Source organism: Lissotriton helveticus, chromosome 10, assembly GCF_964261635.1.
Source record: "Lissotriton helveticus chromosome 10, aLisHel1.1, whole genome shotgun sequence".
Lineage (NCBI taxonomy): Eukaryota > Metazoa > Chordata > Amphibia > Caudata > Salamandridae > Lissotriton > Lissotriton helveticus.
The window spans coordinates 471,111,122-471,183,210 of NC_136071.1; positions in this window are offsets into that span (position 1 = coordinate 471,111,122).

The window sequence follows — 72,089 nt, forward strand, 5'->3', positions numbered from 1 at the left end:
CCTAATGTCCTGTGCCCAGTCCCGTCCGCAGATAACTCAGAGACTTTGTGCCAGATGGCCCGCATCCCCTTCGAGTGGGGGGGAGTGTCGGGCGTGCTGAAAGTGACTGTCCGCGACGATGCCCCCGTGGACTGCCTCCTTGGGAACGACCTAGAAAGTTCCCCCTGGGCTAACGTCGAACGGAGAGAGCACCTGGGGATGCTAGGCCTTCCCGAGTGGGTCTGTGCGACCACCCGCTCCATGACCGCCCGAGCCTCCGCCCCAGCGGGGGAAGCTCCCACCGAGGAGCCGGAGTGGCCCGCCCCTCCGCCGCCCGTCGTCCCCGAGGACACCGACCCCGAACACGGCCCCCAAGGGCCAGACCAAGAAGATCTCACCGAGCTCGACCACCTCCCAGAACTCGCCCAATGGCGCCAAGAAGGTGGCCCCACCCGCGAACAGTTCCGGCAGGAACAGAAAACCTGCCCCTCCCTCGAGGGGATTCGACAGCAAGCCGCTACCCAAGCAGCTGGAGACCCCGCGGGGTCCCACTGGATCTATTGGGACAACGACCTTCTCTACAGTGAGCAAAAGATTGCTGAACTAGGGGCTGGCCGGGTGCTGGTCGTTCCCCTCCGATTCAGAGACTTCCTCCTGAACTTAGCACATGATGTGCCCCTCGCCGGGCACCTGGGGCAGGACAAAACTTACAGCCGCCTGGTGACCCATTTCTTCTGGCCAAAAATGCGCACCGATGTGCTTAACCACTGCAGGACCTGCCCGACCTGTCAAGCCAGCGGGAAGAGCGGGGGGAAAGTCAAAGCCCCGCTCCAGCCATTCCCCGTGGTAACTACCCCCTTTGAGCGAGTGGGGATAGACATCGTAGGGCCCCTGGACCCTCGAACCTCGCAGGGGCACCGCTTCATCCTCGTCCTGGTTGACCATGCTACCCGCTATCCCGAAGCCATTCCCCTCCGAACCATCACCGCCCCCGTGGTGGGCCGAGCCCTCATGAGCATCTTCTCCCGAGTCGGCTTCCCCCGAGAAGTCGTGAGTGATCGAGGCTCCAACTTTATCTCAAAGCATATGCGGTCCCTATGGCAACAGTGCGGGGTCGCCTATAAATTCACCACCCCGTACCATCCCCAGGGAAATGGACTAGTGGAACGATTTAACAGGACATTGAAGGGGATGATCAAGGGCTTAGAAGAACCACTCCGGCGCAAATGGGATGTCCTGCTACCTTGCCTCCTGTTCGCCTACCGAGAGGTACCCCAGAAGTCCCTGGGGTTCAGCCCCTTTGAACTCCTGTACGGACACCCGGTCCAAGGCCCCCTCAGCCTGGTCAAGGAAGGCTGGGAGACAGCAGTTCGAGAGGCCCCACCCGATGTCTACCGGTACCTCCTGATCCTCCGCAATCAGACTCGGAAGTTCCGGGAACTTGCCGAGGCCAACCTGGAGGCTAGTCAGGAGGAGATGAAACGCTGGTATGACCAGAACGCCTCGTCCATCGAATTCGAGCCGGGCCAGCAGGTCTGGGTCATGTCCCCGGACGAACCTTGTGCCCTCCAGGACAAATGGACGGGGCCCTTCAAAGTGGTGGAGCGCAAGAGCCCAGTCACCTATCTGGTGGACATGGAGTCCCCCCGGAACCCCCTCCGGGTTCTGCACGCTAACCGGCTCAAGCCACACTTTGCACGCACTGAACTGAGCCTGCTGCTAGCGACCGATGACGGAGCTGAAGACGACTCCGAACCACTACCAGATCTCCTCAGCACCACCGAGAAGGACGGCTCCGTCGAAGGGGTCACGCTCTCCTCTTCCCTGACCCCAGAGCAGCAACAGGACTGCCGGAAGCTGCTGGGGCAGTTTGCGGATCTGTTTTCCCTCACTCCGGGGGTCACCCGGTGGTGTGTCCACGATGTAGACACAGGAGACAGCCCACCTGTAAAACACCGAGCTTTTCGAGTGCCCGACCGGGTTCGGGCCTGCATCCAATCCGAAGTGGCCAAGATGTTAGCTCTGGGGGTAGTCGAACCCTCCAACAGTCCCTGGGCCTGTCCCGTTGTCCTGGTCCCTAAAGCCGTCCCCCCCGGAGCCGCGCCGGAGCTCCGGTTCTGTGTTGACTACAGGGGACTGAATGCTGTCACCAGGACCGATGCCCATCCCATCCCCAGGGCGGATGAATTGATCGATCGCCTAGGGGCCGCCAATTATCTCAGCACCGTCGATCTCACGGCGGGGTATTGGCAGATTGGCCTTACCCCTGGTGCACAGGAGCGATCGGCCTTCTCGACACCAGATGGCCACTATCACTTCAAAGTGATGCCCTTCGGCATGAAAAACGCACCCGCGACCTTCCAGAGACTAGTGAACCAAGTGCTGGCCGGTCTGGAGGAGTACAGTGCCGCCTATCTCGATGACATTGCGGTGTACAGCCGCCACTGGGATGAGCACCTGACCCACCTCTGGACAGTCCTGACGGCCCTTCGGCGGGCCGGACTCACCGTCAAAGCCAGTAAGTGCCAGATAGGCCAAGGGTCCGTGACCTATCTGGGACACCAAGTGGGGAGCGGCCAAGTGGCTCCCCTCCAACCAAAGATAGACACCATCCGGGCCTGGGAGCCCCCGGTCACCCAAACCGCCGTCCGCGCCTTCCTGGGGCTCACCGGATATTACCGGCGATTCATAAAGAACTACGGGAACATTGTGGGGCCCCTCACAGAACTGACCTCGAAGAAACTACCACAGAAGGTGCACTGGACCCCCGAGTGCCAGGCAGCCTTTGAAACTCTGAAGACTGCCATGTGCACCGCCCCTGTGCTCCAGGCCCCCGACTACAGCAGAGAGTTTGTGGTCCAAACCGACGCCTCAGAGCACGGCATCGGGGCGGTCCTGTCCCAAGTTAACTCCGAAGGCATCGACCAGCCCGTGGCCTTCATCAGCCGACGCCTACTGGCAAGAGAGCAGCGATGGAGCACCATCGAGAGGGAAGCCTTCGCCGTGGTGTGGGCCCTCAAGAAGCTCCGGCCCTACCTCTTCGGCACCCACTTCCGAGTGCAGACCGACCACCGGCCCCTGCGGTGGTTGATGCAGATGCGGGGAGGAAACCCGAAACTGCTGCGCTGGTCCATTTCGCTGCAGGGGATGGATTTCACTGTGGAGCATCGCCCCGGCAACGACCACGCCAATGCTGACGGCCTGTCCCAATTCTTCCGCCTCGGCGAGGAGAATCCCCAAGAAGATGGGTGACTCTCCCCTGCCTTCAGCTGGGAGGGACGCGTGTTGGACCCGGCCTCATGGCGTGGTCCTACCGCTCCCGCATGGTGAGCCCAGGACGACATCGGCCCTCCACCCAGCATCGGGCAGCCCTTTTGCCCGACACTGCACGCCCCAACATTGCTGGTCCGGCCACCATCCCGGACCCCCACTACCGACCTGGCTCCATCGTGGGCCCCTCACGACATAAGCATGAGGCCGCGCCCGACTCCATCTTGGGCCCACCACGTCACGACCACGTGGCCTCTGCTCCGGCCCAGGCCCCAGCGAAGCCCAGACATCGAGGCACCAAGATCCACCCAGGTGGTCGAGTGGCCACTCGACAGATCCCGGAGAAAGGGGTGTTTCGATGGCCCTCCAGCCGTCCCCGGATGCCTGGTTTCGATCGCCCTCCGGCCTCCCTGGGTGCTGGCTCCACCCCCCTGCCGGGTGTCTGGACACCATCATCCCGGCCCTTCTGACCCCCAGGCGCGAGGGTCCGGACATCAAAGGACTCCAGTCCTATATCTGGGCCAGCCCTGGATTAGGAAGTCAGTTGTATCCTGGACTGGAAGCCCTGCTGACGCTGTCACGGCCGACACCAGACGAACTCATCTCCGGTAACCTCAACCATCTGAGAGCCTGCTGGCGCTGCCGCGGCCTACCTTGCTGAACCATCTGAGAGCCTGCTGGCGCTGCCGCGGCCTACCTTGCTGAACCATCTAAGAGCCTGCTGGTGCTGCCGCGGCCTACCTAGCCGAACCGTCCGAGAGCCTGCTGGCGCTGCCGCGGCCTACCTTGCCGAACCATCCGAGAGCCTACTGGCGCTGCCGCGGCCTACCTAGCTGAACCCTCTGAAAGCCTGCTGGCGCTGCCGCGGCTCGAACCTCTCGGAACCCCCCAGCTCGAGGATTGAGAGCTGTGCGTAGGGTATCCCTTCCTCCGCCCAGAACTAGACTGTCCCGCTACCTACCCCCCTTTCCGAGACTTTACGGATCCTTCGATCCATCTGTAGATACTGCCAAGAACCAGCAACCTTCATTACTTATAAAAGCTTAAGAACTTGATCTCTTGCGTGGTGTCCGTTTGTAGTGTTGTGATTACTCGGCTGTACGATCCTCGGAGAGGGCCCTCATTCAGGAGGCCCCTCCGTAATGCTCGGCTACTTCTCGAAGGAGAGGTGGACCTAGGGGTGGTCAGTCAGACCTCTTCTGCCCCCCCAGGGTCGCCTTTCTAACACCATGCACCCTAGGAATCTACCTGTCAATCTCATACACTTCACCAATCATCCATCAAGGACTATCTACTTAACTTATCATTGCACCAATACCTAACCACTTATAAATTGAGCATAAACTCTGTTTGCAGCACTGTAATCATTCCAGTTACTAGTCATGTACTTAAGGAATAACCTAGCAAGTAACACTAGTACAACTATAACATTATGTGCACTATGCATGCCTGCTTCTAACCAGCTACATACTATTAATACACTCTTGTAAACACCCAGTTAGTACCCATGTGATGTAGAAATCTTCCTGTCAGTCCCATGTACTTTTTAAATCAGCCGTACAGCAGTATCTACTTATCCCATCACACCGCCAATACCTAAGCACTTATAAATTCACTATACACTCTATTTGCAGTACTGTAATTATTCCAGTTACTAGTCATGAACTTATGGAATAGCCTAGCTACTAACACAAGTACATCTACAATATTCTGTGCACTATCCATGCAGACCTCTAACTAGCTACTTACTATTGATACACTTTTCTAAATACCCCATTAGTACCCATGCAGTATAGGAATCCTGTAGTCTGTCCCATGCACTTCTTTAATCACTTATCCACCACCATCTACTTATCCTATTACGCTGCCAATACCTAAGCACTTATAAATTAACTGTGCACTGTGTTTGCAGCACTGTCATCATTCCAATTACTAGGTATGTTCTTATAGGATGTCCTAGGCACCAACACAAGTACACATAGAATATTCTGTGCACAATCCCTACAAACCTCAAAGCACATACATACTATTGGTACTGAGGAAAATTGAATTTTGCCTTGTTATGTGTGCCTACGTGTTCCCCATCCTATGTTATATGTACATGATCGATATGCATATATCCCCCTATGATCGATTAAAGACGCAATTATAGTTGTGTCCAACTCTAGTATGCCAGTTTCCAGTTCCTGTGAAAGCAACGAGTATTAGGCCTATGTTGCCCACGTTTTACATTATGCACGTTAATTCATTGAATTGTCCCCGTTTCTAGGCCTCAAAAGGGCCCGGACACCAGATTCAAGCTCCAGTCTCCTGAACCCACTCCGAGGAGCGATGCAGCCCCCACCTGCATCCCTGACCCTTCACTTACTTCCTGCCGCGCAGCGCGGTGCCCGGCCTGGCTCTGCCTGCCTGTCTGCCAAGAATATGTTATGCCTCTAGTTATCAGTTCAGCTCTCCGTCTTCACATTCCTAAGCTACTGAACCACATAAACAGCTTCAGCTATAGTCTAGTCTTTCTGTCTCCATGCAAGAGAATTACTGTATTAATATTCATAGAAGATTCATAGCACACGCAATACACGAAGAATATATGCATGCACCAGCCTTAGTGTCAAGTAGCCTTTGCCCTGATAACATTTAGATTCTATCAACATGTACTCCAAACACCAGATACCAGATATGCTATAGGTACATGTCGTCCTGACATCGCAGACTTTCGTCTCCTCTTCTAGTGCAGAAGTCATAGCCCCAGTTCTCCCAGGTAACACGTCATGGCCCGTTTGCGCGCACTACTAGGTTAAAGGTTCCAGCTGCTCAGGTAGCCCCCTCTATGTATCCACCCACTTTATGACACTTCTGTGACGTTTTCATCACATGTCTACGTGCACGCCCTGTGCACGCCTTCTTTTCACGCCCATGTGTTCTTATCTTACGCTTGTCACTTGTTACGCCTACTGTATGTAATGTAATTGTGATGTTTTACTATATATACCTTGTACTGTTGATGAAACGTTGCAGCTGCCTTCTATGCCATTCTATTTCAGGCTGTCCCGATCCTGTCCCTTCCCTTATGCCTGAATAAAGCCCGTTCGACTCAGATACATCGGATCTTGCCTCTTATTTATTGAGCTATCTGTTTTATTAATGTATTCAAAAATAGTACCGGTAATTAATTATTTATTTACCACATAATGGCGCCCGAACAGGGACGTGCCCTTCCCCCACGCGCCGGCGATGTAACGCAGGCCCCCTGACCCTTCTACAAGCCGTGACGGAACTCTACCGTGCACGTGCAGATATTTCTGCTTCAAGTCTCCCTCAGGCCCACGGAGGAGACGGAGACTGCGGTCCGGCATCCAGACGAGGCGGTGTGGAATGCGGTTCGTCCCGACCAGAGCCCAAGCCGAGAGAGCAAGGTCCGAGGTATCCGGAGGCCCACCTGTAACCGAAGAAAGAGGTCCGAAGCGCATGAGTAGTAACCAGACGTCGTAGCAGTCCAGTCCAGTCCGAGGCCTTCAGTTTCTGCTTCCCGGTGAGTACCGTTGCGGGGGAAGTATCTAGACAGGTTCATTAGTTTGTTCCTGGTCAGATGGGTTTGGGTACACAGATCCAGTCCGACGTGTCCATCTAGGTGGATACGTTATGACGTGTCTCTTTATGAGACCGGTATGTTCTGTACTGTTTTAGCAGTGCATCCAGTAATTCTAGTAAGTCTGTTCTCGAGAAATTCAAGGGTTATGTTTTCAGTGTATCAGGTAGTATTTCTGTTCGAACTGTTATTTAATGTATTTCTATGTCGTGGTATGAGTGATTTGTTTGCCATTTCATTACTGTGATTATTGTGTATTGTGTTCGCAAGTATAATTCAGCCGTGTCTCTGTTCTCGAAATTACGTCAGATCAGAACCAGAAAGGGGTTACTCGAAGAATCAGTTCCTGTCCCTCCTAGGGACAGTCCTGGACATTTTATGTATCACAAGCATGGTTTAAATGCCATATTATATCTAGACTTATGGGTGGATTACACCAAACATCTTGAAGAGAAATATAGATGGCCTGTATCAGGTACATGGGATGCCGAGTGCATCATGCGAGTAGAAGAAGCATTATGGAAAAAGAAAGCCAGACAGTCCCAGAAAGATGCCATCGAGTTATGGCGCAAAGAATCTCATAGAATAACCGAAAAAGAATTCAGAAAAGCAGAGTTAAGTAGGGAATCCGCAGAAAAAGCCAAAGAAAGGGAACTTCTAGAAGAAGGTGAACGAGTTAGAGCAGAACAATCAGACAGACAGAGAAATGCCCTTATTAAAGGTATGTATCCTCTTCTTGCCGAGGGTTTGCCTAAGGCAACCCCGGAAGCACCCTGTAATTTACCGCCACCATTGGTCCCGATTAAGCTACGTCATAAACCGACTGCAGCTGAAATTTTTCTTTCGTCCTACTTGGACGACACAGTCCCAGAATATGCAAATCGTATTCCGCCTGCTCACGCTCAGCATCCTGTAAATAATGTAATTCCTGTTCCTCCAGCCACTGGTCCCGGGGACTCTGTTAATGTGCCCGTGCCCCCGGACCAGCCCACATTAAATGTACCCGTTTTGCCAGTTACTCTACCAACACGTACAGTATTAACTGACGATTCCAGTTCAGGAGGAGTGGGGGGAGGTGGATTGGTGTCACTACATCGCGTTTTTTTACAACGCATTCCGTTACATCGGAATTTTTACAACGCAGGATCCATTACATCGGATGCCATTACAACGCATGGCATTACATAGCAGATGCTATTACAACGCATGGCATTACATCTTAAGTATAGGTAAGTATAAAAAATGTAATTAAGTTAATTTAATTAATTTAATTTAATTAATTGAATTAAAATACATTTTAAAATAGTAATTAATTTTATTTAATAAATTTAAATCTATTTATTTAAATTAATTTTAATAAAAATTGTAATTAATTTTATTTAATTAATATAATGAAATTAATTTAATTTAAATATTTTTTTAATTGTAATTAAATTAAATTAATTAAAATAATGTATTTAATTTAATTATTTTAATTAAGAAATGTAATTAATATAATATAATTAATTTAATTTAACCTAAAAACACCCCTGTACCCCAAAACCCAAACCCTACCCTGAAACCTAAAAACACCCCTGTACCCCAAAACCCAAACCCTACCCTGAAACCTAAAAACACCCCTGTACCCCAAAACCCAAACCCTACCCTGAAACCTAAAAACACCCCTGTACCCCAAAACCCAAACCCAACCCTGAAACCTAAAAACACCCCTGTACCCCAAAACCCAAACCCTACCCTATTTTAAAAATTACTTTAATTAATATAATAAATAATAAATTAATAATATTAAAAAACATAAATAAATATATTTAATTATAATTAATATTAATAAAATTAAAAAAAATTAAATACTTACCTATACTTACGATGTAATGTCATGCGTTGTAATAGCATCTGCTATGTAATGCCATGCGTTGTAATGGCATCCGATGTAATGGATCCTGCGTTGTAAAAGTTCCGTTGTAAAAGACTCCCGTTGTAAAAGTTGCGATGTAACGGTGCATCACCGGGGAGGTGCTCCTATCACCCCGCCTCAAGTAAGACGACTGACGCCGCGAGACGCAGCGTTACAGCGTACGCCAAAAGTGGCTACATACGCAGACCTCAAGAGACTTCTTACCGACTGTATATATGATCCAGTCCCAGGTGAAGATCACATGGTATTATATTCAGTACGTTTAAGACGGGTTGCCAACTTTTTGGTCACCCTGCCCGACATGAAGGATCATCTAGACAGAATATATCGTTTTGTCCGTACAGGAGAGAATCCAGGAAGTATTCACGAAGCTATGGCACACAGAAAAGCCGAGATTCAACATATGATTTTACAGTTCTTGATTAACTGTTTAATAAGAGAACAAGATTATCCTGATAAAGACAAAGACGAGATGAAAGGTCTGACTAAGTGGAGTGACAACATAGCCGAGGGAAAACACAAGACACTAGGTAGTATAGAAAGTATGTACAAGAAAATTCGTAAGGAAATTATAAGTATACACCAGAAGGAGGAAGCAAAAAGAGCAACCGAGAAAGAGAATGACTCTTCCAGTGAAGAGGTAGACAGCGAGAATCCCTCCAGAATAGCGTATGTAGGTAGAACTAGACTTTCCGACCGACATTCATGTCTAGATTACAAGAAAGTTTTTCCTCCTCCAGTACCAGAACAGTGTTCTCTTGAACAAATATTCCAGGCCACCGACCAAATTCTGAAATCACGAATAGGTTATAGTGAGCCTAGTACCATGCATGAACAAGAACTAGCCCGATCAGCAGTACGATGGACTAGTGATTCCACCACGTTTCCAGATGAAATAGTGGCCCAAATGTTTCTGAAACTGCCCCCAGCCGAGCAGCGTCTGGTGGGTACGTATATGATCCAACACCTCATTACATTGTATGAGGGTCAGCATTCTGATCCAGGTCCTTTACATGATGTGCTGAACGAGTTACTCCAATACAGATGGAAAGGTCTAGGTACCGATTTAATTAGTGTCATTCTAGAACAGCGCCACAAATACAGAACGTTCTTGAATCCACATTTTGTTCCCGTTCCACCCCCAGAAAGAAAATCATTCTACATAGACAGACAGAATCCGTTACGAGAAGTACATCCAGTTAAGGGAGAGGGGGGTGGTCTAGAACGAGTGTTTGTTTACACCCCTATCACGAAAATAGAACTTCTGGAAATGAAAAAGTTAATACCCTGTCACGATAAAGATCCAGCAGGGTTCCACCGTGAATTAAAGGACATGCTCCGTATGGGAGAATACACGTATCCCGATATCATTAAAATGTTAAAGGTCATGTTGCCTGCGGGCATATATGAAAAACTCAAAGAAAAAGAATGGGAGGTGGGAGAGAAAAAGATAGATTGGACCGCATTAGAGACTGAAGATAATACACGAGTTCCAGGTACCGGTCTTGGGGATAAAGCTAAAGCATTGCCCGAGTTACTGATACAAGTCTTGCCAAGATTACTAGCCACGAAAAAGGAAGACTGGGATGCCATCTCAGCCTGCAAACAGAAACAAGACGAAGATACTAGTGATTTTTACTCTAGATTTGAGAAATGTTTCATTATTAATAGTGGTCTGAAAACAAGTAGTGAATCTTATCCACATCTTTTTGTTACCAAACTAGTCGAGAATTCAAGTCCACAAGTTAAAAATCGAGTACTGAAAGTCGAGAGTACCTGGCAAGCTAATACTTCGTCACAAATGCTCCAGATGCTCCAGTATCACCAGAACAGAATTAGGGAGGAGCAGGAACATGAAAGGAGACGTATGAAAGACACGAAAATGAAAGTACTAGTTGCACAGTCCGTTCCGCAAGACAGTCAGAAGAGGGGTCCGAATCAAGCCAGTCACCCTACAGCTCCTGTTAAAGGGACATGCAATTACTGTAAACAGCCAGGTCATTATATAAACGAATGTGCAGTTCTGAAACACAACATAGCTACTGGTAAAACGAAAGAGAGACTACGTCCTCCTATACAAGAACAAGTTTCACAGACTTCCCAGCCACCGCAGAACGCACAACAGACAGTTACAGTACCGCAGCCTATAGCTGCCACACAGCACGTTACACAGCAGATGTACCAGTACGCACAGTCAGAGTATCCAGATTATCAGCCGTATTCATGAAACAGCCTAGAGAGGGAGGTTGGCTTGCCTCTCATCGAGATTCCTGTAGATCAAGAGGGTCCCTATGTACATAGTCAAGTATTAGGGAAAGACAGAAAGTTTCTGATTGATACAGGGGCAAGTAGGACTACCATCAGTCATGACGAGGTTCCAGGGGCTCCACTCTCAGGCTCTAGAAATGTTTCCCTTGGATTTTCAGGAAAGCCTATTGTTAATGAAATATCGAAACCAGTTACTCTAGAAGTTGGTCCATTGTCCCGAACTACAGACTTGTTACTCACGAAATCATGTCCAGAGAACTTACTTGGTATAAAGACTCTGAAAGAATTAGGAGCAGTTATATGCTGCTCCCCAGAAGGGGTGCGACTGTTTCTGCGAGATTTTAAAGGTCATTATGTATTACGTGATTTTGATCCACGATTATTGAATGTACCACAGCATTTATGGGCGCAAGGTCCAACTGATGTAGGTTGTATGCACATCACACCCCATCGTGTTACCCTGAAGAAAGGTGTTGTATTACCACGAATCCGACAGTACAAATTGCCATCTGAGGCTGTAGCAGCCTTATCCAAAATTATTGACGAGCTTATTGCTCAAGGAGTAGTTGTAGAAACTGACTCCAATGTATGTAATTCTCCTATCATTCCGATTCTGAAACGTACTGATCCAAATGCACCTCCAGTTTATCGATTAGTGATTGACCTTCGAGAACTTAATAAATGTATCATACCCCAGTACCCAGTAGTCCCAGATATTTCTTCCCTATTAACTGCCATTGATTCTGAAGCTACGTTCTTCACTGTTATCGATCTCAAGAACGCATTCTTTAGTGTCCCCATTCATCCAGACAGCCAATTCCTTTTCGGATTCTGTTTAAATGGAAGGAGCTATAAATCCACACGAGCTCCTCAAGGTTTCACAGAAAGTCCTAGTATTTACAGTCAAGCACTTAAAAGACAACTAGACAATATTCACATGCCAACTGACACTGCCATGCTCCAGTATGTCGATGATCTATTGATCACAGCCCGTTCTGAACGTAACTGCGAGCGTGCGTCACTTACGGTCTTGTATTTCCTGGCCGAGATGGGGCACAAGGTGTCCCCGTCTAAATTGCAATTCTGTGTCCAGCAAGTGGTCTACCTAGGACACTTACTGTCCAAGAGGGGTAGGCAGTTGACACCAGACCGTATCCAGTTAATAGCACATCTTCCACAGCCCAAGACACAGAAGGAGGTACGAACTTTTATCGGCCTCACTTCTTACTGCAGACAATGGATTCCTCAGTATGCATTTCTAGCTAAGCCACTGATACAGTTAACGACACAGGAGGCAGCCGTATCGACTGTCCTCCCTTGGACCCAGGAACACACACTTGTTTTCAATGAGTTAAAGAAAGCCTTATGCCAAGCACCTGTTCTAGCAACACCGAGCTACAGTAAGCCTTTTACACTTTTTGTCACTGAACGTGATGGTACTGCATTATCTGTTCTCACACAAGATCAAGCAGGACAATACAAGCCCTGTGCTTATTTCTCTAGCACATTAGATCCAGTGGCCCAGGCGCTGCCTGCGTGCCTCAAGTCAGTTGCAGCCACAGCTCTCGCTATCAGACAAAGTGATTCCATAGTGTTAGGACATTCCCTGACAGTACAAGTTCCACACTCCGTGGAAGTTCTTTAAACCGAACACAGACTCAGCACTTGACAATTGCACGTTTAACGGGTTATGAACTGACACTGTTTCAGCCACACATAGAAATCAGACGCTGCAATATTTTAAATCCAGCTACACTGTTACCGTCAGTTACTTCAAATCCTGCCACACATGACTGTGTGGAAGTTGTTAACACCATGACAAAACCAAGACAAGACTTGACAGATATTGCATTACCTAATCCCGACCTGACACTTTATGTGGATGGTTCATGTATGAGAACAAGTACAGGAGAACTAGTAGCCGCGTATGCAGTGACTACTGAAACTGAAGTTATAGAAACACATCGTATTGACACCCTGTCTGCTCAAGCAGCAGAGCTTGTCGCTCTGACCCAAGCCTGCATACGAGCCAAGAACCTGAAAGTAAACATATACACAGATTCACGTTATGCATTCGGAGTCGTACACGACTTTGGAGTGCTCTGGCAAGAAAGAGGTTTTATGACTTCTCATGGAACCAAGATTCAGCATGGCCCCCTCATTCAAGCTCTGTTAGATGCAATACATTTACCGACAGCTATTGCTATCATGAAGTGCAAGGCACATACGAAAGTCACTGACATCATTTCCCAGGGTAACGACCTGGCAGATCGAACAGCTAAGCTTACAGCTCAGACTCCAGACATTCCAGTTAACATGACACAGACAGACATTCCCGATCAGACTACTTGTATGACAGTTAAGGACCCTACACAAGATGTACTAGATATACAGTTACATGCTACTCCCGATGAAATCAAGAAATGGTCTGAACAAGGAGGGGTCCAGACAGATCAAGGATGGTTGACGAAGGGAAAAGCCACATGGTTTCTCCCCGATTCTATGGTTCAAGTCATTATTAACACCGCACATAGTCCAGCACATTTAGGAGAAAAAGCCATGTTAGACAGTATTCAGAACCTCTGGTTTAACAAGCATTTACGAGCAGCAGCCAAGCAGAAAGTGCGTACCTGCATGATTTGTTGTCAGTTCAATCCAGGTAAAGGTGTCCCGGTGGAACAAGGTGGATTCCATCCTCCTGACCACCCTTTTGAAGTCCTCCAGATGGATTATATTCAGATGGAGCGATGTCGAGGTTTCAAGTATGTCCTCGTAGTTGTATGCGCTTTGTCCAGATGGACAGAAGCATATCCAGTTCCAGATTACACTGCTGCGACCACTGCCAGGCAGTTGGTTCGTGAGTTTTTCCCCCGCTACGGATTACCTAGGGTCGTGTATTCAGATAACGGCCAGCCATTCTCATCCGAACTCATGAAACAAGTATCCCTTTTGTTAGGGTACCAATGGAAGTTCCATTGTGTACGACATCCTGAAGCAGCCGGTCTCGTAGAGAGACATAATCAGACTCTGAAAATCCGCATTGCCAAAGTATGCGCAGAGAAAGGCGTAGATTGGATAGTAGCACTGCCAGTCGCCCTTTTTTATATGAGAATGGTTGCTCATTCCCGTTCAGGTCTATCTCCATATGAGATAGTGTTTGGTCGTCCCCCAAACATGTGGGGTACACCTAGACCACGTACAATTACAGATGTTGACAGTAATATGCTGACAGATTACCTGGCTTCCTTGATGTCTGCACTACAATCTTGTCGTTCACAGGTTGCCGCTGCTTTTCCAGACAACACCGACGTGAAACCGCATGAGGTCATACCAGGCGACCTCGTCCTCGTGAGAAATTTTGATCGTTCAAGTCCGCTGGAGCCCCGCTGGACGGAGCCCCGACTTGTACTACTGACAACAAGGACCGCCGTGAAGATCGAAGGCAGGAAGGGGTGGTTGCACTCCAGTCATGTAAAGAGATTCCATGGACTCAAACCAAAGACTGTTTTCAAGGACTGCCCCGTTCTCAAGGACTGCCCAGACACTGAATCTAAACTTCCCCTGTTAGAGAAAACTCCGCAGCAGGAGTATAAAGATAAGCTTTGGTCTAGTAAGTCAGCCAGTTTAATTGTCTAAGTCCCTCTCGGGTGAAACGGTTAGACAGGTTCCTGACATGTATGAGATAGACCCACACAGTGAGAGAGTTAGTCAAAACTCTAAGAGAATACGTTATCAAAAGAATCTTCGAAGTAGATGCATTGTTACTCTGTTTTTTCTGTTATTTCTGAGTCTTATGGTTACCTGCATAAGTTATGCCTTACATTTATGTTTTCCTATTAATTCACATGTACATATGTTTTCTAATGTTACAGTAGAGCACACTTTTAGTGACCTGCCTCCTCACGAGTTATCCTATCGTCTAGCCATGCGAAATAATACGTTTATCCGAATGTTACACTATTCACACCAGACCAGCAATGCCACTAATTGTTGGGTGTGTGGTCGACTCCCCCCTTTCCAGACACCGAAGGGAGTTCTGCCACTCTTTCCCTATCCATTTTCACATAATGGTTCGTGTGGAGCATGGTCCACGTTAACGTCATCCTCAAATGATATGTCCCTTCTGAATCAGACATGTTTCCCAGACAAGGAAGGTCTTTCCCATAGAACAGGGTTAGATCTAGAAAATGAAGTATATGATCTAGGTAATTATTCCTCGAATTTCATGGTCTTGAATGTTCAGTCCGAAACTACTTCAGATTTGCCAGCTATTTCAGTTCTACCCGTTAAAGGCGAATTATGTGTCAGAAAGAATGGTTCCGCACATGTAGGTCATAGTGATTGTACTACTGTAATCGAGTATAGTGACAGTGGGAAATCTATTTTCAAAGCCTCACGTCATTCTTATTTTGTATGTGGCCAGACCGCATATGTTCGTCTGCCCCTCGATTGGGATGGAACATGTTACATTCCCTTCCTACTGCCACCAGTTTTCCTAGCCCCATCCGATTATCACAGAAACACACATCTAGTACACGTTAGACATAGAAGGGAGATCGAGTCCCCAATTGTCGATCAAACTGAAACTACCTTAGAACAGTATCAAGACTTCAATAAAGGTTTCTTTTTCTTCATAGGTCCTGTTCAGAATAGTAAGTTAATACGTAGGCTAACCAGAACCCTTGAAGCAGTAGTGAATGAGACTACTTCCGCTCTAGGTAACTTAACTGAAGAGCAATCTGCTATGAGATTTGTCGTGCTCCAAAATCGTCTCGTCCTTGACGTCATACTGGCCGATAGGGGAGGAGCTTGTAGAGTCATCGGATCTAGTTGCTGCATTTTCATTCCTAATAACGCGCCGTCTGTTTATTCAGCTATAACCAGACTTCATAAAATTGCCCATCAGTTACACCAGAATCCAGGTACCTGGACATGGTCCGGTTGGCTCTGGAGTATCATATCTACATGGGGATGGAAAGTATTGTCATTCCTGGGTATAGCAGTAATGATCATATTCAGTTGCTGCCTCTGTTTACAATGTGGCCCTGCGATTTGCGGCTTGTGCGCTACCTCTTGTATTCCTAGTCCTAAGTCCCGTTCCAAGACAATTCGAGACGAGCAAATGATGCTCTATGAACAGATAGATGGTATCATGAATATTGATGTTTCCTGATGGAAACGTAGGGCACAAGGAGGGAATGAGGAAAATTGAATTTTGCCTTGTTATGTGTGCCTACGTGTTCCCCATCCTATGTTATATGTACATGATCGATATGCATATATCCCCCTATGATCGATTAAAGACGCAATTATAGTTGTGTCCAACTCTAGTATGCCAGTTTCCAGTTCCTGTGAAAGCAACGAGTATTAGGCCTATGTTGCCCACGTTTTACATTATGCACGTTAATTCATTGAATTGTCCCCGTTTCTAGGCCTCAAAAGGGCCCGGACACCAGATTCAAGCTCCAGTCTCCTGAACCCACTCCGAGGAGCGATGCAGCCCCCACCTGCATCCATGACCCTTCACTTACTTCCTGCCGCGCAGCGCGGTGCCCGGCCTGGCTCTGCCTGCCTGTCTGCCAAGAATATGTTATGCCTCTAGTTATCAGTTCAGCTCTCCGTCTTCACATTCCTAAGCTACTGAACCACATAAACAGCTTCAGCTATAGTCTAGTCTTTCTGTCTCCATGCAAGAGAATTACTGTATTAATATTCATAGAAGATTCATAGCACACGCAATACACGAAGAATATATGCATGCACCAGCCTTAGTGTCAAGTAGCCTTTGCCCTGATAACATTTAGATTCTATCAACATGTACTCCAAACACCAGATACCAGATATGCTATAGGTACATGTCGTCCTGACATCGCAGACTTTCGTCTCCTCTTCTAGTGCAGAAGTCATAGCCCCAGTTCTCCCAGGTAACACGTCATGGCCCGTTTGCGCGCACTACTAGGTTAAAGGTTCCAGCTGCTCAGGTAGCCCCCTCTATGTATCCTCCCACTTTATGACACTTCTGTGACGTTTTCATCACATGTCTACGTGCACGCCCTGTGCACGCCTTCTTTTCACGCCCATGTGTTCTTATCTTACGCTTGTCACTTGTTACGCCTACTGTATGTAATGTAATTGTGATGTTTTACTATATATACCTTGTACTGTTGATGAAACGTTGCAGCTGCCTTCTATGCCATTCTATTTCAGGCTGTCCCGATCCTGTCCCTTCCCTTATGCCTGAATAAAGCCCGTTCGACTCAGATACATCGGATCTTGCCTCTTATTTATTGAGCTATCTGTTTTATTAATGTATTCAAAAATAGTACCGGTAATTAATTATTTATTTACCACAGTACACTCCACTAAATACTGAAGTAGTACCCATGTAGCCTAGGATACCTCCTGTCAGTCTCATTCCCTTCCTCAATCACCCATCCATCACTATGTTCTTATTGTATCACTCCACCAATACTTAACGACTTATGTGGCAGATTTACAAGGCCCCTGCGCCACAATACGTCACTTTTTGTGACGTAGTGATGGCGCCTGAGTGTCCTCCATATTTACAAGTAGAGGAAAAGCCACCCTGCGTGGTTTTTCCTCTCCTGGTAAATACGGCCCCTTCAGACGCAGCACTTTGCGTTGGAGGGGTGTTCCATGGGTGTTGCTGTGACGTAGTGATGGCGCCTGGGGCTCCTCCATATTTACAAGTAGAGGAAAATCCACCCTGGTGACTTTTCCTCCCCTTGTAAATACAGCCCCCTCACATGGTCCCTTCAAACACTGCACTTTGCATTGAAGGGGTGTTCCATGGGTGTTGCTGTGTATGTTCCCACACAACACCCATGGAACAAGACACATTTATGAGAAATTGTAAATCTGGAGATACGTGTGAATGCTGCGTCACCCTAGAGGTGGCGTAGCGAGGCGCAACAAGGAGAAATGTTTTCATTTCTCCTCGTTTTTTCCTCTTTCAATGCGTGTTGCATTCCATAGCCCACATTGAAGGAGGTAAATGCCTTTAGTGATTGTTTTTGTGCAGAAAGGTGTCCCTTACTGCACAAAAACAATCTCCCCATGACACAGACATCCTTCCACCACGGTGCAAGGGTGCCTGCATCAGCTCATAGCTGCAGTTTGTGCGACAGTGCAGAGGGAAGCACAGAGTTGTGACATATTCATGTAAATATGCCACATCCCTGTGCTTCGGAAGTGCCACAGTGCGGTGCAGTTAAAGGGCTTTCAGTGTCAAGCTGCAGCACTTCCTCATAGATCTGCCCCAATAAATTGAGCATACACTACTAATGCATTATTTCAGTCAATCATGCTCTACACATATATTCAACCAAACTTTCAAACATTACCATTCTCCCCTCAACGCGCTTTACAAGTACTCTGATTGATTGATTGATTGAATTATAGTTCTTTTTTTTAAACAGATAAGGTAGTTCTGACAACAACATTTTTTTCTTCTTTTTTTCTTCTTTTTTTGTATTTATTCAACAATCTTGTAGTTTTTTGGGTGTTTTTCAAAAAACAGAACAGAACAGGAATAATGTAAACAGGTAGCTTTTGATATTAAACATCCCTCCAAAAACAAAAAAATACAAAAAAAATAGCATTGATGGTTGCGCTGTGTTGCGCAAACAGCATCCACTGATTGTTCACCGTAGCAGATGACGGCTTTGCACTTAGTGCAGTGCTGCTGGAGAAATACAAATTATCAGAGCTGCTGATGTGGACGCTCCAGAGGTGCTAACAATGCCCGGTGATGGATTTTTTGCCACACGTCTCATCTCTTCTCGTGCCAGATTCCGGGGGTGAATGGTACGTAAATGTTTGTACATACTCGCAGTTCCACAGGAGTATTTTATTTCACTGCCTCGCGACAGAACCCTTCACACAGTGAGCATGTCACTTTTGTTGCATTTACCTTTTTTTTGTCCGGCAGGAAAGGTAATAAATTTCCAGACCACTGACTCAGGCCTCTGCTTGGGTGGATCTTCTTCCAAGATATCTTCATTCAAAGAAGGATGAGGAGCTTGTGAACTAGATGCCATTGTTCCAATGTAATATTTGAAAAACACCAACAAAAACTGCAAAACCATCTGTTGATGGAGAAGAGATGTCTCTCATCAATTGGTCCAAACAGGATGACTAAAATGGGTGGGGTCCTTCAATAGTTACAGTGGGAAATGTTGTAAACCAATCAAATCCTTTTTTTAAGGTCACATGGGAGTCGCGCACGCAGTGCGCACTAAGAATGCACCAGACGCAACTCCGCGAAAATATATTTAAAATTAATATGAGTTTATTTCAAGTAGAAATATATGATTTTTATGAATACATCAGATATTCTCTTGCCCTAATATGTACATTAAAGACACATAAATATTGTTTTCGAATATAACAAATTTCGCGGGAGTCGCGTACCCAGCACGTATATGACATCACATGGGGCCGGCCACGGTGCAAGCATTGTGTACCGTAATGCGCATTTGTCGCGAATACGCGGAAGAATGAGTTGTGCACCGGTCGCATACCAATCACGCACACCACGTAACATTATACGTATATGACATAACTGAAAAACACGCACCCGTCGCACACCGTACGCGGATCCTCCATGACTTTTCCAAAATGGCAGCTAGAATACACGCACCCGCCTTGGTAGGTACTCTTTGGGTGCGCGACTCCCAAAACATTTTTGACAAACAAATTGAAAAAAGAAATTATAAATATATTAAAATAAACATAAATGAACAATATTTCAGCTTTTTTATTTGTTTTTTACAAAATGTTTGCAATTTTTGCGAAAAATCTATAATGTTGTTTAATAAATAATATATGCACAAATAAACAGTTAAAAAACTAGAAATTCAGTAAAAAAATAGCTATAAATACTATTATACTTAGGGACCCTTTGGTGATTTTTCTGGCTGCCCATACCTGCTTCTGGCTGATTGCTGTGTCTCTGCTTGCCCTTGCAGAGAGGACTCCTTCTACGACTCGCCGGACCCGCTTCGCGGGTCCCGCAGCGCGTTCTCGGCCAGGGAGGCTGTTGGCTGTTTGTAACCTTTGCTGGGAGGAGAGCGGGGCAGGCGACAACACCAGCGGGGCTGCGAGTAGATAGGCAGGGACTCCAGCGTCCAGGAGCCCCTGGGCGCCCAACCTGCAATACCTGGGCTGCTCTCCCCGCTGGCCACGCCCCCGCCAACGGAGTGAAAAGCGGATTTCACTCACGAGCCCCTGGGACCCTTTGGTGATTTTTCTGGCTGCCCATACCTGCTTCTGGCTGATTGCTGTGTCTCTGCTTGCCCTTGCAGAGAGGACTCCTTCTACGACTCGCCGGACCCGCTTCGCGGGTCCCACAGCGCATTCTCGGCCAGGGAGGCTGTTGGCTGTTTGTAACCTTTGCTGGGAGGAGAGCGGGGCAGGCGACAACACCAGCGGGGCTGCGAGTAGATAGGCAGGGACTCCAGCGTCCAGGAGCCCCTGCGCGCCCAACCTGCAACACCTGGGCTGCTCTCCCCGCTGGCCACGCCCCCCGCCAACGGAGTGAAAAGCGGATTTCACTCACGAGCCCCTGGGACCCTTTGGTGATTTTTCTGGCTGCCAATACCTGCTTCTGGCTGATTGCTGTGTCTCTGCTTGCCCTTGCAGAGAGGACTCCTTCTACGACTCGCCGGACCCGCTTCGCGGGTCCCGCAGCGCGTTCTCGGCCAGGGAGGCTGTTGGCTGTTTGTAACCTTTGCTGGGAGGAGAGCGGGGCAGGCGACAACACCAGCGGGGCTGCGTGTAGATAGGCAGGGACTCCAGCGTCCAGGAGCCCCTGCGCGCCCAACCTGCAACACCTGGGCTGCTCTCCCCGCTGGCCACGCCCACCCGCCTATCAGCCTATGAGCCATCAGCTGTAGCGCATTATAGGTCTACAGAGCTTCCGCTTCGCTGGAGCGAGCGGGAGCGCGCCGGGAGAAGCCCGGGACAAGGGCGGGACCGTCTGTGGCCGTCCGGGGCCGCTGGAGGCCGGGCTGGGCCACCCCGCTGACATCTGCTAGTAAGTCGTGCTACTGGGTTCTCAATCCTAAGGAATGCCGGATCTCCCTAGTACTTCCGCCTTGAGGACTCCACCGGGCGATCCCGGACAATCAGTTGTTGGTCCCTTGGACAAGTTTTTCAATCGCCCCCCCCCCAGTTGATTGACAAAGGCGTGCAGAGCAAAGACTATCAATTGAACTTTTAAAAAATCCTGGGGATAAGCGCTCTGGTCAAATCTATCCTGCTTTAGTTACACCTTTGTCTTCACTACACTGACCCATCGTTTTCGACTTGGGTCATGATGTAACTACTAATGGGATCAATCAGGGTACAATGGGCGATTTGATTCCTCTCTGTGTGAGCCACACAGAGACTACAATCTGTTCAACTAAGGTGTGTGCTCCATTGACCAATTCTAAACCAGGTCTTAAAAGAAAAGGTAATACATTATCCAGGAAATGTCTTCCACCTAAGCCACCTTATAAACTTAGGAAAACTAACAAAAGCTTGTATTCTAGTAAGGTAGCTTTAGAAGTGTGCCGTGGGAGGGAAACTATGCAAGAGGGGGCTGTTGTAACATCTGATAGTCCAGACCCTAGTTCTACCATCCCTATAGATACAGGGACGGCAACAGTAGATATACAGCCATCCCTGAGCAGCTTGCTCCCTATTTTAGAACGAATGTTAAGGTCCTTATTGCTTCCATTAGAGGAACGCATTATCAAGCTCTCAGATCGCCTAGACCATTTCGAGCAGGCAACATTAGACAATTTTTTCTCCACCAAGGCACTGATAAAAGTACAGGCTAGGTTGGATGGTAACAGTAATTGCCAGAAAACTGCTCAAGTATCATTACAAGATAAGGGACAAAGGGAACAATCTAACTCTCCACTACCTGTAAAGACTGATAGCCTGGCAGTAAAGAGACCTCCGAAGTCGCTTAATTCAGCACTACAGGGTATTGTTGTAAATGCTCCCATCACTGTAGTGCCTGCCCAGTCTGCTGTGCAGGAAGCACCTGCTCAGTCTGCTGTGCATCAACCGCTGCCTAGCACAAATCCTTTGGTCACTGCAGTGGCAGGAGGTGTGGAGGGTACTAAAAGGGGTTCTGTTATATCATCTGCCCCACTGACTGGAAATCAACCATTAATGAATAAATCGATACTCCGCCCTGCCCCTACTGTTTCCAGACCGTCCTTACCACCCTTGAAAAAGCCACCTCACAAGAAACCCTCCATGAACCTCACCCCAGATTCCTTCCCCTTTGTAGCAGTCCTGATAAATGTCCCACCACTTCCACCGGGACAGAGAGAAACCTTCCAGATGCTCAAAAACAAGGCTATGCACTGGTTAAGGGTGAACCGGCCTCTACCTGGGGAAGTTGATGGTCTTATATTGGGAGTGAGGCGAATAGATTGGATAGGTTCCACCACTAAAAGTCTGGGGGGGGACTGTATCGTGGTTATTTTCAAGACCCAAGGGTTGTAGGATGGCTAACTAGACAGGGCTGGTGTACGGGTAAGGGAGGAATTGGTATTGTCGACCTTACTTTCTTTTACCCACGTCCCACTAGTGTCTCAACCTCTTTGATTAACGAGCAAAATGACCCCAGAAGTTGTCTGTGGCCAGGGATTGATACAGTAGTCCCATCCACACAGTACTATTACCATACTACTGTCCCGTTTACTACCAATTTGGGTGGGTGGCAAGACTTAGGGAGGGGATGGTGACAATCCCTCGATCACCAGGAAAAAAATATGAGTCTAATTATCAATAGAGTGGTTGGAACATTTTACTCCAGAAATTTAAACTCCGCGGCAGAATCAAACTCATTGCCCATCTTACGGGAGTATACGGATTCAGGTGACATAAGGGAATTAGGGGTAGCGCCGATCTTAACTGAGCCTACAAACGCTTGTTCTTCTGTGGGAGTTATAGACTTGGTAGATACTGTCGAGCCCGGTAGCTTTCCGACTGTGACGGACCCACTTGCCAGGGTTCTCAGTGGGAATGTGGCCGGTCTGGACAGGAAATTGGCCCTGCCTGACTTGAACGCTCTGGGGGTGGAACATTCAATATGTCTGTCCCAGGAAACCTGGTGCAGGGAGCCCTCCCATAAGGTGGGATACTTGTCCTGCCATACCTTTGATGAAACTTCCTTCCCAAGTCTGGACCTCAATAGGGGTGAGGAGGAGGGCTTTCTAATTACACCATATTCGATATGCCCTGACCCTCCAACTATGATGGCCACTAGCCAGACTCAGCGAACATCATTTGTCCTAGAGAAGGAATGTTTAGATCCTCCAATTGACATCGACATTATTGGCATTGGAGGAGAAATCATCAAGGAGAAAATAAAAATCCTTAGCTGGAATCTCGCGGGCATTCATAGGAAATTGGGTCTGCCCGAGTGGAGTGACTTGGTTGAAGCTCATAAGATCTGCATATTCCAGGAGACCTGGAGCACTGAACCACTCCACCGGGTTGGGTTCGTAACCTATTTCGTCCCAGCTGAGAAATCCAGATATGGGAAGGGACGTCCCTTGGGGGGCCTCATTATCTGGGTAAGCATTTCTCTTAACTGCCGAATAACATCTAAGCAGATAAACAGCCCAGATATCTTAGGCATTCTATTGTCCAGCCCTTGTAGAGGTCTGTCTCTGGCTCTTTACAACGTCTATGCCAGAGGTACAAAAAATGGGTGCATCTCATCTGTAATATCTGACCTTGAGGTGCAGCTTAGGGACCAAAAGGAATCTAATCATATATTAGTAGCGGGCGACTTTAACTGCACCTACGAACCACTTCCTCTAGATGGTATCCCTGACCTGGGTGAAGAAGATAGTAGATGGGGTGTCCCCATACTCTCCATCCCTCCGATCAAGCGTTGGACTCGTAGTGCAGTGCAGTTAAATGCACTGACTTTAGAATTTGGCCTAAGAGCCACCAATGGCCGCACGTCTTCTGACCGGATGGGCGTTCCTACGTTCAACAGAGTTGGTCATACCTCGAGGATTGACTACATTTTGTTGGACCTAAAATTATGGAGCATGGTGGAAGATATGGTAGTTACACCAACTGTGGAAAGCGATCATAATCCGCTTTCCCTATCTATCACAAACCTCTGGCCCAACGGCGCACTGTTAACACCTTCCATTCACAAGATCATTGTCTCCTCCTGTGGAAGACGCATAAAGTGGGATAAAGTTGCTAATAATGCTGACAAACTTTCCAGCATAGATGAGGTTCTTATGGCCTCACAAGTAGAGCTTGATAACATTAACTTAGCCTCACAAGCTGAAAAGGCAACACCTATCTTTGAAGCAGCTGTCAAGGATATAGGCGAAGTTTTCTGGGCTAAAGGCTCTGCAGAGAGGAATATGTCCCAATATAAAATCAAGGGGATGCACGACTGGTATACCACAGCATGTAGGAAAGCTAAGTCTCGTCTAATTGAGGCTGTTAAAAGCAAATCTCAAACCCTGATACAGACAGCCAGGAAGGAGCACAAGAGAACTCTGGTACAGGCGAAAAAGGAGTGGGATGATGCCTATTGGTCTACCCTTAAAGAAGCTAGCTCCAAGAAAGATTCAAAATGCTTTTGGGACACCATTAGAGCTAGAAACAGGCCAGATAGTGACTAGATCACTTGTAATATCCCTAGCCAGGCGTGGGTCAACCATTTTTCAAAGCTTTATACTCGACAAGATGTTCACTCTACTCCCATCGCTTCAAGTGATTATGATGGGGGGGTTATGGTTCCAGTATCTTTCCCTCCAATCTTGGATATTTATCCTAAAGATTTTGATTTCACAATTAAGGAAGTGGAATATGCAATAGGCACTATCATCCCTCAGAAAGCTGCAGGCCCGGATGGCATCCCTGGTGACCTTTTGAGATTTGACATCCCGAAGTGGGGAAAATTGATTCACTCCCTGCTTGTTTCCATCTGTAGGGGTGCTCCTATCCCCTCTTCGTGGAAAGGGGCGGAGGTGGTCCCTATTTATAAAAAAGGCCACAGGGGTGACCCATCAAATCATAGGCCCATCAGCCTGCTAGACATTAGCCAAAAAGTTGTTGGAAAGGTTCTACTGGTCAGAATACTAGACTGGGTAGCCGAAAATAAAATCCTCTCTGACTACCAGGCGGGTTTTAGGGTGGGCACCGGGACAATCGAACAAGCTTTTAGATTAATGATGGTGTACTGGAAAGTCGTGGTTATAGGCAAGGGCAGTCTTTATCTCGCGTTTATCGATTTAAAGACTGCCTTTGACCTTGTACCTAGGGAGACCCTATGGAGTGTATTGGCTGAAATGGGGTTGCCCCACTACTTGCTATCACTACTCATTAGGCTACATGAAAATAGCTTTGCCCAGATTAGGTGGGGCCCAGGGGGGGAAAAAACAAGCAGTATCCCGGTTGAGAGAGGTGTCCGCCAGGGATGTGTGTTAGCTCCCACCCTTTTTTCTCTCTACATCAATGGGGTGGTTGAGCATCTCCGGGAACATCCTTCAGATGAACCATCCCTGGCTGGCGAACGTATACCCACCCTCCTCTTCGCGGACGATACGCTTTTAATATCAAAAACCCCAGTAGGCCTCCAAAGGCTCTTAAATAACTTTCAATCTTTCTGCTCCAAACGAGGTCTGGTAATCAACATAAGCATGACAAAATATCTTGTGTTGAATCCTCCAAAAAAAACAGTCCGCTCTCCTACCCTGAACGCTGAACCCCTGGAGAGGGTAGAAGTCTTCGACTATCTTGGCATTCGCCTTTCACACAAAATGGAATGGTCCCCACATTTGGACAAAATGCTGTTAACCCACAAGAGGATAACAGGAGCTCTTTTAAAAGAACAACGCTCCTGCAAAATAAGACCAATAGCTGTAGTTCTTGAGATCTATTCGGCTAAAGGGGTCAGCTCTGCTCTTTATGGGGCTGAACTTTGGGGCTCATCCATTACTGACGACTTACCAAGATCAGAGAAGAAATTTTGTAGAGCAATTATGTCACTCCCCCAGGGCACCCCCACGGTCCCGCTAATGTTGGACCTAGGATGTCGCCCAATTGATGATCTTGCAAGACTCCGTCCACTTTTGCTATGGGCACGACTGTGGCGTGTGGAGGAACTTGGAACATACGCGCAAGGTCTAGCAGAAATTATGTCATCACCAGGGTGGCATAAAATTAAATGGTTGAAAGATATAAAGACAATGCTATCAAACCTGGGCTTAAATGATGCGTGGGCTAATAGATCCTCACCCCCGAAGTCAATCCTTAAGAAACTTTATTGGGACTGGATCTTTCTACAAAGGAACACCAGTACTACTATGGGCAGACTTACGGAGGACTTCTTGAAGTTTAAGGATCAACCCAAACGGGAAGTGTACCTTGATATTATAGAAAAACCCTTCGATAGGGCTCTGTACTTTAAGTTTAGAGTAGGAACCCTTCCTTTGTACTATTTTACTTCACGTTGGAAATCCCCCGCACAGTCTACAGAACTTTGCCCAGTATGCCTATGTAAACCAGAGACAGTGGCACATTTTTTGTTTGAGTGCAGAGAGTATGCCCTTCCTAGGAGGGTTTGGCTCATAAATCTATGCCGGCAGCTGGGTACTAGGAGCCACATGGCGGCAATTCGGATATTAACGTCTGACAGTTGTGCTACCTATGTTTGTGCCCTAGCTAAATTTTTATCATGGGCATGGTCAATTCGAATCAAAAGGCTAAAATCAATTGTTTAATGTTTTTTTTAAAAAACTGCCAAATGAACTTCTTTGAAATCTGTAAAATTTTAAACTAATTCTTTTTACTGGGTTAAACTTTTTTTGTATGTTCGTTTTTGCTTTTTGTTCTTAAATTTGATGTATTTGTTTCATGTGCAGCTTTAATGATAAAATGTTATCGAAATAAAGCTTTATTGACTTGACTTGACTTAAAAATTAGCGTTTTAGGGATATTTTAGTTCGAGATTAGCATTTAAAAAACCTTTGAAATTCACTGAAAAAACTATAGGTTTCAGGGACATTATAGTTAGAAATGAGCATTTAAGAAACCTTAGAAATTCACTGAAAAAACCATAAGTTTCATGGGTGTTAGAGTTAGCTGGACATTTCACCCGTACAAAACCATATAAATTTCTCCGTTATATTTAGTTCTGCTAACTATAAATTGCACGCCCGCAATGCACTGCTGATGATGTCACATATTACATCCTTCATGACAGGGTCAGGGAACCTACAAGAAATAAACAACTTGTCATATAACTGAGGTGGTGTGCGGCGTCTTCCTTTGAAGAAAACTTTGCTGTAATCATATATATATATATATATTACCTACTGGCGGTCGCCAGTAGGTATATATAGTTAGGATTTTTTCTCTATGGGATTTTTGAAAATTCTATGTCTAATAACTTTGGCGTTTGTGGACGGAATTGGCTGAAATTTTCAGGAAAATGGCACATTTTGTTTCTGAGCAGCCCTTGAAAATTTGGGGGGGGGTTCGTCAAGGGGGGGCCGAGAAAAAAGGGGGGTCCCAAAACGTGTTTTTAACATTGAGTTTTCCATAGGGCGGTTGGCCTCACTTTTAGCCCGAACGGCTGAATGGATTTGCACGAAACTTGGCAAAATTGTAGGGACTGGTAGCCCGATGTGCCTTTTGTAGGTCTCAATATATGTGCTACAGTGGATTTTGAGAAATTAACGTTTAAAAAAAGATATATATCTGTAACAGCGGACCGGGCAGCGCTCCAGTACGCGTACTTTTCGCGCAACGGAGCTTTGTGAAGCAAAGCTGATTGGTTCTCCGGCGTCTGTAAACATTCCAAACAGTCCGTAGCGGCCGCCATCTTGTCTCTCGGTAGGATCGAGAGAGAAGAGGAGGCCAAAGCGAAGGGGCAAATGACCATAAGGGGGCATAGTAGATCCTCGCTGACCCCCTAGGTTTGATGTGGAGGTTTTAAAAGGGCCCCGCGGGGCAAAAAAAAATAATAATAATAATAATTGAACGGCTGAATGGATTTGCACGAAACTTGGTAAAATATTAGGGACTGGTAGCCCGATGTGCCTTTGCTAGGTCTCAATATATGTGCTCCAGTGGATTTTGAGAAATTAACGTTCAAAAAAAGATATATATCTGTAACAGCGCTCCGCTTCGCGTAACGGAGGTTTGCGAAGCTGATTGGTCATTCTGTCACTGGGCTATAGTTGGGCTACATCTGGCTGATATTTGGGCTACATTTGTTTTTTTTGTCTCTGGCGGCCATCTTTGGGCTACATTGGGCTACATTGGGCTTCATTGGGCTTCATTGGGCTACATTGGGCTACATTTGGGCTCCAACATATATATAGGCCAATGTAGCCCAATATATATTTTTCAAAGTAAAAACCACTGGAGCATATATCTTGAGACATAGCAAAGGCACATCGGGCTACCAGTCCCTACAATTTTGCCAAGTTTCGTGGAAATCCATTCAGCCGTTCGAGCTAAAAGTGAGTCCAACCGCCCTATGGAAATGAAGGAAATGAATGGGTAATTTGTAATTAGCAAATAGCTCATCGCAAACTAGGAATGGTAAAGAATCGCTATTTATTCCTTAAAGTTCGCTATTTAGGAAATGCAAAAAACTTTGAGGATACATATGGCGGTTCATCTCTAACAAGATAAGAAGCATAGGGATAGATTTATGATGACTGGCGCATCACCAGGGATGTGTTAGTCATTCTGTGCCGCTGTTCCGTCACCTATGGTGTGCTGCATTTACAATGCGGCGCATCATGGGGCAAAAACAGCACAGATGCGTGATGTATCTGTGCCGTAAAGGTGGCGCATTGCTGGAGTTGTATCGCAAGTGTGATGAAGCTCCAGCAAGGGTCGGGGGTGCCCCTGTCGCAGGGTTTCTGTTCTCACACAGAACTGTGGACAGAGGATTGGAACCTCGGCGAGTTAGGGTGTCCCAAAACTCACCTTAGTAATCAAAAACCCCTTAGCAAGCTAGGTACAGTGTCACATTGGATATAACAAACTCTCAATGTTTAGACTATCCAGAATATGAACTTATAGTACCTCAGGATACGTGGAACTCATGAACAGTCGGTCGTTATATATTTCTTAGAAACCAGAACATGGAGTTAAGAAGAACACATGTGTATTTGAAATGTTTATTTACTAATGCCGTCTTCTCAGGCGTAGTATCTTAGATAATACAAGTACACATATTATCAGTAGCAAAATTACCAGCATAGTTACTAGTACATAAAAAGCGAATGGTGACAGTATGTTAACATGCTGTAAATGAATAAGAGTTAGCAACACTTATAAGCAGCCGCGGGCCGTGGAGGGAGTTACGGTGGGGCAGGGAGGCGGGGAGGGGGAGGGGCAGGGTGGAGAGGGCTCCACCCTGCCCCTCCCCCTCCCCGCCTCCCTGCCCCACCGTAACTCCCTCCACGGCCCGCGGCTGCTTATATCTCACCCTCCCTAATACACATATTATATTATTTGCTAAGAAGGTCTCTTTGTGTTGGTTTAGGGCGTGCCCATACTTTAGTGTCTTAGATTTGAAGGAATCACATCAGCATACACCAGCTCTCTCTTCATGTGAACCGCATCAACTGTGTTGTATGTGTGTTCGGCAAAGCAATATAAAACCCGCCTCATGCCCAGAATTGGCAGAAGTTGCACTTATGTTATGAGTATGAAGTCGTGGAGATCAGACCTCATAACAATTCTGTATCGTGTTGTTCTTGAAACTTCAGCACTCGCTGTACAGATATAGTTTAACAAGCAAAGCAGATAGTAGAGCAATAACATATTATTCTCATGTAAACCACGATGAACTACTAGGTTGAAAGCTAAAGCAACAACTAAGTGTCGTGTGCAGAAGTTGCAAAAAAGGAAAAATGGCGTTTAAACCGGTAATGAGCCCATGCTAACTTAACACGGTGTAAAGATATCCAGGACCTAGATGACACCTCCCCATGATCCGGAAACGAACTGAATAAGATAATAGAAGTGCCATCTCATGAGAGCAGATTGCAAGTTTATATGTGGACGGTCCGCAAGGTAAAGCATTAAAAACTAGGAAAATTTAATGCTAAAGAAAAATAAAACAGCCAAGTACTTTATCGAGTCTTAAGCCAATAGGCAAGCTAAATAATAAAAACTTGACAAATAAGTCAATGAATTGTCAATGAAATGCTAGTACTCAGCATATCAAACATGAAAAAGGTCTATGACATAACTGTGTATGCAAAATAAGCTGCAACAGCCTCCAATAGGAAGTCACCGTCTTCATCCGAAAAGAGTTCAGCCATCCAATTTAAAAGCGGAAAAGAACATACGTGCTCTCCCAGCACCGGATCCTCTATCACCATCAGAGGACAGCTCGGTGGGTTTTCAAGAAAGCTCTGTTCCAAGAAAGACTGTGTTGCCGCCAGTAAATTCCAGGGACCAATTAGTCCATGCATCAATGCCACAGCCATAATCCTTTCGCCAGGACAAACCAACTCGTGAGTAATGATAGGAGTCATCAGCTGATTAAAGTCGACGTCAGGAGAAACCGGTCCGCAGAGACACAAATCAATGGCCCAATCGAAATCACAGGTCAGGCAGTGAAATACAGGCTGGACACAGGTGAAGTAGGAGAATCGAAAAGATAATCCATATGCCGTGCTTAATATCGCCAACGGCATTGTGCCATAATATTCTAGCATGCGATTGCGGAACAGTGTCAGCAGCTGCAGGGCGGGAGCTTGCACAGGAGGGACATCCATATTTAAAAATGTAAAAAAGCACAAGAGCGTCCGCTGGTAATGCAAGTAAAAATGGGAATCCACGAAGCAGAGTGGAAAAAATAGAATGAAAGAAAGCAGGGATGACTCCAAAGATTTTCTCAAATGAAGTCACGAGACCACTGGTAACAACTTTAAAAAAGTGCGCCAGGGCCTTTGTGGAGGACGCGTTAAAGATAGTCCGAACCATCTTGCTGAAATGGAAAGGCAAATCTGTATTGAAAAGGGTCTGCACCTCTGTACGGGTGTTCGCTATGTGAAGCACGAAAGTTTCACGGGCCGAACTCAAGGCCACCTCTCTCTGAGACAAAAGAGCTCTTATTCTTGCCATGCCGTTGAAATCTGCTCCCAAGGTTGGTATTTGTGGCGAGATTGAAAACTCCCTATGTTCATGTGTGGGAGGAAATAGAACATTTCTGCAGCAAATAACCCGTTCACTTACTGTTACGATAAAAGGAATACTTTTAATTAACCCAGAACAATCTTCATTATTGAGCATCAAATAACTACCATTTTCCAACAACTTGAACGTGGGGATGATAGCAGGAACTGGCGTGCCTTGCAACACGCAAGCCATATTTGGTCGGTGTTTGTTGCATGAACCGTGTAACTGTATGTGCCTACACATTAGTGAATGATGTGGCGTCTCAGTGCATTCCTCTCCATTCAGATAAACTTCTTGATCATCTTTGAAACATCTGTATGTGTATGGAAGCGACCAGACCTCATGAAGAAAAGCACTACCTAAAGGTTCATAACGACCTATTGGTATATATTTCATACAATTTGAAAACTTATATAAAGCAAAAGGCAGCATTATTAAACCGTGGATAAGGCACGTTGCCAAAAAACCCGCAATCCTCTGCTGATGATGTCACTGAGCATGTCATGAATGATGTAATATGTGACATCATCAGCAGTGGATTACGGGTAATAGTATCTCTAGTTTACTCCCTTATAGCTGTCTTTCTTTTAACATAAGTGTCTGTTTCCTTCCCTTATACTTACTGTTCTTTTTTTAAAAAAAAATTTTTGGTTCACTTCCGGTTCGCGTACCGGCGAGCGAACTGGGAAGCGAACTACGAGAAATAGAGGTTGGCACAGTTCCAAATATTGTACCAATTTTTTAATAACGGGGAGGTAGTTCTGAAAAGAACTTTTTTTTTAATTGTTTTTGTTGTTTTATATTTTTTTTATTATTTTTCTGAACATTTTTTTACTTTTTTTGAATTTTTCTGAACAGTTTTATATTTTTTTGGGTTTTTCTTGGAGGGGGCAATGAAAACGATTCATTGTAAAGGGCTCAACTGGAGCAACAAAACAAAAAAAAAGTATTTATTATTTTGGGCGTTTCGTACAAACTTGCCTATGATAGTCAATAGCTCTGTTGATCAGAGTGATGCTTCTTTCTCCGTAGCAAATGAATCCATTGCAATGTACGCAGACGTGTTTTACTTCACCAAATCTCATTTGTATATTTGGCACCATCTCCCTGCCCTCTGGTCCCGTTACTTCCGGTACAACAGATCTTCTGGCCATAATAGGGAGATTATCTAGGTCGTTCCGAAACTGTGCAGCACTGTAGTTGTTAGGATGCCACCTAGTCATATGGCGATGCATTGTGTAGTTTCTGAAACTGTATTTTTTCTCGGTCCCTCTGGACAGTCTATCTTGACATATAAGGCAAGTTACGTATCTTGCATTTACTTTTTTCTGACCTTTGGGAATTTTAAAAAATTGCCAAATGAAGTTTTCTTTCCGGTGAGACGTCCTGGGCTCCTCAGGCAAAAACTGCCTCTCTTCGTGCTCGTCGTCCTGTTCCTCTTCTTCCTCTTCTTGTTGAATTATAACTTGAGCAGGTGGTCCACTCTTCCTTGGATGTGGTGGAGGTGGTGGGGAAGCACCAGCTGAAGCTACTAAAGAAGCCATTGCTCACTGGTAACAAAGGGTCTTTCTCTCACAATGATGAAAGTCAGAGTGAGGAAAGAAGGAGGGATTTTCATCATTTGGGAAAAACAAGGGTTCTCAACCAATGAAAAGTGTTCATTTTAGATTATATGACCTAGTCTTACATCATTAGGAAACCAAAAGTGAAATGAACCAATGAAAAGTGTTATTACCAAGTCACATGACCTGCTGTGTTTACGTTAAGCGCTTTGCAGGGCCTCCCGGTTTGCTTCCAGAAACCTGCGCTTTGCGACTCGCTTCGCGTACCAGTTCGCTAACGTAGCACGTCATAGGACGTATCACGCGACAACGTGAAACGTCATGCGGACGGGAGGCGTCACGATGTTGTTTTCTAACGCGGCAGTTGCGGTAAAGAAACGTTTACCGGCTCGCGGTCTATTTCGCGGCATCAAGGTCAGCTAACGGGAAGCTTCCCGATTCGCAAAGCGGGAACGAAGAAAAAAATATATTTAAAAAAAAAATTATTCATAAACATATAAAATATATTTTTGGATTTAAAGAAGAATACATTTTACAGCTACAGATATTAGCTGTTAAAAAACCAATGAAATTCACTGAAAAAACCATAGGTTATAGACCATATATAGTTAGGAATTAGCATTTACAAAACCTTGAAAATTCACTGAAAAAAACATAGGTTATAGACCATATATAGTTAGGAATTAGCATTTACAAAACCTTATGTTACTCACACAAAACCATTGAAATTCCATATATAGTTAGTTGCACTAACTATATATCGCGCACCCGCAATCCACTGCTGATGATGTCACATATTACATCATTCATGACATGGTCAGTGACATCAATGACCACATCACTGATGATATCATTCATGTGACAATACAATGCATCTCCTCACATTTTAATATAACCTCTGTTTCACCCAGTGTTAAATACAGAGTATAATTTTTGAAACCATTGATACACCAATACTAGTTACTACATACGCACTCACTGATTCCTATGTCTACACACACATTCACTCATTCACCCATACAATCATTCATACATACAATCACTCATCTTTACAACACTATCATATGCACTCATACACCTATACAGACACTCACAGTCTGCCACTCATCCATGGAGTTACTCACACACCTAGTCAGTCCTGTAAAGAATCAATGACACTTCCATTTTCTTGTCTATACAGTTAAACATAGAGCACCTTACATTTTCAAACATATACTAACACATACTTACCTTCTTATACAATCATTGATACAAGTACACATTGATCTGCACAGAGTCACACACCTCCCAGCCAGCCACACACACACTCAGTCTCCCATACAAATACTTGGACAATCAATCAGTAACCCATATAGTTAATCATATAGCTACTGATCAACACATGCAGCAGTTTACAGAACAACAGACATAATGATGCACAAATTAAGACAGTTTAGTCACTAACCCATGCACTCAGTGAGACACATTTAATCACTCACTCATACATTCAGTCATGCACCTACTAAATCCTTTGTCCAGACACTTATACTTCCACTCATTCTTCAATATGTAAGACACATTTTAACTTTACAGAAACATACAGTCACTGGATGTTGTCATCAGTGATGTCATCAGTGATGTCATCAGTGATGTCATTTGAGATGTCATCAGTGATGTCATCAGTGATGTCACTGACCATGTCATGAATGATGTAATATGTGACATCATCAGCAGTGGATTGCGGGTGCGCGATATATAGTTAGTGCAACTAACTATATATGGAATTTCAATGGTTTTGTGTGAGTAAAATAAGGTTTTGTAAATGCTAATTCCTAACTATATATGGTCTATAACCTATGGTTTTTTCAGTGAATATATATATATATATATATGTATGTATATATATATATATATATATTACCTACTGGCGGTCGCCAGTAGGTATATATAGTTAGGATTTTTTCTCTATGGGATTTTTGAAAATTCTATGTCTAATAACGTTGGCGTTTGTGGAGGGAATTGGCTGAAATTTTCAGGAAAATTGAACATTCTGTTTCTGAGCAGCCCCTGAAAATTTGGGGGGGTTTCGTCAAGGGGGGGCCGAGAAAAAAGGGGGGTTCCCAAACGCGTTTTTCCCATGTTAATTTCCATAGGGCGGTTGGCCTCACTTTTAGCCCGAACGGCTGAATGGATTTGCACGAAACTTGGCAAAATTGTAGGGACTGGTAGCCCGATGTGCCTTTGCTAGGTCTCAATATATGTGCTCCAGTGGATTTTGAGAAATTAACGTTCAAAAAAAGATATATATCTGTAACAGCGCTCCGGGCAGCGATCCGGTTCGCGTACTTTTCGCGTTACGGAGCATTGCGATGCGAAGCTGATTGGCTCTCCGGTGTCTGTAAACATTCCAAACAGTCCGTAGCGGCCGCCATCTTGTCTCTCGGTAGGGCCGAGAGACAAGAGGAGGCCAAAGCGAAGGGGCAAATGACCATAAGGGGGCATAGTAGATCCTCCCTGACCCCCTAGGTTTGATGTGGAGGCTTTAACCCCTTCCACGCTCATGACGAGCTGGGCTCGTCATGAGGTAGCCTCCTCGCACGCTCATGACGAGCCCAGCTCGTCATGTAACATGCGTTTTTAAAAATCTCAGCGTGCGAGCGGAATTCCGCCCGTACGCATGCAGTTAAAAGGGCCCCGCGGGGCAAAAAAAAAAAAAATCGTTTTTTTTCGTGGGGTGCGCCCGGTATGCATAACGGAAAGCGGACTGGGGAGCGTACTACAAGGAAACAAGAATGATTGACTTTTAACTTATTGTATGTTTATAGACTTTTTTTTTTTTTTTTTTTTGCTGAGTGACGTCTCGGCCTATCTCCACGGGATGCAGTCCCTACCATCTCGGCGTTTAAGCCCAGGGGGACCGGTAGAGTGGGAGAGATAACGTCTGTTAACGTTCGATTCGAAGGAAATCAGGAAGTGTTGATAAACATTGTCTGCGCCATCTTGCCTTTTTTCAAATGCCACACTTTTGTCGTGCACGGCAGCCATTTTAGATGCCTTGACCAGACCCACTCTCTGCACGCTGTCGATCCTTAGCATGGCTCCCCACCCTCGCAAGCATCTCCCCCAGGCACTGGTCACCCCCGCTCTCTGTCTTATGCATGGGCAATAAACCTCCCCCCATCTGCGCTGCTCTTCCTTGAGAATCACACCCTATGCACGCCCGACACCTCCCTTTCGCCCTATTCACTATCGCACCCTCTGACACTCCTCTTCCTCTGTGTCCGATTGTCCAGGCCGGTCCCAGGCTATCACCTGACCATGCAGATGTAGTTTATGGCTCCAGCTGTAAAGAATCACCCCTCTTCAAAGGAGTTACAGTAGATCAAGGCCCCCACCCGATGAGATCCGTCACACCACACGCATTCCTACTATCTGAAAACCATCCTGTATTGTGATTGGGGAGGGGACCGAGCCTGAAGCGGAAGATTCCAGGGATGCCTCTTTGTACATCAAAGTTTTTACAATTATGTGTCACATTAAAAATATATAGCACTCCAACAAAGTAGTAGGATTATAAAACTTTAATAACTTATAAATATATACAACGCAACAAAAACAGTAAATACATTTAAACATTTTTTAGAAAAAAGAAGCAACAATGGTCAGTAGCTGAGTGTTGTGCGAATAGTCCCAAGGCAGCACAACGTGCTGAGTTCTGGACGGCACCCAGGTGATGTTACCTGGGTGCCGCACTGGTTTTTGTTATCCTACAATGCAGCTCCGAAAAACGGCGTGGGGCGTCCCGGGGGGAGGCCTCGTCAGTAGCGGTCTGTTGTGCGAATAGTCCCAAGGCAGCAGAACGCGCTGAGATGTGGATGGCACCCAGGTGATGTCCAGTAAGTTGCCGCACTGGTTTTGGTATCCTACAATGCTGCTCCGAATAACGGCGTGGGGCGCCCCGGGGGGGGGGGAGGGTGAGGCGGCGTGAACGGGCCTCCCCAGGTGGAGGCTCATCTGCTGTAGTGGGGCGCCCCTTTACCGTTTCAGTTGCCATTCCGTCCGCTTTTGGTACACTGTGCCAAAATCCGCCATTCAGCTGAGTTGCGCCCACTCTTGCGGTGCAGCGATAGGCGGCTGCCACAGGACTCTCAAAATGGCGGCAGGCTCTTTCCTTTTTGGGCCTGGTCCACTGAAATGGCCCTGGGACACCTTGGAACTCGGACGCTTGTCTGCTAGGTCTTGGACCCCATTCTCGAAAGTGTCCCCTCAGCCTTGAAGATTCTACAAAAGTCATGGGGGCCACCGACTCCTGCAGGCTTCCGGTGGGGAGTGGCTGCCATGATTGCTCGCGGAATGACCACGACGGAGCCACGAGATGGTGGTGCTTTCATGCTGACGCCAGCTTCAGTCTGAAACATCCAGAAACAAGGTGGGGCTTTCATCGTTTGGGAAAAAAAAATGTTTTAATCCAATGAAAAGTGTATTTTTAGGTCATATGATCAAGCCTTCCATCATTAGGAAACCAAAAGTAAAATGAACCAATGAAAAGTTTTATAAACAAGTCACATGACCTGTTATGCGGCATAGGGCTATAAAAAGCGTAGAAAATCCGTTGGCACGTGAGGCGGCGTCAGTAGTGGACCGATGTGCGAATAGGCCGAAGGCAGCACAACGTGCCAAGATCCGGATGGCACCGAGGTGGTGTCCAGCAAGTTGCCGCACTGGTGTGCCATCCTACAATGCTGCGCCGAAAGTCGGCGAGGGGCGCCCCGTTGGCCTGTGAGTTCGCGTCAGTCAGTGGGGGCTGTTTGAGGATCTGACTGCATTGGAAAGCAATGTGATGCTGTGCGTCGCCCCCAAGATGAGGCGGCGTCAGTAGCGGACCGATGTGCGAATAGGCCGAAGGCAGCACAACGCGCCAAGTCCCTGATGGCACCGAGGTGGTGTCCAGCAAGTTGCCGCACTGGTGTGGCCATCCTACAATGCTGTGCCGAAAGTCGGCGTGGGGCTCCCTGTTGGCCTGTGAGGTGGCGTCAGTAGCGGACCGATGTGTGAATAGGCCGGAACCAGCACAAGGCGTCAAGATCCGGATGGCACCGAGGTGGTGTCATAGTTGAGAGTTCTGAGAAGCGGGGGGGAGGCGGCGCAAATGAGTCTCTCACTCCATGTGGAGGCACTTCATCTGCAGTGGGGCGCCGAGATCAGGATGGCACCGAGGTGGTGTCTAGCAAGTTGCCGCACTGGTGTGTGTTGAAAAGATGAAAGATCCTCAGCAAGTCTATGTTACTTCAATGGAGCGCCGTCTAGCTGAGTTTAGCCCGCTCTTGCTGCTACAGCGACAGGCGGCTGCAACAGGACTCTCAAAATGGCGGCCTGTTCTTTGGATTTGGGCCTGGTCCACTAAAATGGCCCTGGGACACCTTAGAACTCGGACGCTCAAATTTTTTTTCCTTTCCTCTACATGCAAAAAAGGTAAATGCCCGGTACGTTACCTGCCTCATCTGCCACGATGTACTCTCCAGAGGAACCGAAAAAAAATATAGTTATGGTAATTGTGGCAAATAAATTTCATGTGGACAGATGAGTGTTACTCTAATAAATACAGCATATGAACATCATCATAGTCGATGGTTGGTGGAGACATTTTGACTATATCCTGGACCTGCCCGTCCTCGCCCAAAATGGCGCCGGAATAAATGGGACTCGTAACTCCTTGTTGTGTACTGGTTGCACAACCTTGATATCACGAGATACGTATGCAGTTTTGAAGCACATGGCGGGCGGGGACGAGAATTGATTGAATATTTCGACATCCCTATTGATATTAAGTTCTGATGTGTTATTGATTACTGTACTATTGAAAGTTCGAATTAACGTCACCCATGGTACTTGCCCGCAAATGTATATCTAGATAATTTTATTGTAACTGGCCCTGTCGTTTTTTAATTATAAAATGTACGTCCACCGATTCCGCAACTGTTAGACACCTTAGTTCTTGCAACCTAATGGCCCGCCCGTTACGTTCCTCTACAGTGTAAATGTCTCCTCATAATATACGATTACAGTTTGCTCCGTGGCCGGCCCACGTGGTTATAGGCCCGTATTTGTATACTGACATTTTCACAATAAGGTTTTTAAAAGAAAACAATGGAGTAGTATTTACATTGGTAAAGTTTTTAATAATAGTCACTGTTTTCGAATCAGTAAAAGGCAAGTGAAATAAAGCAGTCCAATTACATGAAGGGTAAAAGGTATAATACGCAGGTACGCAGTAAAGATAAATGGTCAAGGGCTGTTGTGTTTTCTACTCCTGCAACATAAAGTGATCGATAAGAATCTGATATTCAGGCGTATCGGCGACTAAGACAGCAGGCCGAGCCTCTTTTGCTCAACGGCTCCGTCATGGGTCGAAGAAACGCCCTTTTTCTCGAAAAAGGAATATATTTTACTTGCAGGACAGTTGTAAATTTTCCGGGAAAGTACATTAGCCTGGAACATTATAACATATATGTTTAAGAAAAAATAATGTTCAAAAGTAATAAAAAGTGTAATTTTTAGGTCATATGACCAAGACCTTCATCATTAGAATAAGAAAAGTAAAATGAACCAATGAAAAGTTTTATTAACAAGTCACATGACCTGTTATGCTTACGTTACGCGCTGCGCGCCGCGCCCCGGATCGCTTCCGGGAAGCTGCACTTCGCGCATCGGAGCACTTCCGGATGCGCTAACGCGGCGCGTCATATGACGCATTACGCGACAACGCAGGTCCAGAATATAGTCAAAATGTCTCCACCAACCAGCGGTCGGAACACAACCCCTTTCAGCAGGCTAAATAGTTCTGTTAAATGACAACAGAAGGGACAGGCAACAAGAACCATCAGTCAAAGAGGGGAGGGCAAGTTCTTCTCTACCGGGTCACGTTGGGGCGCTACCGGAACTGATCGAATTGGTAGTCTACAGTGTTTCTGGATGTTTCAGACTGAAGCTGGCGTCAGCATGAGAGCACCACCATCTCGTAGCTCCGTCGTGGCCATTCCACGAGCAATCATGGCAGCCGGTCCCCACCAGAAGCCTGCGGGAGTCGGGGGCCCCCAAGACTTTTGTAGAATCTTCAAGGCTGAGGGGACGCTTTCGAGAATGGAGCCCAAGCCCTAGCAGACAAGCGTCCGAGTTCCAAGGTGTCGCAGGGCCATTTTAGTGGACCACGCCCAAATCTGAAGAGCCGGCCGCCATTTTGAGAGTCCTGTGGCAGCCGCCTATCGCTGCACCGCAAGAGCGGGAGCAACTCAACTACATGGTGAGCGAAACGCTGTAGTCGCAAGAGCGGGCGGTAAACAGCTGAATAGCGGAAGAGGCACAGTGTAGCAAAAGCGGGCGGAATGGCAACTGAAACGGTAAAGGGGCGCCCCACTACAGCGTGTCTTCAGGTCAAACGGATTGTGGGACAAGGTCCAGAATGGAAGAGTCACCAAAAGGCAAAAAGTTCCGCTTAACCCCGGGAGCCGGCCACCTATGTCGGGGGCGATCTCAGGCCACACCAGGGCAACACGACTTGGGGTGGGGGCCGGAGCCAAGCGCCCCCTCTGAGTCCGCGCCATCACACCGTCCCTCGGGGGCCTCCGTCAAGCGTTTCAGGGAGGCACCGCATCACATTGTTTTCAAATGCAGTCACGTCCTCAAACAGCCCCCACTTACATTGAGAATAGTGAAGCTGTAGCAGGTGCAAATAAGCTTCAGACAGTCTAACAAGCACTCCTCAAAACTTTGAACTATCAGAGTGCATGAGTTTCATGCTCGATCGATTGAGCTAGCCGGATCGGGCAACAAAAAGTATAAAATAGTTATGTAAATAGTTATTTAATAAAATGTTTTACCCTGTTACTTTGCTGGTGTGTTGTATATATTTGTAATATTTGCATAGAGTTTATCGTTATTTTGGGCGGGGTGGGTGGCGGAGCCGAGCTGTCTTGCAGCCATCATGGTGTGGAGTTCAGTTCATCTCACTAGTTTCGTATTTCTCATGAGGGGTTGTTCCTAATGTTTCTATTTTAGCGAGGTCAAAAAGAGATCCCATTAGTGGCCTACTGATTTTGCTCGATCCCTTTTGTTTTTTTACACGTTTTTTCACTATCTGCAAAGACTAAACAGAGTATTGCGACTCTGTGCTTGTTTGTAAATAGAGAATGAACCAAAGAGAACCAATTCTAAAACAGTAAATGCTTGGATAACAATCAATCAAATGGAGAGAGAAGCAGGCATGACGGATTACAACGGGGGCAAAGGCCTGCGTTAACTACCCTTCACTATCTGCAAAGAGAGAGTACTCCTAATAGAAATGAGGGGGGGCAGCATTCAAAGCAGATCAGTGTGCATAAACACGAAAATGTTTTTACTTACCACGTACTTGACATTCGACAGCTTATGATATTTGCTATTAAAAAACCATTGAAATTCACTGAAAAAACCATAGGTTAGAGACCATATATAGTTAGGAATTAGCATTTAAAAAACCTTGAAAATTCACTGAAAAAACCATAGGTTATACACCATATATAGTTAGGAATTAGCATTTAAAAAACCTTATTTTACTCACACAAAACCATTGAAATTCCATATATAGTTAGTTGCACTAATTATATATCGCGCACCCGCAATCCACTGCTGATGATGTCACATATTACATCATTCATGACATGGTCAGTGACATCACTGATGACATTAAAAATCTTCCGTTGTCACAATTTATACGGATCAAACGCATATGCTCAAATACACAAGTGTGTGAAAACACGTTGGTAAAGCAAGTGAAGAAATATGGGGACAGAGGATACCCGCCAGAGATACTACAGGAGCAATTGGATAAAGTGAAGCAAATGGACAGAATGCAATTACTAAAACCAAAGAAAAAAATTGCACAAGACAGAATGGTATTTGTGACCAAATACACAACTCAATCGTACAAAATTAAAAACATTATCAACAAAAGATGGGAATTACTATCTACGGAACTAGATTTTAATGGATTATTCAAAGAACTTCCCTTACATGCATATACTAGAGGGTCAAATCTTAGAGAGAGACTGAAACACAGATCACATCAAGTACCAACATCAACGAATAAGGGAACAATCCGATGTCTCAATTGCATAAATTGCAATAATGTAATAACAGGAAACACATGTCCTCATCCGAGCACAGGTAAACCAATACAGTTAAGACACACTAGTGATTGCAACACGCAGAATGTTGTCTATGGGATTAAATGCCCCTGTGGCAAAATGTATATCGGTAAAACCGAACGAAAAATAAAAATACGAATCACTGAACATAAAAGCCGGATCCGTAATGAGAATTTGACATCACCATTGGTGCAACAATGGAAACAAGAAAGACACAGCATTTCTCAACTCAGATTTTTAGTCATTGAACAGGTACAAACTAAACCGGGAATAGACAATCATCGGAAATTGATGCAGCGAGAACAGTTTTGGATCAAATATTTCAATACAATGGTACCCACAGGTCTCAATGACAAATACGATCTAGCTTGCTACCTATAAGAATGGATAATAGAACTTGGGTAATTGTTGAAATCAGTTTTTGGAAGCATAACTCATTCGCAAAGCACTAATGAGACAATTTAACTTATCGGAAATGCTATTGATGCTATTAATGCTATTGATACTTTGAAGTTCATGTGTAGTAAATGCTTAACATCATGACATTGTATTGTAATGTGGGCAACCAATTTAATAATGCTCATTTAATTTTGAAATGCAATCGATATTTGGATGTACAAAAAGTTGTAGTTGTCTAGACAATGTATTCTGTATTTCCAGGAGGTCATAATTAATAAGTCCCACTTGAATACACTTACACATCATTGAATACATACACAATATGTCCATTTATTATAATGAATGCAAATTCAGCATTGCGAAAAACGTCAGTCCGGAAACTGAATCATTGCTCCATGCGACAGATTTTCAAGTATCACACAGATACGGTTTATATTAGTGTAGTCATTTTGCATAGCACGTGGAATATCAAGATGGCATGTTTCTGATAAGGTTCGCCTAGATTCCCAGAAAACTCGAGTACATTCACAACCCCAGCAGCAGGTTTCGCAATCAAAAGCAACAATGTATAAGTAATCTTCACCACACTAAGATGGCGCCGAGTTAACTCCATTCTTAGTGTTTCAGTTTAAGACTAGTCCGTTTTTTATTCCCACAACTACGGAAACACTTGGAGGAAGCGGCGCATATGTAATACTCGAACTCCTAACGTAGCGAACACAGTAGCGAGCACAGGGCTGCGGTTATCTGGTCGAAGGAGCGAACAAAGAAAGAGCAGGTACGGGCGTAACCTACACTATTTTTGGCAAGTGTAAAGATTTATACACTTGATAGTAACCTCGCGGCATACTTATTTTTCAGAGCAAGAATCACAGTGAAGCCAAGGTATGGTGTGCACATACTTTTGAGCACTTTAGTTGTGTTTGTGGTGAAAGACACACGTAATTAAGGAAGCGCACGTTTGTTGTTTCAGATTATCGTCACGCAGATCACGAGGTACGTCATTAGATTATGATCCAATAATATGGATCATACATGTTTAAACAGCCCGTTATAATAGAGTATTCATTTCCATTTAAGCAGCAAACTCGTGAGCAGGGAGGATATTCACAACGACACACCATCACACAATAGGTGTCAACAGGTAGGCACATTGATAACCATTTTTTCTAGAACCCCCATGCATAACATAGCACAACACACTTACATGATGTTTCTTTTCTTATTTTTGCAGAATTGCCCCTGATGAAGGCACCAAATGGTGCCGAAATGCATTGGGCTTCATATGAAAATTGACCAAATATAATATGTATAATGTTGAAATGTACTAAAAGCAAATAATTCATTTCGTGATACAAAGCATATAAATGCATGTTGTTATGAATATTTTGAATAACAAGATGAAATGATTTGAACATATAATATGATTAAATGCGAATGTGATAATGAAGTTTAAGAGTTCATTTAAAGGGTTGATATATATTTTAAATACTAAAGGTGCGGAGCACCAGGTGAACAGTGCGCGATTAGGTAGGCACCAACACCCATCATAAATAATCATTGATCTAAGGACTGACAACCCTTCACAATCGCGGCACCAATAAATTATTGAACAAACATTTGATTACAGTGGAGTGCTCCTTACGAACCCAATTTACTCAAGTTCTGTAAACTGCTGCATGTGTTGATCAGTAGCTATATGAGTAACTATATGGGTTATTGATTGGTTGCCCAAGTATTTGTATGGGAGACTGAGTGTGTGTGTGGGTGGCTGGGAGGTGTATGACTCTGTGCATAGATGTGTGAGCAGTTGATTCACTAGATATGTAAAACACAGTACATTTGAGAGTTGACATATATAAATAACTGTGCATAAGAGCCAGTGAATGTGTGAGTGGCTGTATGGATCATTGTGAACTTGTATCCGGGATTGTATAAGAGAGTAAATATGTGTTAGTATATGTTTGAATAAGTAAGGTGTGTATAACTGTATAGTTGAGAAAATGGAGGTGTGATTGATTCTTTGCATGACTGACTAGGTGTGTGTGTAACTTCATGGATGAGTGACAGTCTGTGAGTGTCTGTTTACACTGAGTGTATCTAAGGTTATATTAGAGTCTGAAGAGGTTCATCGTATTATCACATGAATGATGTCATCAGTGATGTGATCAGTAATGTCAAATGAGATGCCATCAGTGATGTCATCAGTGATGTCATTTGAGATGTCATCAGTGATGTCATCAGTGATGTCATTTGAGATGTCATCAGTGATGTCATCAGTGATGTCACTGACCATGTCATGAATGATGTAATATGTGACATGATCAGCAGTGGATTGCGGGTGCGCGATATATAGTTAGTGCAACTAACTATATATGCGAATTTCAATGGTTTTGTGTGAGTAAAATAAGGTTTTGTAAATGCTAATTCCTAACTATATAGGGTGTATAACCTATGGTTTTTTCAGTGAATTTTCAAGGTTTTGTAAATGCTAATTCCTAACTATATATGGTCTATAACCTATGGTTTTTTCAGTGAATTTCAATGGTTTTTTAATAGCAAATATCAAAAGCTTTAACATTTATTCTTCTTTAAATCGAAAAATATATTTTATATGTTTTTAATACAATTTTTTTATGTATATATTTAAAAAAAAAAAAATGTTTTGTTTCGCTACCGGTCCGCGCACCGGGTAGCTTCCCGTTAGCTCAATTTGGTGCCGCGACCCGGTCCGCGAACCGGTAAACGTTCCGTTTGCGCAACTGCCGCGTTAAAAAACAACATCGTGACGCGACGCGTAAGCGCGATGTATCGCGTTGTCGCGTAATGCGTCTTATGACGCGCCGCGTTAGTGCACCCGGAAGTGCTCCGGAGCGCGAACCGAGGCGCGAAGCGCAGCACCCCGGAAGCGATCCGGGGCGCGGCGCGGAGCGCGTAACGTAAGCGTAACAGGTCATGTGACTTGTTAATAAAACTTTTCATTGGTTCCTTTCACTTTTGGTTTCCTAATGATGTAAGGCTAGGTCATGTGACCTAAAAATAACACTTTTCATTGGTTTAGAACATTTTTTTTTCCCAAATGATGAAAGCCCCCACCTTTTTTCTCACTCTGACTTTCAACTTTGTGAGAGGAAGACCTATTTTGATTAATAAGAAATGGCTTCATTAGTAGCTGCAGCTGGTGCACCCCCACCACCACCACCACCTCCTAGGAAGGAAGGACCACCTCCTCAGGTCATCCTTAATCAAGAGGAGGAAGAAGAGGAAGAAGAGGAAGAGGAGCAAGGGAGGAGACAGTTTTTGCCTGAAGAGCCAAGGAGGTCCCATGTGAAGGATAGTTATATCTGGCAATTCTATACATTTCCCCGGGGCCAAAAAAAAGTAAATGCCCGCTACGTCACATGTCTGATCTGTGACAAAACTCTGTCCAGAGGGACTGATAAAAAATACAGCTTTGGCAATTACACCATGCATCGGCACATGGAGAGGTGGCACCCTATAAATTATAGTGCTGCGCAGGTACGTGACCTGCAGGAAAACCCCCTCCTGTGGCCAGTACATCAACTGAACAGGCAGTGACGGGACCAGAGGCGAGGGAGACGGTCCCAAACATTCAGATGAACTTCGGGGTCATGAAGCAAGTCTGCATTTTTTGCGGCAAATTAATTTGCTATAGGGAGAGTAGCATAACTTTAATCAACAGAGCTATTGAAAACCATAAATGTCCAAAACGCCCCAGAAAGTAAATTATCTTTTTTTTTTGTTGCTCCTGTTGAGCCCTTTATAATGAATGATTTTCGTTTCCCCCCCAAAAAAACAAAAAAAATATAAAACCGTTCAAAAAATACAAAAAAGTAAAAAAATGTTCAGAAAAAATATATATATATAAAACAACAAAAACAATTAAAAAAAAGTTCTTTTCAGAACTACCTCCCATTTATAAAAAAATGCTAGAATGTTTAGCACTCTGGCAACCTCTATTTCTTTTGATTCGCTTCCCGGTTCGCGCGCCGGTACGCGAACCGGAAGCGAAACAGAATTTTTTTTTTTTTAAAAGGAAGAGTGAGTATAAGGGAAGGAAACAGAGAGTAATGTTAAAAGAAAGACAGCTAGAGGGAGTATCACAGAGATACTGTTTAATAGATCTATTTACCAAAGAAAAGATGTAAGAGGGTATAATTGAGAAAAACAAAATAGATAAGGAAGTGAAAGAAAAAAAGGAGTAGAAGAATAATAAACAAGAGTTTCTTAGAGAATGTGAGTGAATGTTCAAATTAAGAAGAAAAACAGTAAACGATGTGGAATGAGAGGTAGGGATAGAACCGGACTAAAAGAACAACCCCTTAGGGAAAGTGTTAAGAAAACAGTGAGCGAAAGTAAATAGGAATAAAACAAGATGTATGACAGTGACTAAGGTTAAAACATGTGGAATAACAGAGAGAAAAAACAGAAAGCAGAAAAGAAGAAGTGACAGAAAAGGAATAATTGAAACAGCAAAGAAATGTAAATAACATAGTGTGCTTAAACTACAGGGAGAAAGCATAATGAACAAGTAGTGATAGAGTGAGGAGTCAAAGACAGTGAGAGTAATAGAGACGGAGTGAGTGAACAGGAGTGAGGAACTATGAGAACAGAGGGACTGAGAAAAGGAGTGGAAGGAGTAGAGTAAGTAAGTAATAGAAAAAGGAATGAGGGAAGTAGCAAAGGCAGGAAACTGAGGGTTAAAGAAATGAAGCAGTGGAACTAATAGAAGTTAAATGTGATAGAAATGTAACGAAAAGAGTACAAAACACTTACCTTATAATTGTCGTTAACTTAGTCACTTGTTATTTTTATACTTTCAATCTGTGAAAGAAAGAACAAAAATTTGAAAAATATTAAAACATGTATTTAAAAATTAGAAAAGACAAGGGAAAAGATTGAAAATCATCCAATTTTACAAAGAAATAAAGTTAGAGATAAACATGCAGAAAAAAAAGAGAAAGAAACGGTGATAGACAGTCAGAGACAAAAACAAATTGTAATTGAGTAAATTACTAAGAGAAAAAAAAGGAAGATACTTTCAGTGACAGAAAAGAAGGATAGAAGAGAAAACTAAATTGAAGTTGTGTAAGCTACTAAAAGAAAGTGAGTAAGGTAAACTATATAAGGAAAGGGTGAATAAGGAAAAGAGAGTGAGGGAGAGAGGAGACAGAGGAAGTGAAGGAAAGAGTGTCAGATACAGACTGAGTGAGGCAACAAAGAAAGATAAATGAGTGAGGGTGAGTTATACTAACTGATTGCACCAAAAAAAGAGAACCCAAAAATATTTAATTTAGAAAACAAAGGGAGGAAAGATGGAAAAGACAAGCGAAGCAGAAGGTCTAAAAGCTGGAAAATGGTGCAAGGGAGAAAAGAAAAAAGCAGAGTTGGAATAGGGAAACAAAGGTTGAAAGATAAGTGGAGTTAGAGAACAAGGGTGAAAGAGAATAAAACAAAAGGCAATGTGAGTATGTAAAGAGGATTGATAGAAGGTAGTAAAAGACGAGTGAGCATGAGACAAGACGAGTACAAATTAAAATTCACTATACAAAGTACAGAATTAATTATACATGTTAAATGGTTTATTTTTGCTGTTCTCAGAATATATCAAATTTCACTAAAAACAGTGAGTTGAAGGTATTCATCATATAACAGCGGGGAAAAAAACACAATCAAAATGATTGTGTTTAAAAAACCCATATAACATAACCAATCAGAAATCAGAACTCCTCAAAAGTAACTTACTTTCCATGACGTCGAAGGATGTCCTATGAACAGCTTATACTCTGTTGTGCTGTTATTATTTTCTGCCCGCCACTTTCTGAAAGAAAAGCTCCATCGTTTTGACAAATATGTTACATACAATAAATGACTTCTCGCTCTCTACCGCACTTCTCCTCAAGGCCAAATAGTGTAAGAGCCATTTATAACTCTTGGAATTCTTCTAAGCAAATACCGTCATTTTCTTTTTCCACAACTTTCAGAAAGAAAACGTTCAAGATCACTTTCACAATCCTGTACTAGTAATATCTCACCCTTCTTGCTCACTCATGTTCCACATTTCCTATGACACTGATACTGCTTACTATGAGGCACACTTACACTACCTCTATGACTACTACAATTATTTAATTCTCTTGATCACTGTTAATCACAAAGCAATTTAAAACAGTACATAAAATTATATCAACTCCTAGAATCATTATAGGCCAGTTACCTACCCTAAATTCTCTCTTCTGAAAACACAAAGTAAGAATATTTTAAGTCAAAAGGCAACATTGTTTCATAGTCAAATGGGAATCATTTCCGAAACACCAGCTTTTTTTTACATTTTAAATAAGCTGTGTAATAAGCGGATGTTGTCAAAGGACCATCATGTCATATAATAGCTGCAGTTACGAATGTTCTTCCTAAAATCAACGACTGTGTAGCCACAACATTTGTAATTAAAGTTGAAAACTTACTTTCATCAGGTTTATATAGTTGGAATTTTAAAATGACATTATAACCAAAAGTTTGTACAAATAATGTGGACAGCATTGCAGACTTACATTACCTCTACTCCATGTTTTGATTGGCTGCTTGAATTAGCTTAATAAAAGAAACAGTTTTTCAGAACTCATTCAAAGTGCAGTTATTTTTCCATGACGTCAAGTGTTTTTTTTTAAAAATATATTTTTATTGCAGAATCAGGAAGAAAAACATCCAACAAACCAACCCGTACACCAACAGTCCCCATCATACAGTGCAATAATAATACAGTACACAGCCGATCGGCCCACATCCCGGAGGCTGGGCGGCGCATCAATAAGTCAGTTCACTGGAGGTACCTCGGTGCATGCCCTATTCGGGACACAGGTCAAGTATAACACTTCGTATCCGCTTTTATCCCACAACAACCAACCCACACTCTCCATCAGATCCCAGGCCACTCTAATGTCATGTCACTAAAGCATCACAAGTACTATCCTGGGCCAATCGGTTCCGGGAGGTTGCCGCTAGCCGGCAACCCGCTCCTTCATACAACTCCCTCCCAGTGCCCCCCCCCCCAACTGCTGCTAATGCGGGGTTCACCATCCCCCTCCTGCTCTCGGGTGACAACTATCAGAAAGCTTTGACAAGCAAGTAGCCACACGGAACCCCTGGTTATAACTGATCAGTGTCCTCGCTTTCGGTGAGATAGTCCCTCAATGCCTGCACCACCAGCTCCCAGGACCGCGCCAGTTCCAAGCACTTCTCGTTGCCAGCCCTAGTCGCCTGGCGCATTCGTAACACACTCTCACAGCTCGACCACCTCACCAATTCATTCCTCCACCTCCGTACAGATGGCCCCTCTTTAGACTTCCAATGCCACGTGATCTCACGCTGTGCCAGTATCAGTCCCAACCCAATGAATTTGCTCGTAACCTTGGTCTTTTTGGTATGCGGGAACCAAAGAAGTAGGCATGCGGCCATGTCAAAATCTACCTCCCGATCCGTGACTGCATTCAAGAGGTCCCCTATCTCAGACCAGTAGTCCCCCAATTTCGGGCAACCCCACAGCATGTGGTCAAGATCCACCTCAGGTTCTAGACATCGCGGGCACATGGCATCAAGCACCTGGAAATGTCGCCGCAACCTCTCCGGGGTCAAATACGCCCTATGGAGCACAAAATAATGCACCTGTTGGAATCTCGCATTCCTCGTCCCCTTCCAGGTCCTGTGGAGCACCTGACTCCATACAGAGTCCGGGATTTGCCTACCGACGCTGGTCTCCCAACGCGACTTCAGTTCAGCCAACGGGGCCAGACCTTCATTTAACATCCTATTGTGGAGGCAGGTCACCGCCTTAACGGTGCCCGCGGCCATCACTACATATTGGCACACCGTTGTCACCTCCGGCTCCGTCAATCCGCCCCCCCAATGCCTCTGCAGGGCCGCAATAACCGCCGCATGCAACAGGAAGGTACCACTCGGCAGGCCGAATAGCTCCTGCAAGGTTTGGAACGGGGCCAGCGTCCCGTCCACATAAAGGTCACCTACCATCTGCAAGCCCAGGTCCTCCCACTCTAACAATTGGGACCAATCACCCCCATGCGGTAAGGCAGTGAGCATTCCCAGCGGAATCTCCGGCGCGTACGGTCGGCGCTTCCCAGCCCTCTTCAGGTGCCTGTTCCAACATAATCTGAGCGTCCATTCCTCCATCGTGAGGTCCCTACTGGCCAGTCTCTGTTGCATCACGATAGACGACAAGACATACCTCCGAATGCCAACCCCCCGGCCATCTTTAGGCCCCCTGAACTCTCTGGCCACGTTCTGCGTCAGGACCTGGAGCTGCGCTGCCAGATAGTATAGCTCATAGTCGGGGACGGCCACCCCTCCCTCACACTTGGGTCTCATCAGGGTGGTCAATGCCACCCGTCTGCGGCCGCGGCCCCAGAGAAAGCCGGTCACCAACGTCCTCAGCTCCCGAAAGACACCCTGCGGGATCCACACCGGCAGTGTTCTAAAATAATAGAGGAGCCTCGGGAGTGCCACCATTTTCAACAGCGCCACACGGCCCAGTACAGACAGCGGGAGAGAGGCCCAGAAGTCCATACTGCCTCTCAGCACCCTAACACAGCGCCCCACATTCCCCTCAAGGAGGTCCGCCGTGTCATGGTAGATACGCACTCCTAAATAAACAAAACAAGAGGGCTCCCACACTACCGGCCTCGTGAGCTGCGGGCAGAGCGTGGTCTTCCGCAGCGGAAACACACAAGTCTTAGTCCAGTTCACCCTGAGGCCTGAGAGCCTCCCGAACCTGTCCAGCATGTCCACCGCGCCCTCAAGAGCCCTTCCAGAGTCTGCCAGGTACAGTAACAAGTCGTCGGCATACAACGAAATATAATGCGAGTCAAGCCCCAGCGCAATCCCGTCAAAAACAACTCCCTGCCTCGCCTGCGCCGCCAGCGGTTCCATTGCTAGAGCAAAGAGCAGAGGAGACAGCGAGCAGCCCTGCCTCGTGCCCCTGCAGACCGGATAAACCGAGGAGACCAAGGTCCCTAACCGCACCCTCGCCTTAGCCGAAGAATAGAGCACTTTCGTCCAGCCCCGGAACCCCTCCCCAACTCCGAACTTCGACAGCACACCATCTAAAAAATCCCATTCCAAGCTATCAAACGCCTTTTCAATATCAACCGTCAGCACTACCGGGCCTGGATCCATCAGGGCAGCACTATCAATAACCCCAATCAGCCGGCGGATATTCATCGAAGTGCTCCTCGAGGGAATGAATCCCGCCTGATCCCTATGCACCAAAGAGGTCATCAGTGGGAGGAGCCGGGTGGCCAGGATTCGGCTCAAAATCTTATAATCTACAGTCAGCATAGACAACGGACGAAAAGAAGAAACATCTAATGCATCCCTGCCCGGCTTCAGCAGGGGCACAACCAGCGCCTCCGTCATAGAGTCAGGCAACCGCCCCAATTGTTTCGCCTCCGCATACACAACCTGCAGTCTGGGAGCCAACACTTCCATAAATTTGGCGTAGAACTCGATCGGCAACCCATCCACCCCAGGAGTTTTGTTCCGCGCCATATGACTAATCGCCCCTCTGATTTCCGCTAGGGTTACAGAGCCCCCCAGATCCCGTGCGTCCTCCTCATCCAGTACCGGTAGAGGGATCTGAGCCAAATAATCGCCTATGTCCGCGGCATCCACTTCGAGGTGGCTGGTGTACAGGCTCGCGTAGTAGGACTGAAAGCGCCCCAGGACCACCGATTGCGAATAAACCACCTCCCCATCCTCCTGGCGCACACTCATAACCGGACATCCTCTAGGGTTCGGATCAGCCAACTTCGCAAGGAGCGTGCCCACTTTATCTCGCTCGTCATGCACTTTCACCGCATACAACTTATAATCATAGCACCGCAGTCTCTCTGTCTCTGTCGCCACCGCCTCCTTAGCACGCAACAAGCTATCCTGCAGCTCCGGTCGCTCGGGCCGCAGCCGTTCCACCCCTCTCAGCACTTCCTCCGCCTTCGCGAGGTCATTCAGCACTGTACCTCTCACAGTCAGAAACCGACCCATACACACCCCCCTCACCACCACTTTCATCGCGTCCCATTCATTCGCTCTAGTCTCTGTCGACCCAGCATTAACCGTGAAGTATTCGTCTACACCCTGTCGGACCGTGTCACAGAACGCTGGATCCTCCAGCGTCTCCGGGCGAAGTCTCCATGTAGGGACCGCCGATCTCGCCAGCTGCCATTGCACAGAAATCAGCAGTGGGTTATGGTCCGAAATGGTTCTAGACAAATATTCAGAGTGAATCACCATCTGCGCCAGAGACTCGCAGCATAACACTGAATCCAGTCGAACATGCAGATCATGAAGCGTCGAGAAGTAGGAATAATCTCGAGTTTCAGGGTGCTGCGCCCTCCACACATCCACTAAGCCCCACCTCTCCTGCCAGTCCCTCCTGTGGGTCGCAAGTCTGCGCACTGGGGAGTCTACCAAAGGCGGGTGTGACCTGTCCAACAGCACATCTGAAATGGAGTTAAAATCCCCCGCCAGCAATACAGGGCCTGCCAAATAATACGCTAAGGAGCGCGATAAATCCTCAAAGAAATGCGCTTGATCAGCGTTGGGGGCATAGATGTTACATAGCACCACTTCCCTACCACACAGGCGTCCTTCCACCACCACATAACGACCCTCCGGATCTATCCTTTGACTTGTGACTTGGAATGGTGTGCCCGCTCTGATCCATATTAATACCCCTCTGGCAAACGCTGAGTAAGTCGTGCCAAACACCTGACCCCTCCACCTCCTCTGTAGGGCCCCACATTCCTGCTGTGTCAAGTGAGTCTCCTGAAGCATCGCTATCTGAACGCCCCGCCTCACCAAATATGCATGTACCTTGTGGCGCTTAACCATAGTTCGAATACCCCGGACATTCCATGTGACACATTTCAAATTAGGTAACGTCCCCATAGAGCATCAATCCCAACAGTGGCGCACGCCAATAAATGTGACCCGCATCGCAGCAATTGCACAACCCCTCCAAAACAAACCCCGTAACTCCCAACCCCCCCCCCCAGGACAGGGCCTAGTAACCCAGCTTCAGCCCCGTTCCAAACCTCAAACACCCAACACATCACACTAATCTGTGGTGGACACCACAGAAGACCTTAAGGGTCTGATGAGGACAATGGAGCACCGAACCAGGACGACAGAGCAACCACCCCGCGCCCACAGCCCCATACTGCCAGAGCAGCCCCAAACCTGGCAGTCCAATAGAAGTCAGGAGCGTCCAGGCCTGATAAGAAGTGCAGCGGCCATGCGCCTCAGCCATTAAAGATACCATCAGATGTCTGTGGGGTAACCTCCGGCCCCTGCGCTCCCCCCTCCTCCGAGCCGTCACCACCGGACTTCTCACCTTCACCATCCGAAGCCGAACCCCTGGAGGCGTCATCCCGCTGCGAGCCCGTGATGTTCGCCGTGGCCTCCAGCGCACTCTGTCTATCGGCTAGCATTTGCGCCTCACGCTCGGCCCGTTGGCGCCTATTCCGGGAGCGGATGCGCTGCGACTTCCTGACCCTGACCGGTTGCTCACGATCCCTGGCAGGCCTGTGCGTTCGATCCGTCCCTGCACGATACTGTTCCAGCCAGGACCATGCTTCATCGGGTGTTTGGCAAAAGTGAGCCCTGTCGTCAACAATGATCCGCAGCTTGGATGGAAAAAGCAAGGAGTATTGGATCCCTTCCTCTCTCAGCTCCTTCTTTACCGACAAAAAGGACGCCCTGCTCCGCTGTACCTCCTGCGTATAGTCCGGAAAGATCGTCACCTTGCTGTTGTCCACCTGGAAGGGCCCATGATCTCTCGCCCTTTGGATCAGCAGATCCCGATCCTTGTAGTGCAGCAGTCTAGCCACCATCGGTCTGGGCGGTCGGCCCTCCAGGGGGGGCTTCGCGGGCACCCTGTGCGCTCTTTCCAGGGAGAAGAAGGGGGAGAGGCCCTCCGGCGCCACCACCGTGCGGAACCAGTCCTCCAAGTAGGCCACCGCATCACCTTTCTCAATTTTCTCCGGAAGCCCCACCACCCTCACGTTGTTCCGGCGGTTGCGTCCTTCCGCGTCCTCTGCTCGACGCTCCAGAATCGCCAGTCGGTGGAGAACGTCATCAAGTTTATGCTCCGCCGTGACCACCGCCGGTTTCAGCTCCTGGAGCAGTTGTTCATTAGATTTCACACGGTCAGAGAGCTTGGCGTGATCCGCTCTCAGCAAGCCAAGCCCGGACGCCACCTGCGCAATATCCTGGTGCAACTCATCCTTGGTGGTAGTGATCGCGGCCAAAATGGCATCAAGACGGCGGGTCAGCCGCAGCTCCTGTGGTGAGGGCTCCGTTGGGGCATCGCCATCCGCGGCCTCGGACGTCCCGTCCCCCCGCTCATGAGGCGCAGCGAGGCCAGCCCCCAGCGCGGCCATCTTGACGACGGGAAACGTGCCACCCAAACCGCCTCCTTCAATGACGGTCGGCTGCAGCCGCCCTTCCTTCCTTCCTGTTCCCAGGGACACCCGGCGCAGCCCAATGGCAGTTCACACGATGCGCAGCTCCCCCGTCTCCAGGCAGTGCCAAATGTCCCCCCAAGGCGCTCCGTCGCCAACCACCAGCTCGGGGATGGACGCCGTGCAGCCCCACCGCAATCTTCAGTGCGTCATCCAAGTGCAGGGGCTAGGGGCACGGGCCCCCACGGAAGACTGGGAGGCAGGGGCGCCCCACCAGGCAATTTGAGCCCCCCGGCGGCACCAGATTGCGCTGCGTCAGTACACTGCGGGGTCCATTCACTGCCCCTGCTGCTTCACCCCCTCCTGCGGCCAGCCGGGTGTCCACTTGCTCTGGGCAGCTGCCCCCTCAGTACACGGCCAACTCGCCGTCCTCCTCCGTGTCCCGGCGGTCTCAGCCTCAGTATCCCCTGAGATGGGTCGGCCACAGTCACCAGCCGCGCCGCCACCGGTGCAGCGCGAGTGAGGGCTTCACTCTCCTGCCGTCCAGGCGAGCAGGTGGGGGAGGGGCGCCGCTCGCGCCTAGGCAGCGCCACCGTCCTTTACCGTCGCTCCGGTCCCGCTTCCTCGGGCCCCTCACCAGCGCCCTGCCTCGCAAGGGCTCTCAGGTGCCTCAGGTCGCTCAGCACCCCACAGCGCGCCGCTCTCCAGGCGCTCGCTCGCTTGGCGCCGCCATCTTGGCTTTGTCCTTCAGCCGCCTCGAGCAGGACGGCAGGTCCGGCCGCCTGCAGCGCCCAGGGCTCCGACGGGGGTCAGACGCTCCCCGTTAGTTCAGGGACCCCACCGGAGCTCAAATCCAGCTGCCAGGTCAGGCGGGGCCAGCTATTTCAGGAGTTTGACGGGACTCGGCGCGGAGCGACTCGCTCACGCAGCCATCCCGGTCGGCGCCGTAACCACGCCCCCCATGACGTCAAGTGTTATGGTAAGAACACCGTTTGCTTTGGAAAATACTCTGTTGTCCTTTAACTAATCCGTGCCCACCACTTTCTGTAAGAAAACCTTCTTTTTTTTCAGGAACTACTTAAAACTCAAAAATAACTTTTCACTCTGTACTACACTTATCCTCAAGGCTAAATAGTGTAGGAGCCATTAGAACCTCTTGAATTTCCTCAGAGCAAATCCCGAGATTCTTTCCCTAAAATTTTGGTTGTAAAAACACCAGGTAAGAATTTTTAAGGTCAAAAGGCAATTTTTTTTAAAGTTAAAACAGAATCATTGCAGAATGACCAGCCATTTCTAGACTTCAAATAAGCTGTGTAATGTCCTGATGTTGTTGAAGGACCGTCATGATATATAATTGCTGCAGTTACAAAAGTCCTTCCTGATATTGACAACTGCGAAGCCACAAAATTTTTAATTAAAGTTGTCAATTTTGTTCCATCAGGTCTACATCGTTGGAACATTAAAATGACATACTGGCCATAACTTCGTATAAATAATGTGGACAGCATTGCAGACTTACATTGGCTACACTCCATGTTTTGATCGGCTGCTTTTACTAGCTTATTAAAGGACACTGATTTACTGTCTGGCAAAGTTAAATATATAAATCTTTCTGAGTCTACACTAGTAGTACTTGATACCCTACAAGTCTCGCAGTCATGCTGCCATTGATAAGAAAGGCCAAACAGATGGTCTACATCTACACCTTCATCTTGCAATACATCAAGCATATACATAAAAAACTCCTGACAATCTTGCTGAATATTTTGAGAGAATTGCGTTTGACCTGAACATTTGTCTAACAGATTTCAAATTTCAGACACACTTTCTATTTTTGTTCTATCAGTGCTACATTTCTCTAACACAGAATTCAATAAACAGCAAAAACTTTGATCCGATTTGATCACAATCTGTTCTTTTAAAGTTTCTAGAGAAAAGACAACATTAACCACTACATTAGCATAGCAGTTGACACCAGAACTATTTTCAAATTGAAAACCAACAACATCTTCAACAGAATCCATTTTCTTTCTGCTTATAATTTCGGGTTCATCGACTTTTCGTCTTTTTGCTACAACCTCCCTACTATTGGTCACATTTCTTCGTTTCCGGCCTACCACACGTTTCTCAAATAAAGGATATTGAGGCAAATGTGGCGCATACTCTCTTCTTAACCTATTGTATTCCTTAACACAATCTGGATCCACACAAATGTTTGTGACATCTAAGCATGAGCGTAAAATCCGTTACACTCGCGGGTTTTGCGAATTTTTGGTAAATTCGCGATCCGCGAACTCCCGCAAATTTACCGCGAATTCGCAAATCCGCGAGCGCCGGATTCCGGGGGCAAAAGTTCAAGCCTTGCTGGCCTGTTGTAACTATTTTACGATCGCGCCGGCAAGCTGCCAGCGCCATCCTAAAATAGTTACTAAGTTAGCTTCAACAGGAAGCGCTAATAGATAAAATAAAGCAGGTGCTCGAGCACCTGCTTTATTTTATCTATTAGAGCTTCCTGTTGAAGCTAATTTAGTAACTATTTTAGGATGGCGCTGGCAGCTTGCCGGCGCCATCGTAAAATAGTTACAACAGGCCAGGCAGGTGTGCCTTCTTCCCAAATATACCATCGAAAATCAGCTGTGATGCTGGACAGAGGCCTTTGCATCCTTGACTTTCACGAGCGCAATCCTCGTGCTGGTCCTGTGGCCAGGAGCTTCTGTATCTTCATCTGCTGCTCTGATCGGTCTCTGACCTTTTATACACACAAGAGGCATGTGCACTCGCATGGAAGCCCCATCCGTTTGGCCCCGCCCACACACTCCCGGTGTGCACCGTCTTCCCGCCATTTACCCACTATGATAGCTCACTCAAGGGACCCCTGCGCCCTTCGGCGCGATTGCATAGTAACACACACCTGGTCGCTGTAGACAACTCTCTGGCACTTTAGGCAGCTGTAGTGTAGTAAAAGCACTATACATTTACCCAACGAGGTAGCACTTACTGATTATCCAGTATAAAGTACTCCAGTTGAGTAGAGGTATGGCACAAAACGGTGGTGGCTTCTTGAATAAATATGAAGGGCAGGGTTCATTCTGGCACGATGGTCCTGGCACAAAAATTAAACCTCAACCGGAAGCACTTACAGATATCAATTAAGCATGTGCCCTAGTTGAAGCTTAAATTCAGTGACTCATTCATCGGCCCAAAAAACAATCGTGAGCGTTGTCAAGGCTGGGCAGATGTGCCTTCTTCCCAAATGTACCATCGAAAATCAGCTGTGATGCTGGACAGAGGCCTTTGCATCCTTGACTTTCACGAGCGCAATCCTCGTGCTGTTCCTGTGGCCAGGAGCTTCTGTATCTTCATCTGCTGCTCTGATCGGTCTCTGACCTTTTATACACACAAGAGGCATGTGCACTCGCATGGAAGCCCCGCCCCAAATCCGCAGATCCGCAAATCCGCAAAATCCGCGGATTTTGCGGATCCACGATCCGTGAATATGCAAATCCGCGAATTGTGGATCCGCAAAATCCGCCCATGCTTAGTGACATCACACTCAATCAAGTACAATCCCGATAAAGTTCTGACTCGTGACAATGCCACATATGCCATACCCTCCTTGAACACAGAACTGCCAATTTTCACCAATGCACTGTCTACACTTAAACCTTGCGATTTATGGATTGTCACCGCATATGCCAAGCAAACAGGAAACTGCTTACGGCGAACATATAAGTCTTTTACAAGCAAAAACCTAGCAGAGCAACGACCAATTAGCTGTACTTCCTCAATGCCATCAAATTTAATTTTTAAAAATTCAATTCCATCTCTATTTCTGTATTTCTCAAAATCAACAACATTACCCATTGATCCATTTACCAGACCTCTTTCAACATGTAAATTCCTTCTCAAAATGATACGGCAATTTAAGCACACATTCAGAGTCTTTTCAAAAGCAGCAGTTTTAGATATAGTCTTCTCTAATGAATCCAATTTAGATTTCAAATTCTCAGACAAAATAATTTTTGCTCTCATATGCTCTATTCTGTCAATAGCTTCCAGTTTCACAATCTCTTGGTTTTCTAAATTCAACATTTTGTTGTTGAAGATGGCACATTCTGCAAGAGTTGGCATCAAACATATTCCAGATTTCTTCTCAGTAATTTTCCAAAAAATATTCTCTGGCAGAGCGTCTTCTTCTGGATACAAATTTGACAGTAATCGTGCATGTAAAGCTTCTTTCCCATGCTCGGTCACTTTTCCGATTCTAACATCTTGTAGAATATTCTTATAATCTTCATCCTTCGTTTGACGCATATTTTCACGCAGTTCAGCATAATTGAAGTTTAACCATATATTAACGTTGCCAATGCTCCCTAGGCACTTCCTGGTATCTTCATGTGTAAGTAGTTTAAACACTGGTTGTCCTTTCACTGGTGTCAGCTGCAGAAGATCACCGAAAACAATGATGTGTTTGCCACCAAATAACACATCATACTCTGTTTTAAGAACTTCTTGCATTCTCAAATGCACAAAGGCAAGCATGACATTGGAAACCATGCTTACTTCGTCAATGATAAGAAGTTTCATTTTCCTCAAGACTCTTGAAACTTCACAACAAGCATCTCCAGATAACTTGTGGTATTGTAATTTGTTATCATGCTCCACTGGCAGCATCAGTAGACGATGCAAAGTAATACCTTTAATGTTATGTGCTGCCAGTCCAGTTGGAGCGGTGACAACACAAGACAGCGATGACTCAGTCCTTTTCTGCAAATAACATGAAATTGCTTTAATGAGGAAACTTTTTCCAGTTACTGCTTCTCCACTCACGTACAGTCGGACAGGCTTCAACGACGTACATGAGCACTCTTTCTTCTCATGACTTAATCCATGATCAATTTGGTTGGTAACTTCGTCATATATTTTCCTCTGCTCAACGTTGAGTTGTCTTTCCAAATCTTCTAAGTTAACCGCATCCTCCTGAGCATGTGCCATGGCTCTTTCCACTTCAATCATGGTAGTGGCAGCTTCATTTTCGATAACTGGTCCTCCTAGTGGATCCTGCTCAATGAAACAGAACTCTGACTGTCCTGAGAACTGTCTCTAGCAATCTCGGCTGCAATTGTTGCTTCCTGCTCGATTTCCGCATTCAACATTTCTAGATATTTTGGAAAAACAGGACATTCTATGGTCTCCTTGGCTGCATAGAAAGAGTCTTTGTAACAGAGGAAATCTCCAAGCAGTTCCTCTTCTGCACGCCAAGGCTTGAAAAGTTGCAAAAGAGCTAAATAGAAAAACTCTTTTCTTTCAGGAGATTCGCCACTCAATTTTCGATGATTTACCAATTGGCATTTTCTTTGCTTGACCAGACATCCCTCACTTCCAATTACAGCATACACTCCTTTATCAATATCTTCTTTGATGTTCCTCTTGAATATGTAATTTTGTAGAACCTCATACAGACAAACATTCTCGAGGTGACTGCTTCTATTTGGATAATATGTATCCAACATGTTGGTCTTCAAAATATCTGTACTGTTTGGCTCCTTTTCCGCCAAATACTCAATTTCCTGTACAGGTTTCAGAACTCGATTACGCGTTGCAGCAAGACCAAGACACGCCCAAATGATACTCCTAGATTTGGCATAGAGACTTGCTGAAGATAACCGGTCAGAACATTCGTAAGCTCCGATTTCTCGATGCGACAACATCTTCAGACTGAAACTGTACAACTTCTTACTGAGGCTCTTTTCATGGGAAATGTCCTCCCACATATCCTTCAATTCTGTCTTTTCTTTTTTTGTGATGTAAGATGTCACATACCGAGCCACAGCCATACAGTTATCAGCCACAAACTGTATATCCATGTTAGCATTCCACATGGACAAAATCACTGGGTTGTAGTCGTTGATGTACTTGGACTCTTCGTTTCTTTTCAAATTGTATGTATTTGTGGGTGATTTCCTCGTCACATTATGTCGCAGCGAAGACATCAAACTGTTCACTCTTCCTTTAGAAATCACCGGTCGTGGAAAGCCGAAACGACATTTTGTGTAGAACTTGTCCTTGTTTCTGAATTTACGACGACAGTACTTTCCACAACGATGGCTTTGAAAGCGTAAAACCTGTTCTCTTAGGCTTTTGTCTTCCTTTGTCTTTGGAACAGCACATGTAGAATAGTGTTCTATGAAACTCATCACTAAGTCATCCGGATCTGTTCCAAATTTGGGTGCATCTTTGATCCATAGCAGCATATGTATATGAGGAGCACCTCTTGCTTGATACTCCTTTCTCCAGAAGAAATCCAACACCTCTCCAAGAGGTGGATTTTTCTTGTTCATGATGAAAGACATCATAGCTCCAAATCTATGATTGAAGTACCTGCATACATTCACTGGATCCAAAGAGCACAGTTCTCCGGGTGTCTTGAATTCGATATTTTCAATGTTTCCATTTGCCTCTCGTAGAAATTCAAGTAAGTCTTCCCAGCCATACTCGGCACAGCTGAGAGTGAGGAACCATGTGGGAGTTCCTAAGTTCCTCAGCATACATTTTAAATCACCATGACGACGATACCAGTACTCATTAGTACCACGCTGACATGCCATGAGATTAATCAGGTGAGAATCCAAAATACTGTCTTGCACATTGACTTTATCCATAAAGTCCCTTGCCGAGATATTTTGCATCTGTACACCACTTTTCAAGATGTGGTTCACTGCATATGACAGTCCAGACAGATCACTTTCAAACAGTAGATGAAACAAATAGGGAATGCATTGACGAAACCTAGGATCTTCTGCATACAATCGTAAAGTCCGGTATTCAGAAGCAGGAATTTGATCAGGTCGCTCATCATATCTTCCTCCTTGACCTGTTGGAAATAGCTGTGGGAAACACCGAGCTTCCAAACTTTCCTCCCAAACACTAATGGGACTCCCTTTGGCTTGTTTCATTTGAAACAACTCAATAGCATTCCCCATGACTTCCTTGGAATGCAAAGGATGAACACTATAATGTTCATATATTTCTTCATTTTTAGAGGCTTCTACTTTCTCAATTTGTCCAGCACACAAATCGCTGTCCTCTTCTTGACTTACTTCCTCTTCTGCAACACATACATTCTTGTAGTACTCATTGTTTTTCATCAAATACAATGTTGCCTTTTTGACTTTCCTAACATCCACTAAATCTTGCCAGATTTTCTTACTCTTTGTCGGAACCCCATTAACTAAGATAACCAGAGGTTCCTCTTCCACTTTCTCTACTCCAATTGTATTAATGTTTTTCTTCAAATCTAGAGGCAAATAAACAACTCTTCCCTTTAATCCTCTCTGTAAATCTGATGGAGGCAATTTCCCTGTATTTGGCTCCATTCGTACAATAGCCTGAAAGGGATGGACACTTTGAATCAAAATAGATTCATAAGTATTTAAATCCTTCAATTCAGAAGGAATGTCAACCAATTCCAGATTATTATGAACCGCTCTAGCAGGCATCCGGTTTTGATTTAATTTGTTACAACAATAAATACACACAGGTTGATCCGATCCCAAATCAAAACAATTTTCTACCATCAAGTATGTTGCGAAATCCTTCCATTCACTATTATTTTCCCTTTCACTTTTTGCATATAAATCCACTAACTTAGTCTGATTCTTATAATAAGTGCGTCGACAACACACACAAGTGAAATTAGGCCTCTCACTTGATTTCACCTGAAACGTGGCAATTTCCTTCTGAAAATTATTTGTACTGGAAACCTGTACACTCTCTTCCACATTACCTTCTTCTTCTGGGTCAATTTCAACATTCTCCTCTTTACTTGCAAAGTAACAAAAATCAATTTCTTCACAAATATTCTTCACATCTACTTCAGAACCATGCAAAAGAGCACTGCTTAATTGTTTAAGCTTAATTGCTGGACTCTTAGCAAAATACAACATTCTCACTAATTTCCTCACTTTATTATGATGGACTACTAGCATCCTGAAATGATGAAAAACACTCTGGCATACTCTCCTCGAAAGACAAGCCAGTGAATGACCATGTAAACCTGTCACTTCTCTCACTCTGCATGGATCTAATTCCTGCAACAACTTCATTTTCTGTTTTAAACTTTTCTTATTAAATGTCCGTACAAAATCACAAAGCAAATTGATGGAATCCTGTTGCACACTGCAAATACTACTACACTTCCAGGTGTACACTGGACCCTTAGGACGTCTCCCTAAAACTTCATCACCTAACACCTCTTCTGCCTCTGTTGACACAAGTTTTTCTTTTTCAACTGGACAACCATCTTTCACCTTATATGCTCGACCACTGGTGTCAACTGCAAGCACCAAATCATTGTCCTGGAAGTAACTCTCCTCATTGAAAAATGCCTCACAACTTGAACTATGCTATTCTAACTATTCTCCTGAAAATACTTCACAAAAATGTGTACGATTCTCTTCCATCTACTATTTGTTTTGAATTCATAAATTGCCTTGTTTAGTTTCCTAATTCTATTGATTACCAAAATAAATACCTTTCGCTTCATTTCCAAAGCCTGATCAATAATTTTCTCAACATTTTTCTTTTTCTTATAAAAAGCCAGTTTCTGTTGACCTTTCTTGACATTTTTCATCAAATTTACAATTATCCTGTTGCGGAACATTCGCGTACGAATGTCCCTAAATTGATTGTGCCTTCTACCGGCACTCACAGAGTTTTCTCCTGCTCTACCACTAACTTTATTAAGGGGCCTTTCCTTCCTGTTTAAATTGACTCTCTTCTTCTGGACTAAAACATGTTCTGTAGTGATACTTTTTTTCTGGAAATGTTTCTTAGGAAAGATTTCGTTGTCTTACCCGGAGCTTTTTTGGTGACTTGACGAGTTTTTATTGTAGAGGACTGCCGCAAGCATGTAGTAAGCTGCTGTGTTTGACGTTTTGTAGCCTTTCTCCTCCTTTGCCTCGAAGGCATGTTTTAATTTCGAAATGATCTGCAGTTGAATCTGTGGTAAAATATAATAAAAAATGTTATTAACCACTATTACCAAACAGTAAATCAATAACAGTCGTCAAAAAATTAACACACTAGTTGTCAATTCTACATACAATAATTTTTAGTGCATTGACAAATTTAAAACTCACAAATAGTAGCAAAGAAATGGAATGCTTCTACATTTGACCTGTGCTCTTTTATATGTGAATCTGAACTAATTTTATTAGCATATTTCACTATTTTATTAAAGACACTTCACACAAGCTGTTTTTGAAGTTGTATTTAATTTTAAATAAAACGGTTAACATGGTTACTTTTCATTTCCAGTAACTTAAATTTATTTTTAAAAGTCTTTATAGTTCAATAGGCTCGAGCAGGTCAGCTGCCCACCCTATGTCATACAATTCTGACAAATCGGCATCCTCATGATATTCTTTATCATCCACAGGATATAAATCATCCAAGGGATCTACTTCCTCTGACGTTTCAATGACAAGTTCAATGATAAGATCGAGATCAACAGATTGCTCATTATCACTCATGGTTGATGTTGTCGTTATCTTTAAAGAAAGAGAACAACAATGAGATGTTGCAGAGTAAGAGACAAATCTCAGAGACTATAATAGTAAAATTGTTTAACAAGAGTAACATTTTGCAGATATTATTTAGCCATGTCCAGCGATGCTGAGGAGGTGAGGCCTATGTCCAAGTTTTCAGTGAACAGGACTCATCTCTTCTTAACCTTGGATAAGCCTCACCGACTCTGTGTCCCCTGCTCATACTTAAATGTAAAGGGGCAGCTTTATGTTAACTGGTGCATCCCCAGGGATGCACCAGTTAACGTGCGCCGCTGCTCTGCCGCCCATGGTGTGCGGCATTTACAATGCGGAGCACCATGGGGCAAAAACAGCACAGATGCGTCACGCATCTGTGCCACAAAAGCGGCGCATTGCAGGAATCACGTCGCAAGCGCGACATGACTACTGCAATGCACAGGGGCAAGCCACACATTGCATGGTGCATCACTCCTTATGCCTGTTGCAAACAGGCGTAAGGATTTGATTCAGCAATGCCATAAAGCTGACTCAGTGAAATCTTGTACATTTCACTGTGTTAGTTTTACAGGGCTTTCATGCAAGTGAACGCCCACCCTGCAACAAAACGCCCACATGCAACCTGACGCAGGTTTCATGTGGCGCAGGACTTTACAGCGTGACGCATCTGCCTAGATGCACCAAGTTGTAAATATGTCGTAACATAGCGCATCTTTTGCGCCGCTGCTGCGTCACAAAAGTGACGCAACGGCAGCGCAAAAGAGGCGCACGGCCATCATAAATCTGCCCCTAACATTTTAAATGATTGGTTCAGGATGCCGATAAGGTGTGGCCTATCCAGATGTTTGTTTGAGGTGAGGCCTACTCAGGGTTGCAGATGAAATTTAGGCTTGTTGAAGAGTACAGAGGAGATAATACATGTGCAGGCCTACCAATGAAGTGAGTCATGTCCACTGCACTCTTGAACAAAGGCCAGACCTCCTCTGTCTCCCTGGACAGGCCTAAACCTCATCTGCACAATGTGATTCGTAACGTTAGGAAACACAGGTGATGTAATTGAAAAACGTGCACATTTTTTTGCTCATTTCACAATCACATCACCTGTGTTTCCTTTGCTTAGGTATCTCATTGTGCAGATGCAGTCTAGCATATCAAAGAATACGCAGAAGATGAGCACTGTATGCAACAACTTTGACACTTACAGAAGCCTCAGCTTCTCCATGCCCCCTACACAGTCCTAAATGTATACATTTTAAACTGACGGTATCTTGTTGCAGATGAAGTGAGGCCTATCTTACAACATGGTGCATCTTTTGCACCGCTGCTGCGCCACAAAAGTGACGCAACGGCGGCGCAAAAGAGGCGCACGGCCATCATAAATCTGCCCCTAACATTTTAAATGATTGGTTCAGGATGCCGATAAGGTGTGGCCTATCCAGAGGTTTGTTTGAGGTGAGGCCTACTCAGGGTTGCAGATGAAATTTAGGCTTGTTGAAGAGTACAGAGGAGATAATACATGTGCAGGCCTACCAACGAAGTGAGTCATGTCCACTGCACTCTTGAACAAAGGCCAGACCTCCTCTGTCTCCCTGGACAGGCCTAAACCTCATCTGCACAATGTGATTCGTAATGTTAGGAAACACAGGTGATATAATTGAAAAACGTGCAAATATTTTTGCTCATTTCACAATCACATCACCTGTATTTCCTCAGCTTAGGTATCTCATTGTCCAGATGTAGTCTAGCATATCCAAGAGTACGCAGAAGATGAGGACTGTATGCAACAGAGCAATGTACATTACTCACCTCCCTTGACACTTACAGAAGCCTCAGTTTCTCCATGCCTCCTACACAGTTCTAAATGTATATCATTATCATCATAGTGACTATGAAACTCTAGCATTACATATTGTGAAATCTAAATGTCTTAAAGTAACGATTTTTTAACCGACAAACAAGCAAATTATTCTCCCAGATTGATGGTGAGAAGTGATATATTTATTTAAAGAAGCAGACACCTTTTTGTCATTGTCATAAATGTAAAAAGCATTCCTTTTCTTTATGAACCATTTTCATGTCATAATTTGAAAACACAGCACAACTCCTATGTACAAGTACACCCTGTCAGTACTTAAATTTGCCAAGCACACATGCGGGCGTATTTACAAGAGCCTTGCACCACGGAGAAATGACTTAAATTTACCAAGCACTCATGAGGGCTTATCTACAAGGACCTTGCACCATCTTTAAAGTCACTTTTAACATGGGGAAAATGACGTGAATGTAGCTCATAAGCTTTGTAAATTTGCCCCCATGTTGACTATGAAACTCTTGCAGAACATATTGTGAAACCTAAATGACTTCTAGAAACGAGTTTTTAAACCGACAAACAAGCACATTATTTTCCCATATTCATGGTGGGAAGTGAAATATTCATTTAAAGAAGTAGACACCTTTTTGTCCTTCTCATAAATGTAATAAGCATTTCTTTTTTTTTTTAAACGATTTTCTGATCATAATTTGAAAACACACCACAGCTCCTATGTACAAGCACACCCTGTCAGTACTTAAATTTGCCAAGCACACATGAGGGCGTATTTACAAGGACCTTGCACCACGGGGAAATGACTTAAATTTGCAAAGCACTCATGAGGGCGTATTTACAAGGACCTTGCCCCACCTTTAAAGTCACTTTTAACGTGGGGGGAAAATGACGCGAATGTGGCTCATAAGCTTTGTAAATTTGCCCCCATGTTGACTATGAAACTCTTGCAGAACATATTGTGAAACCTTAATGACTTCAAGAAACGTGTTTTTAAACCGGCAAACAAGCAAATTATTCTCCCATATTCATGGTGGAAAGTGAAATATTTATTTAAAGAAGCAGACACCATTTTGACCTTCTCATAAATGTAAAAAGCATATATTTTTTAAAATCGATGTTCTGGTCATAATTTGAAAACACAACACAGCTCCTATGTACAAGCACACCCTGTCAGTACTTAAATTTGCCAAGCACACATGGGGGCGTATTTACACGGACCTTGCACGACGGGGAAATGACTTAAATTTGCAAAGCACTCATGAGGGCGTATTTACAAGGACCTTGCACCACCTTTAAAGTCACTTTTAACATGGGGAAAATAACATGAACGTGGCTCAAAGGCCTTGTAAATATGGCCCATGCTGACTATGAAACTCTATCAGTACATATCAAGTAACCTAAATGATTTCAAGAAACGTTCTTAAACACATCAAGTAACCAAATTATTCACCCAGATTTATGGTGAAGTGACTTAAAATGCCCTAACAGACATGGGGGCGTATTTACTAGGCCCTTGCACCACTTTTGCGTCACTATTAACATGGGGAAAATGACGTGAAAGTGACTCAAAGGCCTTGTAAATATGCCCCAAGCAGGCTATGAAACTCTAGCAGTACATATCAAGAAACCTAAATGATTTCAAGAAACGTTCTTAAACACATCAAGTAAGCAAATTATTCACCCAGATTCATGGTGAAGTGACTTAAAATGCCCCAACACACATGAGGGCATATTTTACAAGGCCCTTGCACCACTTTTGCGTCACTTTTAACATAGGGAAAATAACATGAAAATGGCTCAAACATGAGAGTGTATTTACAAGGCCCTTCATTCACTTTAGCGTCACCTTTAACATGGGGAAAATAACGTGAAAGTGGCTCAAAGTCCTTCTAAATATGCCCCATGCTGGCTATGAAACTCTAGCAGCACATATCAAGAAACCTAATTGACTTCAAGAAACGTTTTTAAACACATTAAGTAAGCAAATTATTCACCCAGATTCATGGGGAAGTGACTTAAAATGCCCTAACACACATCAAAGCGTATTTTTAAGGCCCTTGCACCACTTTTGCGTCACTTTTAACATGGCTATGAAACTCAAAGAAACAAAATCTATTTGTAAAACACTTGACACAAAGCAACATTTTAAATACACAACTTTCTTCATAATTTTCTCCCTAAAGCATACTATTCTCTATCTAAATTAAATGAATCTTTTCTCACCTTAGCAAATACTTTTTGAGTTTCAAAACAGTCTCAGACACACACCAATTTTTCTTTAGCAGAGCAAAGGGTATGCACTCCAGAGGCTGCAACCAACAAAGGCACAGAAATGCTGTAATTCATCACACATATCTCTCATGTCACCCAATCAAAACTCTTCCCTCACTTTTTTCAAATCAACACCCTTCCTCCCTCTACCCTTTCTGCCTTTTTTGCATAGCAACCACCTCCTGAAAGACCTCTCATGTTTACAAGTTCACACAACAATGTTTCAATTGAACTCTGAACTCTCAGTACACCTGCATATCCAGTGCAATCTTTCATAAAATGATTTTTTTTTGACCACTCAAATTACATCTTTCAAAGAACTCATCCATGCACCCTAACTTTCTGTTTTCAGCAATCAAAATCCACCAATCACTGCTACTGAATCATTAGCACTGAAACTCCACAGTTTGTTTCATTACAAACTCCTACTGTTTCAACTGCCATTTCATTCCCACACTTCATCTGACTGCAGCAGACCCGCCTCTCACCATGTTTTCTGTCTGGATTGTTGGACATAGTTACATCCACTGGGCTCAAAGGTATGCTGATAACAGAAATTTACACAACCTCAATTTACAAAATGTGGAAATCAACTGGATTGGCCACAGAGGATTAAGATGTCACCAATTGATACCATTGGTGAAAACCTTTTTGCATTTGCCAAACCCTGACCTGTTAATTGTGCACTGTGGAGGAAATGACTTGGGCACTTTGACTGGGGTAGGTCTGGAAATGCTTTTAAAGGACACCTTTGAGCAATTGATGGCACTTTTTCCTCAAACTGCCTTGGTATATTCAAATATATGCCAAAGACAGAAATGGAGGTGGTCCAACCAATTTTGTCCACAAATTGAGAAATCGAGGAAGCATGTAAATAAGTCTGTTTCAGCTTACATGAGAGACCATGGAATGGGCTCCATCTACAACAATAACTTGCGTTACTACATGCAAGATATCTACAGAGTAGATGGAGTTCACTTCTCAGATGAGGGGAACAGAATTTTCATCCTGAATTTAAGACTATGTATTGGTACCTACTTATAAGTACCTAGAACTTACACAGAACCCAAAAGCTCTTTTCAGAGCTACCTTAACTATGATTACTCTTTAAAAATTTCAAATGTACCTTTTTTCACTAATTTTCACTTTTGTTCGCTTCCCGGTTCGCTACCCGGTTCGCGTACCGGCAGCTAACCCCGCGAAAAATTCACATTTTTTTTTCTTTTTCGACATATATGAGCCTCCTCAGCCACCCTTAGAAAACCTAGGGGGTCAGGATACGTCTCCCGTGCCCCCTTATACCCATTTCCCACATTGTTTTTCCTCCATCTTGTGATTAAATTCGACCGAAACACAAGATGGCGGACTCCCGTTACGCTACCGGTTAGCTACCCGGTTCGCGTACCGGGTAGCGCCTCTACCGCGAAAAAACTGAATTTTAATTTTTTTATTTTTTCCCCCTCGGGACCCTTTAATAGCCCCCTCATCAATCCTAGGGGGTCAGGAAGGGTCTACCTTGCCCCCTTTCATTAATTTCCCCCTTCATTTTTCTTCACCTCTTGTCTCTCGATCCTACCGAGAGACAAGATGGCGGCCGCTCCGGACTGTTTAGAATGTTGACAGACACCGGAGAGCCAATCAGCTTCGCTTCGCGAAGTTCCGTTACGCGTCAGGTACGCGAACCGGGGCGCTAACCAGAGCGCTGTTACAGATATATATATTTTTTTGAACATTAATTTATCAAAATCCACTGGAGCACATATATTGAGACCTAGCAAAGGCACATCGGGCAAACAATATCTACAATTTTGCCAAGTTTCGTGGAAATCCATTCAGCCGTTCGAGCTAAAAGTGAGTCCAACCGCCCTATGGAAAATTGCATGGGAAAAACGCGTTTTGGGACCCCCCTTTTTTCTCGGCCCCCCCTTGATGGAACCCCCCCAAAATTTCAGTGGCTGCTCAGGAATAGAATGTTCCATTTTCCTGAAAATTTCTGCCAATTCCGTCCTCAAACGCCAAAGTTATTCGACATAAAATTTTCAAAAATCCCATAGGAAAAAAATCCTAACTATATATACCTACTGGCGACCGCCAGTAGGTAATATATATATATATATATATATATATATATATATATATCAATGCTAGAAGGTGTCCACCTTTGAGTAGCACGCGAACAGCAGCTTGGTTTATGTATAGGTGAGGACGGGGATCCACTCGTAGACGCCGCTCCGTACGGGATCTGCCCGACGTGTTTCGAAGCTCCATATGCTTCTCTTCAGGGGCTTTAACGGAAGCGGTGTGCGCAACCGCCGACCCACTTCCCCATTTTACATATAACACACCCACCGATGGGAGGCTCAAATGAGACTGTGCATTCTGGGAAGTGTGGTCCGGGAAGCACACAATCAAGTCCTGTATGGACTCCACAAGTGGGCCCGTTCTCGATTCCAAGTACGACTGCTGCTTCACATTAGTGACCCCCAGGGTACTGGGGTGGTGCATACTCCGCGGCTGGACGGCCGCGTATAAATCAATGCTCGAAGGTGTCCACCTTTGAGTAGCACGCGAACAGCAGCTTGGTTTATGTATAGGTGAGGACGGGGATCCACTCGTAGACGCCGCTCCGTACGGGATCTGCCCGACGCGTTTCGAAGCTCCATATGCTTCTCTTCAGGGGCTTTAACGGAAGCGGTGTGCGCAACCGCCGACCCACTTCCCCATTTTACATATAACACACCCACCGATGGGAGGCTCAAATGAGACTGTGCATTCTGGGAAGTGTGGTCCGGGAAGCACACAATCAAGTCCTGTATGGACTCCACAAGTGGGCCCGTTCTCGATTCCAAGTACGACTGCTGCTTCACATTAGTGACCCCCCAGGGTACCGGGATGGTGCATACTCCGCGGCTGGACGGCCGCGTATAAATCAATGCTCGAAGGTGTCCACCTTTGAGTAGCACGCGAACAGCAGCTTGGTTTATGTATAGGTGAGGACGGGGATCCACTCGTAGACGCCGCTCCGTACGGGATCTGCCCGAGGCGTTTCGAAGCTCCATATGCTTCTCTTCAGGGACTTTAACGGAAGCGGTGTGCGCAACCGCCGACCCACTTCCCCATTTTACATATAACACACCCACCGATGGGAGGCTCAAATGAGACTGTGCATTCTGGGAAGTGTGGTCCGGGAAGCACACAATCAAGTCCTGTATGGACTCCACAAGTGGGCCCGTTCTCGATTCCAAGTAAGACTGCTGCTTCACATTAGTGACCCCCAGGGTACCGGGGTGGTGCATACTCCATGGCTGGACGGCTACGTATAAATCAATGCTCGAAGGTGTCCACCTTTGAGTAGCACGCGAACAGCAGCTTGGTTTATGTATAGGTGAGGACGGGGATCCACTCGTAGATGCCGCTCCGTACGGGATCTGCCCGACGCGTTTCGAAGCTCCATATGCTTCTCTTCAGGGGCTTTAACGGAAGCGGTGTGCGCAACCGCCGACCCACTTCCCCATTTTACATATAACACACCCACCGATGGGAGGCTCAAATGAGACTGTGCATTCTGGGAAGTGTGGTCCGGGAAGCACACAATCAAGT